This window comes from Notamacropus eugenii, chromosome 5, assembly GCF_028372415.1.
Source record: "Notamacropus eugenii isolate mMacEug1 chromosome 5, mMacEug1.pri_v2, whole genome shotgun sequence".
NCBI lineage: Eukaryota > Metazoa > Chordata > Mammalia > Diprotodontia > Macropodidae > Notamacropus > Notamacropus eugenii.
In genome coordinates this window covers 80,512,035-80,584,123 of record NC_092876.1, presented here as the reverse complement: position 1 = coordinate 80,584,123, position 72,089 = coordinate 80,512,035, and the positions used below count along the sequence as shown (strand labels likewise).

Genomic DNA, 72,089 nt, shown 5'->3' with positions numbered 1-72,089 from the left:
GAGATCATTCTCAGTTCTAGCACTATGCCCACCACATTGACTTTTTAAAAATACTTTTTCATTGATTAATTGGTTGAAATCCTCACACTACTTTCATAAAAAATGATGCTGTCTGGTGGTTAAGGCACAGAGGTCCTGAAGAACTTTTACTAAGACTTCCAACACTTGGTACCCCAAGCATCCCCATCAAGGGTCCTTCCTCCAAGGCTGGTGTAAGAAACATATCAACCTGAGGGCATTCGTTAGCCCCTGCCCTGCAGAACAGTTTGACATAAGGGCCATAAGTAACTCCTGTGTCCAGTAGCTACATGAAGAAGAGACATGAAGAAGGAAGGAAGCTGCCAAAGAATTAAGGCAGAAGAACAAATATTTCTCTTCTTACAGTGTTCCAAGTCCCTGACCAACCTAATCTTCCCATTAGTAACCATGACACAGGCTTGCAGGAAATTTCTATCAATGATAAAAATAACAAAAACAACAAATATTGATCCTTGGGCAGCTAGCTGGTGCTATGGATAAAATGCTGATCCTAGAGTCAGGAACTCATCTTCTTGAGTTCAAGTCTGGCCTCAGACACTTACTAGCTGAGTGAACCTGGGCAAGTCACTTAACCCTATTTGCCTCAGTTTTCTCATCTGTCAACTGAGCTAGAGAAGGAAATTGTGAACCACCCCAGGATTTTTGCCAAGATAACCCCAAATGGGGTCACAAAGAGTTGGGTGTGACTGAGAATGACTGAAGATCCTACCTTGCCTGCCAGTTATCAGCTTGTATCTCGACTTTCCTTTGCAGCTAAATTTGAAAACCCTCTGCAGTCTGGCTTCTGAATTCCTCATTCAACTGAAACCACTCTCTGAAAGGCTATCCAAAATTTCTTCATTGCCAAATCTAATGGTAATTCCTAGGTTCTCATGTTTCTTGACCTCCTTGAAACCACTGGCACTATTGACCACCTTTTCTTCCTGGGTGCTTGTTCCTTTCTGTTTCTTTGTGACTGCATTCCCTTGGTTCTCCCCCTACCATCTCACTGCTCCTTCTCAATCAGGGTAAGAGTTTACAGTCTAACACAGAACGTTTGAACTAAAGTGGACCTTAAAAATCAAATAACTCAGGCCTCCCAATTCACATGTTAAACAAGTAAGACCTGATTAGGGAGGATTTGATCATGCTGCTTTAGAAAGAGCCCTGGATTTGTAATCAAAGGATCTGGTTCAAATCCTGGTTCTGCCACTTTAGACCTTTGTGAATTTGGGCAGATCGACCCTCTCTGGGTCTCAGTTTCCCCATCTGAAAAAATAAGGGGGTTGGATTAAAAGCTTCCAAGATTGCTTCCAGCTCTAAATGGATGTTTCTCTGAAAGTGATTCAACCAAGGAAGGGAATTGTTTACACTCTCTCAAAAATCGGGGAGTGAAATCAAAGGTGCAAAAGTAGCGGGGACCACTCCATCTCTTATCTTCTTACCTCTGGCTTTGTTGGTTCTGGGGCTAAAGGTCTAGGCAGGCTCACTGAACTTGTAAACTGCTACCTGCTATTTGTGACTCACAGCAAGTTACTTAATCCCTCTGGATCTCATTTACCCCATCTGTAAAAAAAAAAAAAAAAAAAAAAAGGAGAGTTGGACTCTTTGACCTTAAAAATCCCTTCCATCTCTAGAACTCTGCTCCTCTGATCCTCCCAAGTCCATAAGCGGATCTTTCTATGATATGTTCTCCAATTTCTCAGCTCTCCCAATCAGTCATTTACATGTCCTAGCTTGCTGATGTGATTAGATAAAAACATGGTACCCAGATGGGGAACAACATGACATGTTCATCTCCATTGCTCTCCATGTCTCCCTCTTTTTCACTCCAGTCTCAGGGACATCTTACACTTGAGCTCCTACTGAGCCTGTGTAGCCTTCCAGGCTGGCACCCAGCCCACTCCCCTCATTCCTAACCCTGATTCTGTTTCCCTTCTTTGATATCCTACAATGACTCCTCCAGATACCAAGTGCAGCCTTGGACCTCCAGTTCCAGCAATTGACCTGCTATCATAATGGACTAATTTGAAAAAGCCTTCCTATAAATGACCCATTTTCCTTCATATCTGCCAGCCTCAGCATCTCCCTTCAATTTCCGTACATTAGACTCAGGCCCTCAGCATTAGCCTGAGAACTGTTTGTATTTTCTTTCCTTCTTGGGGAAATCCTTTCCTTTAATGAATAGAACATGAGGCCTTTCTGCTCCCAAGCAATGTTTCTAAGGAGGGTCCTCTGGGTTCATACAGGCTTCTTCCTCCAGTCAATGGATAGTAGCACCAGTTTGATGCCTGTGGATTTACACCCAGCCTGACCTCAGAGTGTCATTGTCTAATCCCAGGGACATAAGCCATTCCACTTTATGTACCTTTCACCCTCATTAAATCAAGGGCCATCACACACGGCTGCCTGACAGACTCCATAGCCCTGACTTCCCGGGAATGGGAAAAGGACCCAAGGGTTTGATTAGCATATTGTTGTAGGAGGACAAGTTCAGGATAATCTTTTTTTCCTGTTGACACTAAATAGTATTACCTTCCATTTTCCCCTCTCCCCCATGGCCCCTGCACAACCTTGAGGGCAGAAATGAAGGAATATTACTTTAAACCTCTGCTCCTGTCACTCACTCTATGCCATGGGGCAAATCTCTTCTCTTCTTCGGGTCTCAGTTTCCATAGATTACCTTGAAGGTACTTATGACATTCTGTGTTCTAAAGCCCCTCTCAACTCTGATATTCAAAACTCCAAGGTCCCTCCAAGATCTGACATTCAATGCACTAGCGTGCATCTCCAAAGGCTGACATTCTGTGTTCTAAGTCCTCTTCTCATTCTGACATTCTGTGTTTAATGGTCCTTTTTAACACTAACATTCTAAGCTACAAGGTCCCTTCCAGTCCCAACATTCTCTGCTCTCTGTCCTGTTTATTCTAATGATCTGTGCTTTATAGCTCTTTCCTAAACTGATGTTTTCTGTTCGATCTTCTAACATTCCACATTCTAAGTTCTAAGACCCCTTTCAGCTCTAACATTCTGTGTACCAAAATTCATTGTTCCCATGTCTCCTCCCATTCTACAACTCATCATATGCTCCTTCCCTCACCCACAACCATAAATAATAATAACAATAATAGTAATCCAACCTTTAAAAACAGAACATATTATACATTCTAGGTTATGTCTCATAAAAGTATCATTTGACCATCCTCTGTCAATAACTAAGCAGGTGGCTCCCAACCTTTGCTAAATTTCAAGATCTCACCAGAATGAAAAATCTTGGAACAAATTACTAATCACTCACCTAATTTACATCCAATTAGTGTGAGTGAAATGAATCATGTGGTCAGTCCCCCCTGGGAAACATTGAGATAACAAATGTTCCTCTATCCTTTCCCATGAAAATGACAGGGCCCTCAGGGAGGACCATGAATTACCCTCTGGGTCAGTGGACTCTCCACCACCGGTCACCTATAAAAGTCATTGATCAACCCCAGCTACACCTTTCACATGACAGACCTGAACCAGGATACGAGTAAGTATGCTAAGAGGTTCAAGTAGCTTACCCAGGACCAGGGAGGTCCAAATTTGAGGCCGGATGTCCAGATGGACCAATCAGGTTCACACCGCACCATCATAAAAGCTGACATTGACAGAGAACTGCAACTTTACAAAGGACTTTTCAGACATTATCTAAGGTCAATCATTACCCTGGATGGCTCTTTCCCCCATGTCTTCTTTCTGAACAGCAGCAGGGTAGAGGAGAAAGGACTTGTAGGCCATCTTTCTCTTTCCGGTAGGTGATCTATGCCCTGTCTACAACCCTTCCATTTCCCTGACAGGTAGCTCTTCCATCCTATCCCTCCTGCCTTGTCCCCTTTTTTCTAGAACTCCTCCCATATCTGAAATCATTCAAGTCTCAGCAAAAGCCCCACCTTCTACAAGAAGTTCCCCTTATTCTTAGTGCCTTCCCTTTGAGATTCTCTCTCTCTTTGTCTCTCTCTGTCTCTCTCTCTCTCCCTCTCCCTCTCTTTCTTTCCATATATACTCTACACATGCACATATGTATGTATATACACATAATACAAATGCATAGACACTAAATATATATACTTAAGATATATATTTATATATGAATATGTATTCATGTGTGTATATCTCTCTATATATAATATGTATGTGTGTGTATGTATATATATATATATATATATATATATATACATATATATATCTTCTATTTGTATGTAGCTGTTTATACATTGTCTACCACCTTAGACCGTGAGCACCTTTGAGAGCAGGGACTGTCTTTTGCCTTTCTTTGTACCCCTAGTTCTTAGCATAGTGCCTGGCATGTAGTAGATACTTGATGAATGCTAGTTGACTGACTGACTGAGGAAGAAGGGAAATAAAAATACATCCTGTCTTTTCTTTGAAGAAGTTCAGGGGCAAATATATATACTGTCAAACTTGTCTGAAATGTTGGTTAGTTCTGATGAAACCTTTTCCCCCTTTTTTCTTTCTTTTTTTAAAGTTATAACAAGAGATAGTTCTCTGCACAGTGGAAAAAGATAGGGATATGTTTGGAAATAAAGGTGATATAAAAACAAAACACAGTAATGAAAAAATAGAATTAAAAAATAAATTGGAGCTGTCCCAATTTCTGAGTTTCTCAGACTTTTGAACTTCCTTCTTGCATGGAGTGAAGATGGACCCTGGATCTTGATATTGGGATCTTAATATAAGAGTTCACCAAGACCTAGGAGCAGCCTCTTGTAAGATTATTGTGAACTTTCTACTTCTGCCATTGGTTAAAGACCATCACAGTAGATGTGACACTGTAGAAAGAGTAAGGCATCTGCATACAAGCATCTGAATTCAAATTCTGCTTTTGACAATTGTGACCATTGGCAAATTGTCGCTTTTCTGAGTCTCGTTTGTCTCAACTATAAGATGTAGAGATTGGACTAGGTGACCTCTGAGGTCCAATATGATCCTACAACTGAGAATTCCCAGTGATATCCCTGGTGATATCCAGACTCTTGCCCTTCTCAGTTCCAATTTCAAGGTTTCAGTCCCAGTCCCAGTGTAAGAGCTGCTCTTGCACCCTTTCCTTTGTGCCCTTCCCACCCCTTTCCATGATCCTGTGAATTTTGTCTCCAGTTAAGCCACATGACCTTCCCTCCAACACAAAAGAATAAAAGTCTATGGCATTCTATCTTTGCAATGTGAATAGACAGACTCAATGATGTGTTGGCAAAAATTTTAACAACCAGCTCTCCAAGGGGAAAAGGATGTACTCCCAGTATACTTTGAAGTTTGATTTGCATTATTAACATTTTCTCCATCACTTTCTCAAGGCTAGACAATCAATGAAATAATAAATCAAGCTTTGATTTGCAGAATTTTTCTTATTTCTGAAATGTACATACATTGACTATTTAACAATCAGCTCTCCTAAGCTGGTTCCAGCATATCCCTGCCTTGTGTGATTCTCTTTGGAAGTCTATTTAGTGCTAGAAATAGATGCCAATAGGCATGAGTCAAAAGACCCACATCTCATGTGACTTTGCGTAATCTAGAATACTCTCTAGACTCCATTTCCTTATAAACAAAATAGAAGCTTTGGCTACATGATTCTAAAGTCCCTACTAGGTATATGAAAGTGTCGTGGATTTGGAGTCAAGAGACTTGGGCTCAGTTCTGTTATTTATTATTATTTGTGGCCGTGGGCTTAATCTCATAACTTCTCTGAGACTTAATTTCCTCATTTGCAAAAATGAACAGATTGCACTAGATTATTTAATAACTAACATCCATATAGCACTTACTGTGTTCTAGGCACTCTGCTAAGTATTTTATAATTATTGTTTCATTTGATTCAATGCTTGAATTATCTCCAATTTCAAATGAAGAAACTGAGGCAGGAAAGTTAAGTGACTTACCCAGGGTCACACAGCTAGTGTGTCTGAGTCTGAATTTGAGCTCAGGTCTTCCTGACTCCAGGCCCATTGCTCTATCCACTGTGCTTCCTAGCTACCCAATTTCTGCCTTTTGTCTAGGGCTCCTTCCAACTCTTCAGTAACAAACGAACGAATGAGTATTTTCATGAGTAAATTAATGAATAAATGACCTAAAATAAATCAAACCAAACTACAAACTCTGTAATTTACCAAATGAGACTTGGGTAAATGATGTCGCTCTAAGTCTCAGCTTCTTTATTTATAAAATGGGAATAATCTCTAACATGAATGTCTCACGGGGTATGAGAAACAAATGAGTACAAAAAGCACTTACAAAAGTACTTTGTAAGATATTTCCTTTAGTGTTTTATGGCTCTTTATAGATTATCTTCCCTGTAGTCTATAAACCCCACGAGAACAAGGACTGGGCCATTTGTCTTTACATCCCTAACAATTAGAACAGTTTTATTGTTCAGTCTCTTTTCAGTCATACCTGAGTCTTTGTGACCCCATTTGGGATTTTCTTGGCAAAAATACTGAAGTGGTTTGCCATTTCCTTCTCCAGGTCATTTGACAGATAAGGAAACTGAGGCAAACAGGTTTAAGTGACTTGCCCGGGTTCTCCCAGCTCATAAGTGTCTGAGACCAGATTCGAATTCAGGAAGTTGAGTTTTCCTAAATGGAGACCAGGAACTCTGTGCACTGTGGCACCACCTAGCAGCTCATTAATTAAAACATAGTAGGCACTTAATAAATGCTTGCTGATTGCTTGATACATAGTAGATGCATAATAGTAATAACACTTTAAGATTTACAAGGCACTTTAAAAATATGATCTCAGTGTGTCCTCACAACAACCCTGGGAATCAGGTGTAATTACTATCCCTATTTCACAGATGAGGAAACTGAATCAGGCAGAGGTTAAGGAATGTGCTTAGGGTCATTCAGCTTAGCATCTGAGGCCAGATTAGAAGTCAGGTCTTCCCCTGTTTCCAGGTCTAGCACTTTATCTGTTGTATCGCCTAATAAATATTTGTTGATTGACTGACTGATCTGTGATCTCATCAATCTGGGTACTCTCTCCATTGATATTGATCATAACCTACATTATAGAAGAGCAAGGAGTATTATTATTATAAGGATACAGGAGCATGTGGGTCCCATCTCCATCACTTGGATAATAAATTGGTAATTCCATTAGCTGGTGTTTAGACAGTGCTTTGTAGTTGCATAGAGATCAACTCTCTTCATGAGTGATGAAATGGGGAATATCCTGGCCCTGGAATCAGAAGACTTGGGGTGAATTCTCACTTTATTACTGACTCCCTGCATAACCTTGGACAAGTCCTTTCCCCTCTCAGGGTCTCAGTTGTAGTCTTCTTCTACATAATGAAAGGGCTGCCCTCTCTCCAAAGGTGTAAAACTCAAATAGAAACACATCCCTGTGGGCCACATGTTAATTTAGGAAACCACAAATGAGCATTATCTATATTGTTTTGTGGGGAGAGTACCAGACCTAGTCAGAAAGACCTGAGTTCAGGTTTGGCCTCTGACACTTACTAGCTGTGTGACCCTGAGGCAAGTCACTTAACCCTGTTTGTCTCAGTTTTCTCATCTCTAAAATGAGCTGGAGAAAGAAATGGAAAACTCCTCCAGTATCTTTGCCAAGAAAACCTCAAATTGGATCATAAAGTGTTGGACACAATTGAAACAATTGATACAACAACAAATGTTGTACTGTGTTTTATATATTTTGTTCACCATTTCTGAATTATATTTTAATCTAGTTTGGGCAGATTTACAGAACCACATGTGGCCTAGAGGCCTTGAGTTTTCCGCCTTTGGACTGACCACTGAGGAACTAACCAAATCCTAAGATCCCTTTCTAATTTGATTGAGCCCTTAAAAGGGAAGATTTAAGAAAGTCTGGGATCCTGGGATACTGAATGTAGAGTGGAGAGGGAGGGGTATCTCAGAGGGCTTCTGGTCCAACTGTCCTCATTTTACAAATAAAGAAACTGAGGCCCAAGGAGGTAAAGGTACTTGCCCAAAGTTGCACAGTGGCAGAGCCAGAATCTGAACCCACATCTTCTGATAAGAGTCTAAGAGTTTGTCATCCCTGATGAGGAAGGATCAGTCAGTAACTGCATGACAGTGGACCTGCCTCTACCCCTCTGGGAAGGAGTTTCTTTCCCATTCACAAAGGCAGGCTGCATTATAAGTTAGAAATGGTTTTCTGAAGCAACAACTTTTTCACCAAAATTCTTTGAAGTGCATGCATATGTGTGTGCATGTGTGTGAGTGAACGTGTGTATGTGTATTTGTGTGTGTTTGCATGTGTGTGCACGTGCATATATATGTGTATGTGTATGTGTGTGTGTTCGTGTGTGTGTATGAAGGGGAGGGGCCAGCGCAGAGAAAGCCATACTTCTCATCTTAATGCTGCAGTTATTACGTGTTTGGGATGAGAAAGGCCTTCCTGTGTAAACTTGTTTCCATCCTGCTATTTAAAACCTGGCATATGGATGAGAGATCTCAGCTTCTAGTCCTGGCAGTCTTTAATGTTCACAACGCCTCAATCAAAGGGGAATTAAAAAAAAAAAACCAAACAGTTCAACCCCAACAGATCTGAGATGGTGCTTCCCTAAGCACAGAACCAAGCAGAGCCATCTGTGGACATTTCTTTGAGTCAGGGAGGGGCTTTCCAGCTGCCACATTTAGAAGGAACCCTGAAAATTCCAAGGTGATCCTTCAGGTAGTCCCAGGAGAAGCACATCCTCAACCTCTCTGCCTCATGCTCCCGACCTGTCAAATGGACAATTTAGCTCTGGAGATGTAGGAGTACTCAGCCTACATTCAAAATGGGAAGACTCATGGTAAGTTACATTTCTATGAAGCCCTATACATGGCCTTCTTTACCATACCCTTTCGCGATACATTATGTAATGATGATTGACCCTATTTCACAGATGAGAAAATTGAAGCTCAGACAAAGGAACTGACCAGCCCAAATACAGGCGGGTTATAAATAACAGAACTGGGACATCTAACTCCAAATCCAGAACTCTTTTCACTATATTCAAATGAGATAATATTTGTAAAAAGTTCTTAGCATATATGGTACCATCCATAGCAGGTACTATATAAATGCTTATTCCTATTCCCATACTGCTCCTTCTCAAAATAAAAATAATAACACCGATGATAAAATATCATCTTTCTATAGCACTTATAAGTTTACTAAGCACTTTCCCTACAGCATTGTGAGAGACAGGTTCATAGATTTAGAAGTAGAAGGACCATTAAAGGTCAACTAATTCAACCTTCTCATTTTACAGAGGAAGAAACTGAGGCAGATGTTCAGTGAATCACGCAAGGTCACACAGTTAGTAAGTGGCTGAGGCCAGATCTGAACTCAGGTCTTCCCAAGTCCAGGCCTACCACTCTATCCACTGCACCACCTAGCTGCCCATGACTCATAATAGCAGACATTAACACCACAATTTATATAAATTATATCACTTGAGTCTCACAATACAAATCCTGGTAGAAAGTCAGCACAGATTTCAGAGCTGAGGAGGCTGGGCCTCTGAGAGAAGTTATTACACAGCCCCCTCTCATCTTCTATCAAAAAGGTCCCCTCCTTTGCCAGGAAAACAACAAAGTCACATCTTGGTTTCATCATCAGCCCCTGAGTCAGCAAGAAGAAAGCAGATAACCCAGTCTGGGAAGGGGGTGGTGGTGTCTGCCTGGAAAGAACCAGGTCAGGTATCAGCCCCATGACTAACCAGGTAGACCAGAATGGGGACCAGTCCCCTGAACATAGGAGAAATCCAGGAGAAACCTGAGAGAGCAGAGCATAATGGAGAGAAAACTGAGTCTGGAGTTGGCCAACCCAAGTTCAAAGCCATGACCTAGTTATCTTAAGCTAATTATTTAACTTCTTTGTGCCTCAGTTTCCCTATCTTTAAAATGAAAGGTTGAAACTAAATTATTTCCAAGGTATTGCACTGCTCAAAATCTTATGGTTTTATAATAGTTTAAACTCACTTAAGATTCCCTCTTCTAACCCCAGGAGTTAGCTTGGTGGCCTCCGAATCAGAAAGACCTAGCTTCATATCCCACCTCAGACACTAAGTAGTTGTGTAGCCTTAGGAAATTCTCTTGACTTCTCTGTGCCTCAGTTTACTCATCTGTAAACTTGGACTTCCAACCCAAACCCTTTGAATTCAAAATCTATAAACCTGTCCTAGGATGTATGTCCAAACTCTAGGCAATTAATTAAGTACCGTCCTGTGTCCCTGTCCTGAAAGAGCTCATACTCTAGTTGGGACTGATGTGAGACTTCAAAGCTAAGCTGGATGACCATCTGCCAAGATATTGAAGAGGGGGCCTTGCTTTTGGATCTAAGTCCAACTAGATTTTTTCTGAAATACCTTACGATTTCAAAATTCTGTAACAAGAACAACTCATATTTAGGTGGTTCTTTAAGGTTTACAATGTTCTTTCTTCCTAATAACACTGTGATATAAGTAGTGGGAATATTAGTACCATAGTGCATAGAGTTCTGGGCCTGGAGTCAGGAAAACTCATCTTCCTGAATTCAACTCTGGTCTCAGACTGTATGACCCTGGGCAAGTCCCTTCACCCTGTTTGCCTCAGTTCCCTCATCTGTAAAATAAGCCAGAGAAGAAAATATCAAACCACTCCAGCGTCTTTGCCAAGAAAACCCTAAATGGGATCATGGAGAGTCAGACACAACTGAAAAATGACTGGATGATATTACAGATAAGAAACCTCAACCTCAAAGTGGCTGGGAGATTTGACCATCCAGTTAGTAAACACTGAAACCAGTTTTCTTTTTGTTGTTTTCATACTCCATAGTCAATGTTTGTTCAATTATCCTGGGCTAACTCTCTCCTACACGCAAATATCCAACCAGCTCTGAAATCCTATTATCATCCTGGGAAGAACATCACAAGGTAGGGTGTGAGTGATACAAAGTGTTCTCTCTTGAGGTTCAGTTGTGACTTGGCAGAATTAGGGAAGATTTCCTGAAGGAGGAGGCAGTAGGGCCTGGACTGTAACAGAGAGAGCTGAAGAAGGACTGTCTCAGTGGAAGATGTTTGCTGAATGAGTGAAAGAACCCAGATGAGAAAGAAGCCAGTGTGAAATCCAAGACTATGCCCAAGCTACAAGGACAAGCCAGGGACTTCTGAAGGCCCCATCTTGCTGCCACTATAAAGACTTACGGCTCCCTGTCCTCTTTCTCAGAAGAGTTACATTCCAGATCTTTGGCATGTTGACCTGCGAGAAGCTGCATCAGGAAGGATTCTTCTGAGGAAGATTTGATTAATGAAGTTCAGCAGCGACAAATCTGTTCTTGGCAACAGCTTCTCTATCGTACCTGGTCTCAAATATACCCAGAATACCAACGGCTCTCCCAGGCCCAGAGCTCACCACTGATAAATGGGCTTCCACAGACAGCCCTGTCATCAATACAGGGCTCATGTTGGCCCCCACATCAAAGGCGTGTCCTTCTGCCTGCTCCCATTCATTCCAGAAACATTTATTAAGCACCTACTATGTGCTTGGTCTGGGCTAGACTCTGGGAAACGTAGAAGAAGAAAAAAAATCAAACCATCCTTGCTCTCAAAGGAGTTTACATTTTACAAAGGGAAACAATGTGTACACAGAAAAAGAACCACAAAATATATGCAAGGTAGATGGGAGACAACATGGTGCAGAGGAAAGACAGTTGACTCTAGAATCAGAGATCTGGGTTCAAATTCAGCATCAGGTGCTTGCTTCCTATGTGACCTTGGATTACTCGTTTAACATCTGTGAACCCCAGTTTCCTCATCTGTAAAATGAGGGGATTGAACAAGAAGGTCTCTGATAATCCTCCCCACTCAAGATCTGTGAGCCAATGATTCTGTAGATCAAGAATTCTTGAGGTGGATTATGGATCTATGGACCCCCAAGATCTCCAGAGAGGTCTCAGGGAGTGTGGGAGCTTGATGGGAGAAAAAAATTACAAATTTGTTTTCACTAACTTAGTAAAAATAGGCAGCTAAATGACACAGGGAATAGAAGACTGAGTCTGGAGTCAGGAAGACCTGAGTTCAAATCCAGCCTCAGACAAGCTGGGTAACCTTGGATAATTCACTTAACATCTGTCTCCTTCAGTTTTCTTGGCTGTAAAATGGGGATAATAAAAACACCCACCTCCCAGGGTTATTGTGAGGATCAAAGGAGATGATATTTGTAAATTATTTAGCACAGGGCCTGGCTCATGGTGGACACTTAGTAAATGTCTGTTCCCCTCCCCCTAACTTCTAATTGAAATTTAGTAATTCCTTCAATTATATTTTTTAAAATAATTCTGAGAAGTACACTGGCTGCACTAGATTGCCAAATGGTTCCAGGAAACAAAAACAGTTAAAAACCCAGGTTTTAGACCCAAAGGACTTTTAACATGGAGGGCACTGGCAATTGGTGGGATCTGGGTGGGCTTCTTGTAGGAAGTGACAGTGAAACTTTGAAGAGAATTAGAGACCCTGCTCTGCCTAATCTATAGGGATAAGCCCAAGAGCAATCCAGTCCAGTGTTTGAGTCTGAACCTCAGTTTCCTCATGTACAAAATGGAGAAAATAATAGTCTTTAACTGCTTATTTCACAGTGGTGTCATGAGAAAAGCACTTTGTGAACCTCTAAACACTATAGAGATTTTGCTGATCTTAAAGTCAGGAGTTCCTGGGTTCAAATTGGGACTCAGACACTATGTCACCCTGGTCAAGTCTTTTAATGTCTCTCACCCTATTTCCTCATCTATGAAACGAAGATAATAATTGCACTCTCCACACACTTACTGTGAAGATCAAATGAGATAATATTAGTAAACTGCTTTGCACTCAATAAATGCTAGCCATTAGGTATAGCAGTAAGCACTCCAGCATGCACAGGAGGACCTGCTGCACAGGTTCTTAGATCTGCTTTTCTAAAAAGAAAGCAACTTTTGAGGGGTCAACAATCACTTTAATCAAATACACATATCATTCATTTAGTTCAGGGGCAAAAGCCAACACCCTGAACTTCAGAGAAAATACAAACAGGAAGACCAATAGACAGGGCTTCCAACTCTCTGACCATAAGCAATACTTACCTCATAAATCAACAGACAGATAACTGCCTGACCATATATACATAGTTACCAGAGAGAGAAGCACCCACATCTGAGTTTTCAAAATCAGGATCTTCTTAAAACAGCTGCCCAGAGTCTCATCTGGCACATGAAACTTCTTCCAAAAAAACCTCACCTCAGCATATATATATATATATATATACACTTTTCAGAACTGGAGGACATGACCCTCTTGACCCAGTGCCTCATTAGTAATTAACAAAAGGTATGTGAGGCCTATTAATGGGCAGGGAAAATCTTTAATTCTTCCCCCTACTGATCATTAACCTTACATTAACTTTACATTAATATAAAGTGTTTTCTTGGTTCTGCTTATTTCACTCTGTATCAGTTCATATAAATCTTCCTAGGTTTCTCTGAAACCATCCATTTCATCATTTCTTCTGGCACAATCATATTCCTCTATGTTCTTACAAATATATAACTTGGCTCAGCCATTTCCCAATAGGGTAGATAGCCCATAAGTTTCTAGTTCACGCCATCACAAAGAGAGTTGCTTGAAATATTTTTTGTCCATATAAGAGATTTTTCCTCTTTCTTTGATCTCTTTGAGATATAAGCCTAGGGGCAGAATCACTAGGTGAGTGAAATTTTGCTTGGCTGTGCATATTTGTTACAAAGGTTTGGTTTTACTTTTTTCCCCAAGGGGTGGTGGTAAAATAAGATGAGAAAGAGAGAAAATTAATACTTGGTCATTGAAAACATTAAAAGTTAATTAATTTTTTAAAAGCTACAGAAATGGGAGCTGGCATTTTGTTTGTTATTAGTCAAGAGGTAGAGCTCAGTTTATTCTGGTTCTAATTCCACTAGACAGCAGAATAAGTGATTCCCTGGAATCAGTGCCAAGAAATGAGCTCTTGACAATTCTCTCTAGGAACCCTGAAGACTCATGGATCTCAACTATCCCTGTGGCCTGTGTAATGGAGTCCCAGAAGTCCATGCAGACCAAGGGCAGATGAACAGATAATTAGAAAGTATGGACATGAAGCCCAAGCTCTGAGCTCAGGAAATGGGCTGTTTCAAACTAGGGACAGTTGGATCTGGTAAAAAAAAAAAAACTTGCTCATACTAGGAGTCAGAAGTCCTGCGCTTAAGTCCTGAGTTCACTAAGAATTAGCTTCATTATCCCCACCCACTACTATCCTGAGCTTTAATCGGTCAATAAACACTTTCTCCAGGTGTTGAACCAAGGGCCAGAGATACACTAAAAAAAAACTAATAATAATAATAAATATATTTTATTTGTTGTCCTGACTACCTCATAGGACAGTCACAAGGAAAGCACTTTGCAAGATTGTCCAAACTGTAGACATCTGAGCTGCGATCTCCTCTAGTTGAAATCATTCCCTGTGACCCAAGTTCCACACCACTCCCTTCCATGAGTAAAGACCAAAACTACTGTACTTGAAAATCACAATGTCTTAGCACACACTATTTAATTTTGAAGCTCACCTTGTTCCATGTATTCCTAAATATGAAGAAACAAAAACAATAGTCCCACATCTTCAACAAGCCCACACTCAAGGGAGAGGGTTGACATATTATATCAAGGAGCTGAGATTTCCCTGTGTGGAAACTCTAAAATCCTCCCTTCTATAGGAAGTTCTTCCCTTTCCTAGAATAGCTACAATTTAGGAAGCTAATCGCAGAGCAATAGGAAGCAGTACAGCTGAGCTCCCCCCACAAAGCTCCGAACAGATCTGGAAAATCCTAATGGGAAAATCTAGAAAAAGTCACAGTGGATTCTTTGTCCAGCCCAGTTTAGCATAGGGAGACTAACAAGGAGGTCTTCAGATACAGGAGATTGGTGGAACCAGGAGCACATCACAGCTGTGCCCAGGGAGAGGAAGTGCCTAGGGCAAGAGGAGGTACCAGACTTGACTCCCCTCAGATTTATACTGAGGCACTGAGACAAGAACAAGTACTAACCAGAAGCTTTATTATGTACAACCCTATTTCATGTCACAGATTCAGAGCCAAGAGAGAAGGGAACCTGCATCTCTGCCTGCAAGGGAATGGATTCCCCAGATAGGGAGGCCCTAGGTATGGGTAAATGAGAAAGGAGGAAGTTCAGAATTCAGAAGCAGCAATGATATGGCTTAAAGCTTGGACCCAGAGCAGGATCTCATTTCCAGCATCTAGCACAGTCTGCAAAGGAATAACTAAGGTGAGAATCCCAGATCAAAGGCGAGCCTATAATTCTGCCACTCCAAACCAACAGAACTTTCCAGTAAACAGATAAAGGATGAATCTAGCAGTAGTACTCCTCTCAAACCCAAACCCAGGTCAGAAACTTGCAGAGCACAGATCCAGATAGTCTGACAACTGCCAGTCTGGATCAAGCCACTTTGAGAGCATTAAAAGTTTGCAGATCCTTAATCGGTTTCTGAGATCCTATGATAACAGAACACTCAATACTCCCAAGAAAGTAGCAGCAAAACCAGCCTGGACCTTCCCTCCAGAAGTGCTGCAAAACTCAGCCCTAACATCGTCTGAAGTCAGGAAATAGGCTAGGAGATGAGTAAACAAAAAAAAGAAGCACTATAATGAACTAATATTGGCAAAGATGCTCAAGATATAAATGCAGGAAAGAATGATTCCAAAACAACTAGAACAAAATTCAAAAGAAAAGTATAGGTTGGCCACAAACTCAACAACTCCTAGAAGACAAAAAGCAAGAGGTATTTTTTTTGGTAAATGAAACATGAGTACTAGAGGGGAAATAGAAAGGAAATAAGACCTGGAGAAGAAAGAAATGGAAAGAGAATTGACAGTTTGGCACAAGAGGAACAAAATCTTGTTCAAGCAACAAATTTCCTAAAAAATTAGAGTAGACCAAATAGCATGACTCCATGAAGCTGTGAGCTGATCCAACCATTCTGGAGAGCGATTCAGAACTATGACCAAAGGGCTGCAGAAGTGGGCATACCCTTTCACCCAGTAATATTGCTTCTAGGACTGTATCCCCAAGAGATCATAAAAATGGGAAAGGGTCCCACATGTACAAAAATATTTATAGCAGCTCTCTTTGTAGTAGCCAAGAACTGGAAACTGAAGGGATACCCATCAATTGGGGAATGGCTGAATAAATTGTGTTATATGAATGGAATGGAATGCTATTGTGCTATAAGAAATGATGAAGAGGAAGACTCCAGAGACACCTGGAAAGACTTATATGATCTGATGCTGAGTGAAAGTACAGGAGAACTTTGTACACAGCAACAACCACAGTGTGCGAGGAATTTTTCTGGTAGACTTAGCCCTTCACAGCAATGCAAGAACATAAAAAATTCCCAATGGACTAGAGGCAAAATGGCTTCCACATCCAGAGAAAGAACTATGGAACTGGAGTGCAGAATGAAGCAAACTTTTTTCTCATATTTTGTTTTGGTTTGGTTTGGTTTTTCTCATGGTTCCTCCCATTCATTTTAATCCTTCCATGCAACATGACTAAGGTGAAAATTTATTTAGTAAGAATGTATGTGTAGAACTCATACAAGATTACATGTCATCTTGGGGAGGGAGAGAGCAGGGAGGAAGGAAAGAGAGAATAGGGAGGGGGAGAAAATCTAAGATCTGTGGAAGTGATTGTAGAAAATTGAAAACAAATGAATTAATTTAATTAATTAATTAATTAAATTTAAAAAGAAGAATTCCATGACACAACAAAGAAAATTAAAACAAAGTTGAAAGACTAAAAATATAGAAGAAAATGTAAAGTATCTCATAGCAAAAACAAGTGATCTAGAAAAGAGATGGAGAAGGAAAATGCTGAGAATCGTTGGACTATCTGAATGTCACGACCAAAAAAGAACCTAGATGTCCTATTTCAAGACATTTTTAAAGAAAACTGCCCAGATCTCATAGACCCAAAGGTGAAGGGGAAAAAGAAAGAATCCACTCCTAAAAGAAATACCAAAATGAAAACTCTTTAGAACATCATAGCCAAAACCCAGACCTTCCAGGTCAAATAAAAAATACTGCAAGCAGCCAGAAAGAAAGAATTCAAGTACTCAAGGAGTCACCATCAGGATTGATAGTAATAACTGGCATCGATATAGCACTACTATGTGTCAAGCATTGTGCTAAGTACTTTACAATTATTTTCCTACTTAGCAGCCACCACTGTAAAGGAATGGAGCTTTTGGATATAGCATTACTGCAAGGAAAGGATATTGGCTTACATCCAAGAATAACTTACTCAGCAAAACTGAGTATAACACTTTTGTTGTCATTTTATTCACTGGCTGTGTCCATCTCTTCATGACCCCATTTGGGGTTTTCTTGGCAGAGGTACTGGAGTGGTTTGCCATTTCCTTCTCTAGCTCATTTTATAGATGAAGAAACTGAGGCAAACAGGGTGAAGTTACTTGCCCAGGGTCACACAAGCAGTAAGTGTTTGAGGCCATATTTGAACTCAGGTCTTCCTGACTGTAGACTGTAACCACTGAGTCACATAGCTGCCCCAAATATAATACTATAGCGGGGAAACATGAACCTTTAATGAAATAGAGTATTTCAAGCATTCCTGATGTAAAGATTAGAGTTGGGTAGAAACATTGTACTTCAAACCCAAGAGTGAAGAGAAACCAAAAAAAAAAAGAAGAAGAAGAAGAAAAATATGAATAAACAATGACAAATCAATAAATAAGGATAATATGTTTACATTCAGCTATAGGGTGATTATATGTATCTGCTCTGAACCATATCACCCTCAGGAGTTACAGAGGGGTTCCCATTAGACAAGACCTTGAACTGGATCTGTTGTGATTTGATGATCTGAAGAAGAAAAATGGAAAGAGGGAGGAAGAGAAATCAATTAAAGGAAAAGGAGAATGGAAAGAAAATTTAAGGGAAATTATTTCCCAAAATCAGGGTGCACAAGCAGGCATTTATTCAAACAAGGAAGAGGAGGTCTGAACTGGCTAAAAGAAGGAAGAATATGCACACACAATTGGGGACAGAGATACATTTTCCTCAATAGGGAAGTAGGAAGGAAAGGGGAGAGGGGAAATTAAGAGGGTAGATTAAGGGAGAAACTAGTCCTGAGCAAAACAAACTCTAAGTATGTACAAACATATTTACGGGTGTTATTTTTTTGAAGTAACAAAGAATGAGGGAGTACTCACAAACTGGAGAATGGAATAACAAGTTAAGATATAAAACTGATGGGATACAATTATGCTGAACTCTTATCAGCATAATTATCTACTGAGAATCCAAAGACTAATGATGAAACATGTTATTCACCTCCCGATTCAGAGGTGAAGGACTCAGAATGCAGAATGAGACAGATATATCTTTTGAAGGCCAATGTGTGGGGATTTGTTTTGATTGAGTGTGTGTGCATGTGTGCTCATTTGCATGTGCACATGTGTGTGTAATATATATGACTACATACATATTTGTAATATGTTTTGTTTTTCTTGTTTTATTTTTTTAAATGGGAAGAGGGAGTTGGATGGGAAAGATGGGAAGTCAGACTAGGAATGATCAAAACAAAAAAATTTTTAATCTTAAATTTATCCTGTAAAGTGCATAGAGCACAGGAGTGCTTGTTGACTTTAATTGATTTGAGTTCTTCTCCTCCTTTTCCTCCTTTCTTCTTAGAACCTAGTCTCCTTGGAATCATGAAGACTTGGTTTCCAATCCTGCCTCAGACATTTACTAGATGTGTGACCTTTGACAAGTCATTAGTTTTTCCTCATTTATAAAACAAGGGAACTGGACTCAGTAATGAATGGCCTTCTAAGTCCTCTTCCAGACCTAAGTCATCTTTCAGAGCCTGGTCTTTTCTGTCAGGGTCCCACCCCCCACCCTTGCCCTCTTCTCTCAAGACCAGATTTCCTCCTCTCTTGGACTGGCTGTCTCTCAAGATATGGCTTTATTTCTCAGGACCTGGCTTTCTCCTCATTCAAGACCTGATCAAGATTCTTTCTGATGAGATATGGTGTGAGAAGGAAGGAAAAGGAGACTCTATGTTGTGCCTTTTCTGATCCGCTTGATCTTTATTACAATTATCTCTTCCCCATGGTGTACACTGCAACCTGCCTCACTCCTTAAGATCTCAGCACTTCAGGGATGGATATTTTCTTGCGAGTGAGTAGTGCCTCCCAGCAATGCTATTCCCCACCCCTCCATATCTCAGAAAAGCACAGAATCATATAATGTTGAAGCCAGAGAGACCTTAGAAATAAGAATGTCAGAGCTGAATGGGACCTTAAAGACCATTTCCCTTATTTTACAGACAAGAAACTGAGGCCTTTCTTGATATCACTCAGTTAGTGCCTCTCTATGCACCCTCTTATGTTGTATAATATTTTATATTCACTTGTATGTTTACTTGTTTTCCCCAATGGAATATAAGCTCCTTGAGGGCATTTCCCTTTGTATTCTTGGTGTCTGACATATGTAAGCATTTAATAATCAAGTGAAATTATATTTGTAACTTAGCACACTGCCTGCCACATTGTAGGTGTTTAATTACTGCTTGTTCCTAGCTTCTTCATAAATACTTGAAAGTCACTTAAACTCCTTGGGCCCCAATTTTCACTCCTACAAATGAAAGAGTTGGTCTAGATGACCTCAAATGTCTCTTCTAGCTTTAGACCTTGGATTGATTGAGTACTGGATTGGTAACAGGGAAGTACCTTGTTCAAGGCTGCACAATTAGGAAGTGGCCAAGTCAGGATGGTCTTAATCATGATGAGTCCAAAGAAGTATTAAAAAAAAAAAAAGATATCGAATGGTGGCCCATCTCCAAGGGAATGAGCCTCTCCATCCTTAGGTAGGGCACTTTTCAGCCATCAGATCCATAGTCCCAGGCTCTTAGCCAAAGCCTTCCTAGTTTGGTAGCTGGAGCTAGGTAGCTTCATCAGGCATAGCCTTTGAGGAAGAATCAGCTCCATGCCTCAAGGAGGCCCAGGAGGAGAAGGAATGAAAAAAGCAAAGGAATGAGATTCTCAGTTGTCAGAACCATTGTAGGTAAAGATTATAATGGAAACTTTGTGGGGTTTCATCAGGGGGATGGAATCAGAGGGCCTGGGTTCATCTAGATTCTATCACAACCTGTGTGAGCTTGGACATGTCACTTGGTCACTCAGGGCAGAGGTTCTCAACCTTATCTGCATCACGGGCCCCCTTGGTTGTCTGGTGAAGCCTGTGAATCATGTTCTCAAATGCATAAAATAAAATACATAAAAATATAAAGGCAATCAATGATCCTGAAATAGAGTTATCAACATTTATTTTTTAAAAAGAAGTTCATGACCCTCCAAGGTTAAGAAGTCTTGTCTTAGAAGCTCTATTTCTTCATCTGTGATCAATCAACATGTATCTATTAAATGTTTGTATGTGCCAGGCACTGGGTTAAGCACTAGAGACGCTAGTGTGAAGAATGAAACAATCCCTACTCACAAGGATTCTAATGGAGGGGGAAAGAAATGCGCAAAGCATACATATGAAGTTTATATACATATGTATGTATTTTTGTATGTGCACATATGTGTATGTGCACATACACATACACACATACATGAAGTCATTACATACAAAAGAGGGATTGGATTAAATGACCTTTGAGGTCCTTTCTGCCTCTGAATTGTGATTCTTAGGACTTCTGGGAAAATTACAGGAACTAGGGTTGCATATTAGCAGGCTGCCTGTCAATTCCTTCTCAACATAATCAATACATCTTTCAAACACATTTCCTTTCTGTTGCTGTTTGACGAAGCATGACCTTCCCAGGTGGCTTTCCCAGGTAAATCACTTAACTTCCCTGGAAATCCCCTGTGAAATGAGGGTGCTCGAGGAGAGTGTCTCTAAGCTCCTTCGATTTCAGAATTCTCAGATCCTAAATGCTGCCTGGCTCATGGCATCTCCGTTCACACTGCTCTAGCCTGCCATCATCTCCTTCCTCATTTACTTGGTGATGAAGCTGTATGGTCTCATGCTCCGGTTCCCCTGCCCCTGCCCTGTTACCTTCCCAAAAGCAAAGGGCCCTCACGTCCCGGAAGCATTTGTCAGGACTTTGCCAATAAGTCACTTTTTCACTGGCTGTGGTGAGATTCATCTCTGTGTGATGTTTTGTAATAGATGCAGCATTGATTATGTAAAGCTCTTTTGGGAATCACCCCAGCATGTCTGAGCCCCCACCCACTAGTCTCACCTCCAGGAGACATCTCCATCCTCATTGCTCAATGCCTGCTCATCCAGCGTTCATTGATCATACCTCTCATCTCTTCCAAATATCCTTGGGACAGACATGGCGATCAGATTTGGACCTGTGATTCCTTAGGGGCTCCCAGCCTATACAAGGTGCTTTTTCTGACATTTAAGATATTAGAGAATAACCTAGAGCCCTGACAAGTCAAGTGACTTGCCCAGGGTCACAAAGCCAATATGCGTCAGAGATAGGAATGAATTTGAATGTTTCTTTCTCTGTCTACTCTTTCTCTCCTATGAATAGCTGAAAGGGACGTCAGAGGATAATGGATCCAAATCATTTTTGAATGGAAATTACCAACCAGTGATTATCTAGCCTGGACTTGAACACTTCCAGTTTGGGGGCACTCACTACCTCTCAAGACAGTCCAAGAAATACTTCCTTATAGTGAACCCACATTTACTACAACATGATCATGTTCTCACATTGGTTCAAGTTCCCCATCACTGGAGATGTTCACAGAGATAATGACTGACTGAGCAAGCTCTTATTGGAGATGCTGAATAGGGGTTAGATAAATGATCTCCAATGATCTCCAATTTCAGAATTTTATGATTTCATAAGAAAGAACTATTTCATTTCACTCAAACCTATTAGCTTGGATAGTATTTCTTAATACCCACAGTGGGTTTATTCATATAGTCTACTACTCCTAGGTCTATCTCCTATCACTTTCAGCCTGGCTCACACAGCAATAACTACATATTTCTCTAATGCCTCCAGGATTACCCCATACTTTTCTCCCAGTGATACAGAGAACAAAGCACACTGGCTTTGGAGTCAGAAGATATACACTTAGATCCTAAAGCTGGCCTTACAGCCTGTATCACCTTAGACAAGTACCTTCCCCTCTCTGGGCCCATTTGAAAAGACTGAATTAGTAGCTAGTTTTGAGGCTCTTTACTTCAAGTTCATGAACTTTTAAAAAATATGTATTTTGATAGTTGTCTTTTAATGTAATTGGTATCTTTTGTAATCCTATGTATGTTATGCATTTTAAAACATGATTCTGAGAAGGTGCCCATAGGTTTCACCAAAAGAGCCTATGGTACAGAAAAGGTTGAAAACTCTTGCATTAGATGATCTGTTTTTTAAATACAAGAACCCTCTATCTCCCCTATTTGGGAAGGGCCTATTTGCACCCTTATCAGTGCTTGAGAGTTTTGATTTCCTCTTTGTGCAATCTGGGCCAGTTTCACCCGCCAGGAGCAGCCTAGTGACTCCCCTTTGCAGGAGACTCACTATACTGATTAAAGACTTCATGGGGTAACTCAATTGCCTTATCTCTCTGAAACTGAAAACTTCAGAGCTCAAGAGATCAAGTGGTCCCCACCTCCCTGCCATCAAGGGATTATAGGGGGAAGCCACCAAACCCAAATGGTCTACATTGCCCCTTCCTGCTCTTCATCCTAGGAGGTATACATGGTAAGCAAAGTTGTCCCCATATTATAGAGGGGGAAATTGAGGTCTGGGGAAGGTGAATGAGCTGTCCAAGGTCCCTTGTCTAGTAAGTAGTATCATAGGATTTAGAAACCTATGAGATTTTAGAAATCATTTAATTCAAAGGCTTCATTTGACAGCCTTCTCTCAAATTACTTTATCGTGATATGTTTGCTCTTGTGTCCTCCTCACCCCACCCTAGTAGAATGTAAGCCACTGAGGAATGAGTAAATGGACCTCTCTCCTTTCACTGGTGTTATGGAGGACTATGGGTATGTAACCTTGCATAGTTACCAGATGGATTGATGTGCAAATTGATTTTGCTGAATTTTTTTTAATCTTTGTTACAAGGGAAGATATGCTGGGTGGCAAGAAGGGTCAGGTTGGAAATGAATGAGATGAAAAAACCAAAAACCAATACAAATTTTTTAAAAGAGATGCTATAGACTTCTTGAGGGAAAAGAATGCTTCATTTTTGTCTGTCTCTCTATCCCCAGGTCCTGGCATATATTAGGTGTTGGATAAATGTTTATTAAATGAATGAGGAAACTGAGAAGCAGAGAGTGGAAGACACTTGCCCAAGGTCACTCAGCCAGTAAGGAACAGAAGCAGGTTTTGACTCCAAATCCAATATATTTTCAACTGTCTTATTCTGCCTGCTGGTGCCAGGATTCAGACGCAGAAATCCTGCCTGTTGGGCTAGTGTTCTTCACTCTGCATGGAGCTTTCTCCTCCCTCTCTCATTCATTCCTCTTTGATCTAGGTCACAGGACTAACATCAGCAACCCCATTCTCCCTAATGACAGTGGTTGTACAAAACCATGGCAATATCGGCATGGCGTCCAAAGGATCATTTAGAGCAAGCTGATGTTTAATTCAGCAGGAAGCTGGCAGTCAATCTTTTCTGGCTCTCACCTGAAGTGGGGCCATTTGCAAAGACAGTGGGAGCTAAAGCCTGTGGGGTAGCCTATAAGTATGTCCAATAAAAGATTCACATAAGAACAGCTGGGCTGAGGATTTTGGTGCCTTCCATATTTCCAAATGCCAGTTTCACAGAACTCATGAACAGAGTGATAGAACATGAGAACTCATGGGAAGATCTCTGAACTGGGAGTCAGGAATCCTAGATCTACCATGGGCTTGTTATATAACCTTGAGAAATTATCTTGTTTTCCTATCTGGGGTCTCAGTTTCCTTTGCTATAAGATAGGGTCACCTAGTTGGCATAGTGGATAGAGCGCTGGACCTGGAATCAGGAAGTCTCATCTTCATGAGTTCAAATCTGACCTTAGACACTTACTTAACTTACCTCACTGTTTGCCTCAGTTTCCTCATATGTAAAAATGAGCTAGAGAAAGAAATGACAAGCCACTCTGGTATCTTTGCCAAGAAAACCCCAAATGGAGTCAGGAAGAGTCAAACACATCTAAAAAACAACTGAACAAGAAGGAGTAAGAAGATTGGGTTAGATCTCCCAGTTCTGACATTCTGTTCTACATCTTCTTCTCAAGTCAGCAAACATTTAAAAAGCATTTCCTATGTGGCTGGTACTGAGCAAGAATTGTTTCTAAAGCACTATACTCAGTTTGGAGTAATGTGTAAGGTCTCTTCCAACTCTGGAATGCCATGATAATAATGTAATGATACCCATAGTAATAGTAATGGTATGTTCCCTGTAACTCCTGTGGCCCTTTCCCCTGTGCCCTGGGGTCATGTACATCAAATGTTCCTTTCCTTAAGCTTACAGAAAATCTACAAGCTACTCTACTAATCATTCATGTTGTCTATCAAATGGTATTTTATTTGAGCAGCCATATCAATGGTCTCACAAGAGTCTCTCTGACTCATGGGCAATATAGCTTTCCTTAAAAGCAGAAGTTTCTCCATTGGCCACCAGAGGGTGCTCAGCTTGAAAATGTCTAGATCTCACCCCACTCCCACCCCAAACCCCAACACCACCAAATTAGTGTCTCTAGTGGTCTTGACGGCTGGATCTGAAATTAATCTAGGACATAAAACATAATGATACTCAAAGTATTAAAGTATAAAGGCTATAATTATGGTTCTAGAGCCCCCCTTTCATGTGTAGATTTCTTCTTCACTGGTTGTGATTCACGCCCACATTTACAGGACCCAGATACCTAATGGTCCTATGGAGACATCCACCTCTGGTTACTTCCCTAAACCTTTCCTCATTTGCACTTCCAGATCTTTGAGTGTATTTGATTGGAGCCCCAAACCACAGCCATCTGCTACTTGTGAGACATGGATAAGGGAAAGAAGTGTGTCCAGGACTCAGTCTCAAGATCACGAACTATCACCTGGAAAAGTAGGGGGAAAGGAAGAGAGAGAAATCAGTCTTATCCTCCAGCTTACAGACTAACAACAGCTACACCAACAATGGTATTTATATAGCATTTTAACATTTCAAAACACTTCATATATGTTATATCATTTGATCCTCACAGTAGCTGCATGAACTAGGTACTATTATTATCTCCATTTTACAGATCAGGAAACTGAGGCACAGAAAGTTCAAGTGAATTGTCTTACATCCCATAGCCAGAAAGGATCTGAGATAGGACTCAAATTCTGATCTTCCTAACTCCAAGTCTAGTGCCTACTAGCTGCTTTATTATTATAATGGGAGTTACAGTACCTGCTAGTCTCAGGCCTCAGGACCCTCCCTCTTCATGCTAAACTTTCTCTTGCTTCTACTCTATCTAGATTTCCTCAGCAGCATTGATATCCTGTAGCCACACTCCAGGCCACTATGAACTGTATCATGGAAGCATAACAGACCCAAACTGAGTATGGTACATGCTGATGCCTCACCACCCACATGGTGAACCAGGAAGTTTTTACTTCAAGGGTAGTGAATGAAAGAAGATGCTGACTCTGGATGCCCATGTATATAGATCTTGTGTATCTCTCTCTCTCTCTCTCTCTCTCTCTCTCTCTCTCTCTCTCTCTCTCTCTCTCTCCCTCCCTCCCTCCCTCCTTCTCTCTCTCCTCCCTCTCTCTGTCTCTCTCTCTGTCTCTCCTCTCTCTCCCTCCCTCCCTCCCTCTCTCTCTGTCTCTCTCTCTCTCTCTCCTCTCTCTCCCTCTCTCTCCCTCCCTCTCTCTCTCTCTCTCTCTCTCTCTCTCTCTCTCTCTCTCTCTCTCTCTCCCTCCCTCCCTCCCTCCCTCCCTCCCTCTCTCTCCCTCCCTCCCTCTCTCCCTCCCTCCCTCCCTCCCTCTCTCTCTCTCTCTCTCCCTCCCTTCCTCTCTCCCTCCCTCCCTCTCTCTCTCTCCCTCCCTCTCTCTCTCTCCCCCAAACCATCATCACCTATGATCCAGAGGATAACAATCATTGCTATGAGGGCCAAAGTGTGGCCACAGGTTTCAGGAGGAAGAGGAGGAATAATGACATTTATACAGTGCTTTAAAGTGCACCCAGTGTCCTTCAAGAATTATCTCACTTTAAATACAGGACCAAGGATTTCATCAGGGTAAGGGAGCTCCCATTGAGCAACTTTTTTTTAACTACAGCAAATTAGCAACTTTCTTGCAACTGATTCTCTTAGAGAGGTGCCTAGAGCATTGGGAGCTTAGGTGACTTGCCCGGGGACAAGTAGAGTCAACAAGCGTTTAATTAGATGGCACCTAACTGCACAAAGTGCCAGGCCCGGACATAGGAAGACTCATCTTCATAAGTCCAAATCCAGCTTCAGATACTTCCTAGCTCTGTGACCCTGGGCAAGTCACTTCACCCTGTTTGCTCATTTTCCTCATCTATAAAATGAGGTGAAGGAAATGGCAAACCACTCCAGCATCTTTGCTAAGAAAACTCCAAATGGGGTCACAAAGAGTTGGACACACCTGAAATCACCAGACAACAACAAATGTCTCAGGCACTGTGCTAAGTGTTAGAAATACAAAAAAAATACAGAAAAAAAGAAAAGAAATGCTAGCCCTTGTTTTCAAAGAGCACATAGTCTCATGGGAGAAATGACATGCAGATGTCTGTGCACAAACAAAATAAAGACAGGGGGGACGGGGGAGCCTCAGAGGGTCACAGAGCCAGCATATATGTCAAAAGCAGGTCTTGAAAACAGGTCTTGTGATTCCGAGGCCAATTGTCTATCCACTGCACCATAATGTATCTCATACACTGTCTCATGTAATTCTGTAATGAATCAAAAGCCAATGAAAAAGAAATCCAAGAAGTTGACATGAGACTAGGAGAAAAGGCGATTCTTTTCTGTGGTCCAGCTAAGACCTCGTCTGGGTCAGGGAGAGGAAAACCATACTTGAGTTCTGACTGGAGTACAGCAAGATGGGGTGAGAAGACAGTGGAGGAGACAAGAGTCTGTGTGCCTGTAAGAAAGGGATCAGGGAGGGCCTCCATGTCTCTGACTGCCTTGGCCAACATCCAAGGTTTCCTGCTAGGCCTGTCCTCATCACTGCCAAGTGATTCAGCTTCCAGAGTCCTAGTGCTTGGGGACCATGGCCTCCTCTATCTCCCAGGAGAAAAGAGGCTGGCTCCGGGACCTCAGGAGCACAATGTCAGCAGCCTCGTCATTAGCCAACAACAATATCATCAGAGGCAACGGGAGTAGGCAGAGGGTGAGTACCAAAGCTTGGCAAAGCTGGTAAGAAGAGCAGCATTAAAGCTCCAGATGAACTAAAAGCTAAGAAAAACAGAAGGAGGAAGAGCCTTTAAGATTCCCTGGGAAAAGAGGGATGATCAAAAGAGGGTTCCGACAGCTGTGCAGAATGCTTAAGTCGACAGTAACGCTTCTGGAGAGAAGACAAAACTACTCAACTCATTTTACTTCTATCATCTCCGCCAAGGAGAATGATCTTGGACCTGGAAACAAAACAGAATTAAAACAACTAACATAGAGGTGAAATCCAAGAAGGTATGGAGAGAGTAAGAGACTACCTCACTGCCCTGGGGTATAAATGGCTAAGGTCAGATGAGAGACGTCCCATACCACTGAGACAATCAGTAGATGAACTTATGATAGTAATCAGTGAAAGATCAGAGAGAACTAGAAAAGTTCCAGGCCTGGAGAAGGAAAAATATCCCAGTTTTCTAAAAAGAGAAGATGGTAGAACGTGCAAACACTGCAAGCAGTGAGCTTGACTTTGATTCCTGGAAAAAGTTCAGGTGTATTATTAAAGGAAAGGTCAGAGAACATTAGAAAGAGAAGCAGTGATTACAAGAAATGAACATGACTTCATCAAGAACAGATGATGCTGGACTAACCTCATTTTGTCAGTATTAATGAGAATGGTAGGTGTGTGAGTGTTCATCTTCGTTGCCAAAGAAGACCATGCCATCAAAGAAATGATGACATGACTGGCACTTGACTTTGTTTTGAGTGAGGGAGGGCTGTGCAGGTTACCAACCTCATTTCTCCTCCAGTCATCTGAATTCAGCGACCAGATATTTACCAGGATGACTGGAGATGACCCAGGATGAGGCAATTGGGGTTGTGACTTGCCCAAGGTCATACAGCTAGTGAGCGTCAAGTGTCTGAGGTGAGATTTGAACTCAGGTCCTCCTGACTCTTGCACTGGTGCTCTCTCCACTGCACCACCTAGCAAAAGTAATTTGAGGACAGAGGGAATGAGAATAACCAGAAGGATAAAGCCTTCACTAGTGTTTTATTTTTTCCCAATTACACGTAAAAACAATTTTTAACTGGTAGGTGGACAGAGTGGGGGTATAAGTAGAATTTACCCAGATTTTAGCAAAGCAGTTGACAAAGTCTCTCATAGGAATTGTTTCATTCTCTATGCCTAGTAGTGTACCTGTGGATGCTTATGTATTTGTTGATTGCCTGATTGATTGATTGATTGATTGATTGCCTGAACTATTCCTGTGAATGAAATGGGAATCTAGAGACTAAAAGATCTAAGACTAGAAGTATTCTCTGCCTGGCCAGGCCACATCCTGACCATTGTCTGCAGTTCTGGGTGCCATATTTTAGAATGGGCCTCGATAAGCTGAAGAATGTACATGGGAGAGCAGAATAGATTATGAAGGGCTTCATGGGGTAGGAACTTCAGCCCAGAGAAGAGGTGAAGGAAGAGAGTTTGGGAATGAAGGGGGAGGGGATGAGCCTTTACATACTTGAAGGGTTTAGGGATTAGACTTGCTGTGCTTAGCCCCCAGGGCAGAATTAGGAGCAAAATTTGGAAGCTGCAAAGAAGCACGTCTGGGATTGAGGAAGGGAACGCCTCATTAACCAGGAGAGCTATCCCAAATGAGAATGGGCTGCCTTGCTTTCCTCCTCACTGGAGAGTCTTTCAATGTGTGTGTTCATCCTTCATTGCCGAAGAAGACCATGCCAGCAGAGAAATGATGCCATGACTTGCACTTGACTTTGTTTTGAGTGAGGGAGGGCTGGCTTGGGTGGGAAGTCTTGAGGGTTAGGTCCTTTCTACTCCCTGCGATTCTGAGATTCTCTAGGTCTATTCACACCATTGCTATACGGTCCTCCACACCATGGCCTGCCAACTCCCTGGCCCAAGCAGAGCTGGGCAGACCTGAACCCACTCCCTTTCATTCTTGATGGTTCCCCATAAGAAAACAGAAGCCTGACAACCATACAGGCCAATCCAACACAGGGGGAGAGGCCAAGAGGAAAACAGTACCAGCATGGGGGCTGGAAGCAAGGGAGTGGTATCTAAATTTAAGCTTAAGGAGACTCAAAGAGGATCTACAGGAATAAAGAGAAGGGACCTGACCCCATCTTAAATGACTGCTGGGGACCAGTTCAGAGGGAGGGTGAAGGACTGGTCCTCCTGGGTACAGCCAGCTGGGACAGTGAACAATGTGACTGCTCTGGACATCGCCATCACCAACCTTCCATCCAACGCATGCATACACACCAGCATACGCTATTCAGCAGGAGGCTTAAACCATCTTTGTATTGTGCATAGTAACTGGCAAGCCATGAGGCCTTGTGAAGCCTTTTCACAATGATTTTTTGGATGCATTTAAAAATACATAAGATTACAAATATTGAAATAAAGACAAAATTTTGACTTCGAGATTCAAAGATCACCCGCCTAAAATCCATATACAGACCCACTGGGATTATGTGGACCTCAAGTTGAGAACCTCTGACCTAAACATATACAATTACTCCACAAGCCCTGATTCTGTGCCAGCTATTGTGCCAAATGCTAGAGATACAAAGAAAAACAAAAACAACTCGCAGTTTAACAGACAAAACATGAAATCAGCTATGTACATGCCAGACATAGAGACACACTTCTGTGTGTATATGTGTGCATGTGCATGTCTGTAGTTTGTGTATGCATGGATATGTACATAGCTGTTTGCAAAGAGGTACATAAATATATAGCTAGTTTATAAACACATGTAATTTTTTTCATGTATGCATGTATATTTCATAGGGAAGGCAGTACCAATGAGGTAGATGAGGAGGAAAGATTTCCTGCAGAAGGTGGATTTGGGTACTCCATGTACACCACACACACACCCACACACACACACACACACCTCATAAATGCACACATTTACCCCTGCAGTCTCCTCCCCTTGCCAGGGACACCACCACATAGAGAAGACCCATCTCTATGCTTGGGATTGGGACATTCTCTTCATTCAGGGTGGTCTCCTCCTCTCCCTCAGGCCCAATGCCTCAGCTTCCCACCCAGAAGAACCAGCAGAGCCTAGGTGTCTGACTCTCAGTGGAGGTCCTCTGAGAAAAACTTATGGAGTCACATGTGACCTTTGACCATTATTTGTGCTGGATCTCTCCCTCAGACCAGGAAAAGCAGTTTGGAGAGACTGATTCTTCTCAATAGAGTTATGAGATACACTACCCAGCTATGTGACCTTAGACAAGTCTCTAGTCCTCTCAACCCCAGTATCCTATCCTGAACAAAAAAAAAAGGTCAGACTCGGTGATTATAAGGATCCCTTCCTACTCTAAGATTTATGATTTGGTCAAGCCAATCCACCCAACCTTGCAATGGCTGCTGTGTCTCGGGGCTAGAGCCCTGAGCACCTTTGACATGAAGATTACTGGGGAAATCTCATTGTCATGCATGTTAGTTGGCCCTGTGGTCCATTTCATGGCTGAGATTTAAACCCCATCAATCTCCCTTTGCTCCCTCTTTCTCCTCGCTGCTTCCCCCTCTCTTCCTTCTCTTCTCTCTTCTCTCTTTCTGTTATCTCAACCACTTTTAGAGAGCTATTATAGCTTCCCCCTTGACTTCTCTGATGCTAATCTCTCTCCATAAATCATACCCTCTAATCTTTTCATCACCTTCCTCTGATTCAAACAGCCTCTCAGGAGTGCGCAGACTGCAATCTACCATGGCCGCAAGGCTTGAAGGTCCAGATTCTGTCCTGCTGGGAGCGGAGCTGTCCATGAAATCAGGCTTCATTCCCTTGTTTCACAGCTGTGCACACACACAGTGTGTGAATACACACATAGAGATGGCAACATGCATGCATGCAACCATCTACATATGCATACAGGCATGTAGGAACACAGAAGCCCATGGTGACATGCACACACGTATAAACATGGCACATTTATATTTGTATACGGAAACATAGAAACATATGCATCCCCTTGGAAAATGTAAAAATAATAACTGGGATTAATCCAAAGATGTTATAGAAGATAAGCTTCCATCCAAATGTTTTTATTCAATTACAAATAACAATAATTTTATCTACTAGTCAATGGGTCATAGAGGCCAGTGGCTTGTTCTGGGATCATTTCTATCTGAACATCATTGAATAATACAAGAAGACTGAGGACAATAATAATCAATTATAATTAACCAACAATTAATAATAATATTAATAAATAATATTAAATTATTATAATATATAATTATAAAATATTAAAATAATAAATTAATAATTTACAAAATGCTTTGCTTTCACCCACAATAACCTAGTGAACAAATAGACACACAAACAGCATGGTATGATGGAAGGAAAACTAAACTTGGAGTCAAAGGTCCTGAGTTCAAATCCTGATTCTGCCATTTTACTCCTTTGGACAAATCACTTCCTTCTCTAGGGCTCTGTTCCCTCATTGGTCAAATGAGGATGGACTAGTTGACCTCTGGGTTCCTTTCCAACTCTAGACCTAAGATCTGTTGATACAGACATAAGGAACTGTACACACACACACACACACACACACATACATATGCACACACAGCATAGAAATGCAGACACGTGGGCATACGCGCCCACCCACCTCACCCTCATGCACACGTGGGCTGCAATGAATTTCCTGTTTTGCTAATGCTATAAGGCACCTCTAGGTTTTCACAGATCCCTTCATGAATATTTCTCACTACATACTGGATGTCATTATTCTATTGAGAATCAATTAGCCCAAATGTTGTTATGACAGCTATGGAAAAATGATATTTTTGGATGTGCTCTATCCCATGTCTCTTCACAGAATTATTGAAAACCATACATGGGGATCCGGTGGTGAGGGGAGTGGGCAGGGAAGGGAAGGATGAGTCTCCAGGGAGAGGGGTAGCAGGGAAGGAGGGGGAGATTTGTGAATGAGGTTGACCCAGGATTGCTTTTCTTCCAAGCGTGTGACCAGAGCTTATGGGACAGAGGTCTCTGTCCCTTTTCCAGGGAGGAGTAGAATATGAGAGGGGAGTCCCTCTAGAAGCCAAGCATGGGCTGATGGAAGCTGTAGACATGCAGGCCACTCCAGGTCCCCAGCAAATCAAGGCAGCAGGCCTGCTAGAAAAAGAGAGAAGACAAACCCCTGGACCTCCTTCCACCTTCATTTCACATATGAGACCCAAAGCAGTAAAGCAAATGACCCAAAGTCACACAGTTACTAAATGATAAAGCTTAGAGTAGAACCCAGGCCATCTGCTTCTGAGTATAGTGTTCTTTACCAAAGAAGGGGCCCCATCTGGAGGTAGAAACTACTAAGGTCTTGTCAGCTTGGTCCCTTCCCAGTTACCCTTCCATTTGACCTCCTTAACATCCCCCACACACACCCTGCTCCAAATAAATGATCCATCCAGAGGCAGAAACTGCAGAAATAGGAAATATTGAGGCCTTCACCATGGTACTCTCCTAGCTGCCTTTATCATCAACCCTTACTACAGCCTACTGAGGGGAACCCACCTGGCAGGCCCTGTCTGCTGGCAGAAATCTCCTTAAAAATGTCCTCCCATAAATTTCACTCTGAATTCATTTCTATCCATCACAGTCTCCATATCCTAGCTGCTACCTTTTTCATAAACTTCAAGGTTTCTTCTCCTTAGTTTTTCTTTCCAACCCTACCCATTCCGTAATACCTAGTGCATGGTATGCATTTTAATACATGCTTGCTGATTTGAGCGGGGAAAGAGAAAGGAAAAGAAAGCCAGAGGGGCTAGGGTATGGCCTTAAGAGAGTCACAAAATCATGGAACATCAGAGATGAAAGAGATCTCAGAAGACAGAACATGGAATGTTGAAGTGAGGAGGAAAGTTGGACCACAGAATAATGGAGCTGGGAGAAACCTTAGAACACTGAATGTTAGAGCCTGGAACAGCAGTGGGCTGGAAGGAGCACTATCTAACATGTACCCTGGACCCACTGTCAAACTTTCAGCGTGACCATTTACATCTTCGAAATTAACAAATACTGCAGATCAAGGTTTGATTTATTCTTTTGCATTCTCTAGACTTAAGAAAGTGTTGGAGAAAATGTTAACAATAAAATTAAACTTTAAAGTATTCCATGCATGCTTTGGGAATTTTGGGGGGAACTGGTTGCTAATGAGGGACCTTAGAACACTGAATGTCAGAGCTGGACAGAAAACAAAATATCAGAGCTGAAAGAGGACAGGATCATCGTTATTAAAGCAAGAAGGGAACTCAGAGGCCATATGGTTCAACCTCCTCATTTTACAGAGAAGGAAAGTGAGAATATGAAAAGATACAGGTCAGACTGAAAGGAGCCTTGGAACATAGTATCCCAGAAGTTAGAGGATTCTTAAAGTAGAGAAGAACTAGGAGGGGTCTTAGAATATACAACATACAAGGTCAAAATTAGACAATATCTTCAAGACCATCTAGATCTATTCTTACATTGTAAAAATAAGTAAACTGAGGCCCAGATAGAGAAATTGACTTGCCCAAGGTCATACAGATAAGTTTATGATTTGTGTCATTAATACAAAGACAAAAATAAAGAAGACAGTCAGCAGTCCCTCACAGCTTTATCTCTGAATTACATCCTTGGGCTTAGAAAAGCAGATTCATAGATGAATCACCAGAATAGCCTTCCTCTCTGGCTATTTTTCTGAAAAGATACATGCGCGAACACACACACTCACACACACACACATATTCAGATGCTCTTTCTCATCTTCCTCCAGGAGCTGTTTTACAAATTTACATTAAACACTGAAGCTGTTTTATGGCAAAAAGAAAAGAAAAGTCTGTTTGCTGGGAGGTCCTGGAGGGAAGGCCCCCATGGAGGGATGGCTGTGGCTTCTGAAGCTTCCTGGAGATTCCCCTTCCAGCCACACATGTTCTGCACTGTCTGTGTCAAGCCTAAGGCATGGACTGTCAGAAGAAAGGTTTAAACTCTGGGGAAGGCTTTATTGCTAAGAGAACACTGCCCTAGATGCAAACACAAACACACACACACACACACACACACACACACACACACACACACACACACACACATACACGTTCTAGCAGACTGGAAGAGACAGGGTAGTATCTTATCTCTGTATGATACAACTGGCCAGGCTCTCTCCATTCCAGAGAAATGGAACTATTTATCTTGCATTCCGTCTTTCCCCACCTCTGCCTCATTCAGTCCCTTATGCCTAGCATGCCCACCATCATCACCACCACCTTCTGTCTACTTGTTGAGATCTCTTCCCCCTTTTTCTTGCTTAAAAAAAAATTTCTTTTTCATTATGAGTTTCACAATCATGAACAAGCATCAGCATCTCACTGCACAAAGGAAAATAAAACAATTCAAAAAGAAAATAAAACAATGTGATCTTGTTGCGATCTTTCCCTTCCTTTGAGCACCCACTTCCAGGGTGCTTCCACCTGCTTCCAGGAGCCCTAGACTCTCAGTTCCTGAAGCTGGAATTGATTTCCTGGACTGTCCCATCTCTAAATTCTCGTACCACTTTCTTAGTACGTCTCATATACATCTTCAACACTCCAATATCCATGATCTCATCAGTAGACCTCTTCCCAGAAGAAAGCAGATTCTTACTCCTCCAGACCTGAGTAAACCATCTTCATGAATTGTTATAAGCTAACAATAATAATACTCCAATCTTTAATGGCCAGCCCCTGATAATGAGCTTTTCCCACACTTAGTGGGGCTCGTCTTGAGAAGATAGATTAAGTCCATCACTTGGTCAGTTCTCAAACAAGTGTCATAGTATAGTGGCAAGAGTTCTCTGACTTGGAACCAAAAAACTAGGGTTTCAATATGCCACTTACTACCTGGAACCTTGAGAAAATCACTTCCTTCCTTTGGAGAATGATGACAATTGATAAGGTGAGTTATCCTCTTTTAGACTTCTTTGACCAATAATATACAGTTAGCACAACCTTGAGCTTTCTTAAGAATGACAAAAGCTTCTAGGGATAAGGTGAGAGTCCCTCTAGTCTCTGACCTTTGTCAGAAGGATGATAAAGGGCTTTGAGATTTAATTATATAAGGATTGTTTAAAGAATTGTTTACGGATATGTAATATGGAGGAGACTTGGGGCATATGATGGCGGTTTTCAAATATGCAAAAGTTTGTCATACGAAAGAGATTAGATTTTTTTTCTATTTGGCCCCAGAGAGTAGCAAAGGGTGGAAGTTCTCATAAGGTAAATTTAAGTTTGGTATCTGAAAAATACTTCTTACCAATTATAGTTGCCCCAAAGTGGGACAGGATGCCTTAGACATCTTCATACAAATGGGACTATTATGTGTTAGGAGTGTGATAGCTGAGATCCCTTTCAGACACAGATTGGACTAGATGGTCACTCGGGTCCCTTTCAGTTCTAAAGTTCTGTAATTCTGTGGTTCACATTTTTCCTTTCTTCAGAGAAGTATTGGGTCCCAGCTGGAAGGTGGGATGAGAAGGAAAGTATTTCACACAAAGGTGGGAAAATCAGTAAAGGCAGGTAGTACCATGGGCACTAGTAGATAGATAACAACTGTATACATCTTCCAGATGAAGCAAACAGAAGGTAAATGACTTGCCCACAGTCATGTAGCTAAGACTAGGGTCTGGTGATTTTTGAGTCTTAGGCCCTCTACATAGAATCATAGTCACTAACTGTTCCACTTTTGTGCATATATCTTCAACAACTGGTACAGTGTCTGGCACATAGTAGGTGTTTAATAAATGCTGATTAACTGATTAACAGAGTTATTTCTTTAAAGTGTTTTGCAAACTTTAAAGTGGTATAGACATGTGAGCCATTATTATTTTTTTGTGCCCAGAGCCTCATTGGTACAGAGATCTTCTGAATGGTAATGGCCCCCTCTCATGAGTGATCATTAAATTTTATGTAGCCTTTTCAGGTTCCAAAAAATGCTGCACATACATTAGCCTTCTTGTACAATGACCCTCATGAGATAGGTCCTATAGGTACTGATATCCCCATTTTACAGATGTAGAAGTTGAGATTTGCAGTTCAATGAATTTGCCCAGGGTCTCAAGGCTAGTTAAGTGTCAGAAGTGGGAGCTGAACCCAGGTTTTCCTGATTCCAAGCCCAGCCCTTTTCTCACCATGCCATAGTTACCTCTCATCCAAATCTGATCCTTTGTTCCTGTCAGAGCCTGCCTAGAGTTGGGGAGGAGAAGGGGGTACCCCCATTGGCCTGGGGGTGGAAGAGGGCTTCAACCTATCTCAGCATTCAGAAGGTAGTGAGTGTTCTTTCCCAGCCTCATCTGTCAGTGACAGATCCCTGGAGAAATGGGAGGATTGAAAGGAAAAAAAAATTATGAAACCACTTGGTGCCTGAGGCAGGTTTCCGTTTCTACAGCTTGACTCAGGTCCTTGAAGACAATTGTATTTAATTGTAAACCTTGGTTGAGGTCACAAAATGTTCTCATGTGAGAAACAAACAGGATCATGAGGGAATGACTGAGGAAAGACCCCAAACTAGAGTCTTCTAATAGGTTCCTCAATTGGAACCATGTTCAACTCAAGGTCCAACTTACTGGCCAAGAGGAAGGGAGCAGGAAGATTATCACCCAGAGAAAACATTTTGTGCTCAAATGAGTAGAAAAACAGATCTTGATTTCTTTGGAGGCAAGGCCAAGTGACTTGCCCAAAGTCGCACAGCTATTAAGTGTCAAAGGCGAGATTTGAACTCAAGTCCTCCTGAGCTCAGGGCCAGTGCTCTATTTACCGAACCATCTAGCTGCCCCTTCTTTTTCTTTTAAATGAGATTTCTTGTTGCTTTGGGTTTTGACATAACAGCAATGTGTGAGTTATGGTTCATGTGGTCTGCCTCTACCTCTAGTCCTTTTAACAAAGAAAAGCATCTAAGCAGGAAAAAAACCACCTTTATCAATGATGTGATAATATATCCCTGTAGCCACCTTTTGGCCAAAAGAAGGGAAGTCTGTTTCATTATTTGTCTTCAGGGACCAATATTGATTGCTTATGATTAGTTATCACATTTGCCCAGAAAATGGCTTCCATTTGATGTTTTCATTTGTGTTGTGTATGTTTTTCTTCCGTATCTGTATACTCTTCATTCTGCATCAATTCATAGTCTTTCCATGAATTCTTCATATTTGTTTGATAATAATAGACAATAAATTAATATGCTACATGTGGCTCAGCAGTTCCCTGATCAATGAGCCACCATTTTGTTTCTACTGCCCCCAAAAGAACATCCATGATTATTTTGGTATATATCAGACCTTTCTGACTTTAACCTCCTTGGAGTTATATAGGACCCAAGGTTTACAAAGCTTAGATTTGTCTAGAATAATTCCAAGTTGCTATCCAGAATTACTGGATCAATTCACAACTCTACCAGATGTGAATCAGAATATGAGTACTCCTGTCTTTCCTCAGCTCCCCCAGCTTTGACTGATTCAAGTTTTTCTATCATCTTTGTCAATTTTCTGGGTGTGGAGTAAAACCTTAGGAGTTTCTTTAACTTGCCTCTATTTTATTATTAGTGGTCATTGGGCAGTCACATGCCATTCTCCATTTGAAAACTATGCATTCTCCTTTGATCACTTATCTATTACACAATGGTTCTTGAATTTACATATTTGTATTAATTCCCTATTCAGACCTGCAACAATGATATTTGAAGCAAAGGTTTTTCCCTCCAGTGGATAGTTTCTCTTCTTATTCTATTTGCTTTGATTTTGATCATAAAAAAGTTTTTTAATTTGGTATAATCAAAATGGTCTATTTTGCCTTTGTGATCATCTGTCTAAGAATTTTACTCCTAGCCATAGTCTGAGACCCACTTCTTCCTACTCTTCTCTAATTTTCTCATGGGATTATTGTAGTATGTAGTGGTGCATGCTGGTCCAAACCTGATTTCTGCCAAATTGATTTTCAGTTTTTCCAAAAGTTCTTGTCAAATTTATCTCTGCTCTCTCTACACTCTAGCCAGACCAGACAACTAGCCATTCCCTGCTCATCCCAACCTTTTCCTGAGGTTTTCATTTGCATAATTGTAGTCATTGTATATATTTTTCTTCTACATCTATATATTCTCCGTTCTCAATTAGTTCATTATCTTGCTTTGTTTCTCTGAATTCTCCATATTTGTCATTTCTTCCTATATAGTAACAATGGATGCTAAATTCATAAGCTACAGGTAGCTCAGTCATTCGTTAATCAACAAGCCACCACCTTGTTGGTACCTTTGCTCCCTCTATCTCCACTCTCCTCAAGGCTGATTCCTTAACTAATCTCTGCCTATTGAAAATTCCAACCACCTTTCATGTCATTTTCCTCCATGAATCTTATCTTTATTTCCACAGATAGGGGCAATTTTTCCCTGTGGAGAACCCTCACTTGCTCTCCATTTGTCATCCTTCTAGAAATACACACTACTGATTATTTGTTTAATTCACCTACCTTATTGCTAAGGAGAGAGAAAAAGTCTTATTTATCTTCATAGCTTCCTCCTCCCCACCAAAAGATATTCGACTTTGTACATAATAGTACTTAAAAGGCAAAAAGAAGGAAATATACTGGAGTCAGTAGAAATATGTGTTCAGATCGTACCTCTGACATTTACTTGTCATGTGACAGGTGAAGCTGACGTTGGGCTCATCGCTTTACCTACATGAGTCTCAGGTTCCTCATCTGTACAATGAGGGAACTGGACTAAATGATCACTGATTGCCTTCTAGCTCTATATCCATGATCCCATAAAAATTACTTGACCTTTCAAACCTCAGCTTTCCCATCTGTAAAATGGGGATAATGATACCCTGTAGCACTTGGTTCACAGGGGCATTGGGAAGATCAAAGGAGATCACATACGTAAAGTACTTGGTAAAATAAGGCAGTGTATAAATATCTATTGCTAATTAATATATGGTTTCCCTCTCAGGTGACCTCCCATTTACACAGTATATATTGTGAATGTACAGACTTGTTTGCATGTTGTCTCCCCCACTAGACTGAGCTTCTTGAGGGCAGGGACTGTCTTTTGCCTTTCTTTACATCTGCAAAGGGCAGGTGGATGGCATAGCACACAGAGTGCCAGGTCTAGAGTCAGGAAGACTCATGTCCTTGAGTTCAAAACTAGTCTCAGACACTCACTGAGTTACCCAGGGCCAGGCACTTAATCCTCTTTGCCTCAGTTTCTTCATCTATAAAATGAGTTGGAGAAGGAAATGGCAAATCACTCCGGTATCTTTGCCAAGAAAACTCTAAATGGAGTTCCAAAGACACCACTGAAATGACTGAACATCAGCAACAAATCTCCAGCACTTTGTGAAGTGCCTAGCACACAGTAGGTTCTTAATCAATGCTTATTGATGATAATGATGAATATTTGTTCAACTAAATTCACTTAATCAGAGCTTAAGCTCAACAGAGATGGATGTGATTAATACATGACAATAGTGCATATGGGGCTTTTTGAACATATGATTTTACTGCATAGGGAACTCCTAGTGAGAAATCTCCCTCCACCAATTCAGACAGGCACTTACTTGTACTGCAGTTTATGGTCTTGGAGTTGTTTGGGGCCCTGAGAAATTAAGTGACTTCCTGGGTGTTACAAGGTCAGCATATGTCAGAGGTAGGCTTCAAACCCAGTACTCTCTTACTCCTGTTTCACAGCAACTGATAATAGATACATCATAATAACTCAGAGAGAAAACATCATATAGCATAACTGAGAATGCTGGATTTATCATCAGGATGACCTGGGTTCAAATCCCGCTTCTGACACTAGGTTTATGAAAACTGGAAAGATCAATTAACCTCACTGAGCCTCAGGAAATTTTCTAACACTGTAAATTACAGACAGGTTGATACCTGCTTAAGCCATTAAAGTGTTGGTATGATAATAGCTCATGTTTGCTTAAAGTATGCAGTTACAAAGCACTTTCCCATCCTTGATCTCATGTGAGTCTCTACCATAGGGGCAGCTGGGCAGGACAGTTTATTCCCATTGTACAGATGAGGAACCCAAGACTGAAGAGGATCCCACTCTAAGAACATGCATAGGCAGAGCTGGGGCTAGGGTCCTTTCTAGGTTGTAGCACTGTCTGCATCCCAGAATTCTAACTCTGACTGGAGACTGGCCCTAGGGAGCTTGCCCTAAAGAACCCCAGCCCCTGAATAACTCATCAGGCCTTTGTTCTGGTGTTCTTGTCCAGCTGAATGCTTCCCCAGGTTTTCTCCTGAATGCACTCAGTCACTCATGAACATCGTCCACCATGACAGGGATGCACTACTCCAGTCTCATCACCTCTCTTCCTGTAGACATTCTTGCCTTCCTTTAGGCCTCAACTTGGGCTCTACTTCTTTCAAGGACCACTACACAAGGCTCCTGCTATAAGTGATCTTTCCATCCTTATATTAACAATATAGCTCTATATATGTCTCAGTAGACTCTAAGTAACATGAGGGTAGGACCTGCCATCTTTGTATCCCCTGTGCCTATGGAGGAGAGGAAGCATGGTATAATGGTTAGAGAATGGTCCTCAAAGCCAGGAATACCTGGACCTAAGACCCACATTGACCCATTGGGCTGTGTTGACCCTGAGCAGGGCAGGAAACCTCCTAGCGCTCCAAATACTTCTCTAAGACTATTAATTGTAGAGAAAATGCAGACACCTCTATTGTTGTGGGTAGTTTCCTCAACTAAGAGAGTTCCTTAGGGACATCTAGCTGAGCCTGCAGTCAGGAAGACCTGAATTCAAATCTGACCTCAGACACTAGCTGTATAACCCTGGATAAGTCACTTAACCTCTGTTTGTCTCAGTTTCCTCATATGTAAAAGGGGGATAATAATAGTACCGATCTCCCATTTGTGAGGATCAAATGAGTTCATCGTAATTGCAAGGCATGTATGTACAGCACAGTGCCCGGCATATAGCAAGCACTGTATAAATGTTAGCTATTATTGGTATTATTATGAAATTCCAGGTCCAGTTCCTGTTTTCAGTGTTTTGATCATAGTGAGCACTCAACAAACGTCCATTGAAATGAATTGGGCTCTGGACCTCATCTCCCCACTTATCAGAATGTAACTTTTATCATACAGGCTGTCCTAAGAGTCTTAGTGCAGTGTTGAGTTTTATCTCAATATAAATTGAGATATATATATATATAATATAAATTATATAAATATATATTTATATTATAAATACATTTATATAAATATAAACTCTCAATATAAATTGAGAATCTGACCCTGTGAGATCAGAAGGGCAAGCATTCTTATATACCCATTTTGCAGATAACACTGAGTGTCAATGAGATTAGCTTATGTTATCAGTAGGCAACACAGCTCGGGAGTTTCAGAGCCAGAATTCAAATCTAGGTCTCCAATAAAATTTAAGCTCTTTCAAAGAAAAGATTGTTTGTCCCCACCACAACCAGCACAAGAGTTTCTAACCTAGGATCCAGGGATAGATTTCCAGGGGTCTATGAACTTGAATGGGAAAAAGTTATATCTTTATTCCTGTGTAATTGATTTTCTTGTAATCCTATGTATTTCAGTTTATGTATCTAAGGACATCATTCTAATGAGGTGTCTAGGGGCTTCACCAACCTACCAAAGGGAGGCCCATGGCCCGCAAAAGAAGAATCAGCAGCCCTACTCTGATGCCTGGTGCAGTTCCTTGCACATGGGAAGCATTTCAAAAATGCTCTTGCGTTAAATCAGATCATTGACTCCCAGTCGAAGGTCCTTTCTATTACATAATAATATACAATAAGCAGGTTAAAAAGGCATTTGAAAAATGTTTGTTAAACTAAATTGAATGGCAAATATCTGTAGGATATACTGGAGGCACAGAGGGCATTGAGTGGGCTTCCACCATTGTCCAGGGAAACGTTACTTTTCCCTTCATGGGCTTCGGAATAACACTTGGTTGGCACCTGTCTGTTGGTTGAATTCGCTATTATTACTTCTCATATAGACAGTGAGGGGGTACTATGGATAGAATTCTGGACTTGGAGTCAAGAGGACCCAAGTTAAAATCCAGCCTTAGATACTGAATAGCTGGGTGACCCTGGGCAAGTCACTGAATCTCTGTCTGCCTCAGTTTCCTCAACTATAAAATGGGGATAACAATTACACCTAACTCACAGGGCTGTTGTGAGAATATACTGAAAGAACATTAGTAAGCACAGTGCCTTTCACATGGTTGGCACTTAATAAATATTCATTTGTCTTCTTTCCTCAGTTTTCACATCTGCAAAATGGGGATAATAACAGCACCTTCCTCACAGAATTGTTGCTAGGATTGGATAAGTTAACAAATGGAAAGCATTTTGCAAAGCTTAAAGGGCTATATAAATACTAGATAGTATTACTATTTTTATTATTGTTATTAGACAGTGAGCTCCCTAAAGGTAGAGCCCAAGCCCTATGCATCTCTACATAGCAAGGCTCCCTCCTTGATAATCACTTCTCTCAGCTATACCTACATTAAAGAGTTAAATATTCTCAGTCACCATTCCCCCCAATAATTGCCACACCCTTAAAGGTCATCTCCATGAATAAAGGATGTCTCCCTGGAGGATTAGTCAGCTACTGCAGAAAGTCAGCTACCGCACTGATGGCAAATTCTTCAACTCTCAATTAACTTCTCTGCCTAGTCAACACCACCAGAGGTGCACATTAGTTCACTCACAGAAAGGTGGTAGAAACTAGTGTTCAAAGAGTATACTGGGCAACATAGGAATATCAGCCTGACAACTAAATGAACATGAAATCCCCAGCTGCCTTGAAAATACCAATTGCCTCACTTCTCCTCATTCTCCCTTTCCCCCTTCTACTGACTCTGAGTCAATAATCACATACTACCATACTTCCATTGTACTTGGATAGGGTATGTTAACTGACTACTCCATTGAGTACTCAATCAGTCCACCAACCCTATGACTCCCCAGAAGCTCTTTTCCTTAGCCACCTACTTCCATATTTTTGTGGTCTCTTCCATTAGAAGGTAAGCTCCTTGAGGGAAGGATTTCTCTTGCTTTTGTATGTGCATGTATCCACAGCTAGACTAGAGTAACCACTTAGGAAATGCTTTTTTATTCATTGTCTCATTTATCTGAGATGGAAATTGAACCCAGCTTTTTTTGACTCCAAGTTCAGCACTTAAAGGAAACAAACTAGTGTCCCATTTCTACCTTTCCCTCTACCTCCCTCTGTCCCCCAAAGACTCCCAGACCAGAAACAAGTCTCTCTCTCTTTAGTCTTTATTATGGTCTCTTTTTTCTTACTATTGGTTTTGAGGCGCTTGTTCAAGTGGTTTCTTTCAAGTATAAGGGATGAGTACTGCCCCCTCCAGGTTGACAGCTTTTTCACCTGAGCAGCCAAAGGACAGGGTCCTGGGGTCTCCAGTTGGCTGATTGAATGGGAAAGGTCTCTATATTCTTCCCTCATTTGCCTCAAGGTGCCTCATAGGATATAGATGAAGAGCTTCTCCATGGTTCATGTTGTCCTGGCCTCTGCAAAAAGAATTGTGGAATTGAGGGTAGACATGTAGATTGTGGCACAGGATCTCATCCACTTCTCACCTGGATTATTGCAAGAGGCCTCTGGTTGCTCTCCCTGTTTTCAATTTCCTCCCATTCCTCTGAGTTCTCCACTCAGCTGCCGAAGTCCCATTTTCTTAAAGCACAGATCTATGTTCCACATCCCACTCAATAAACTCTAGTGGCTCCCTATTACTTTCAGGATCAAATAGAAAAGCCTTTGTTTGTCTTTTAAAGACCTTGATACCCTTTCCCCTTCCTGCCTCTCCAGTCTTCCTACATCTCACCCCCCCTCTATGTTCTGATAATATACCGACTTGCTCACTATTTCTCACACTTGATGTTTACCTCCCAACTCTCTGCCTTTTCATTGGCTATCCCTCATGCCCAAAGCACTCTCCCCTCCTCACTTCTGACTCCTGACTTTCTTAAGCTTGCTCCATGACTTAGCTCAAGTTCTGCCTTTTTAAGGAGGCATTCTAACCCTTTCTGTGTCTTTCCTCTCTCCCTTCAACCCCCTACACACTTCCCTCTGAAATTATCTTTCATATATAGTCTGGTATAGAGATAGAGGTGTCAACCACTCATTTCTGGGCATCCCAAATGAACCCAAACCAGAAAAAAATTTAATTGGGAAATATTTAATGAAATAAAAATATAATAAAACATAGATAATGGTAATATGAGGTTTTCTAAATCAATATGTAGTCTAGAGAGATCCTTATTTAGTGCTTAGGCTCCCATTTCTATTTGAATTTGACACCACTAGTCTGATGTATTATTTCCCTCTGAAGGTACCTCTCACTTACACTATCTCCATCTTGTTGGTACATGATTGGATGTTTTCTCCCCCAGTCAAATGTAAGTTCATAGAAGGCAAGAACCATGTTGTGGACTTTCTTTTTATACCCAGGTTTAGCACAGTACCTGGCGCGTAGAAAGAGCTTAATAAATGCTCCTGACTGGAAGGAACCTCAGAGTTCCTCTTGCTCAGGGGTCCTTAACCCTTTTTGTGCCATGAGCCCCTTTGGCAGTCTGGTAAAGCCTACGGATGCCTTATCAGAATCATGTTTTTAAATATATAAAACAGAATACATATGATCAAGAACGGAACCAATTATGCTAAAATATGGTTGCCAAAATATTTTTTAAAACAGGTTAAGAATTCCTACTCCAATCTAGCCTCATCATTTTGTAGATAAGGAAAAGGAGGTCGAGAGAATTGGTGAAGGGCAGTGCTAAGGTTGGGCTGCCAGGTGGCACAGTGGATAGAGCCTTAGGCTTAGAGTCAGGAAGATTCATTTTCATGAGTTCAGATCTGGGTGCAGACATTTTCTAGCTGTGTGACCCTGGACAAGTCACTTCACCCTGTCTGCCTCAGTTTCCTCCTCTGTAAAATGAGCTGGAGAAGGAAGTGGCAAACCACTCCAGTATCTCAGCCAAGAAAACTCCAAATAGGGTCAAGGACCAAGTCACAGAACAAATGTAAGCACAGTCAAGGCCTAAAACCAGGTTTCCTAACTCTAAGTTCAGTGCTCTTTCCATTAGTCCATACTGCCTCAAAAACTGATGTCTTGCTTTCATGGGCACTGGGCATCCTCACATCTCCTCTGCTAAGAGCTGGGAAAAGGACACAGCTGAGACAGGACTCTAGAACATGGAACATGGAATGTCTGAACTGGAAAGAAATTTAGATTGCTAAATGTCAAAGCTGGGAGAGGGCCTCAGTGAATATCTGTCTTAGCCCTTCAATTTTAGAGATTAAGAAACTGAGATTTAGAAGGGAATGTGACTTATCCAAGGTCTCTCAGAGCAGAGTCTAGGTTTTAGACTCTAGGATCAACATTTCCCAGCTTCCAGTTTTCTCTTTTCATTGTGCCCCATGAGGTTTCTGATTCTGTTGGGACATGGTCACTTATTCACAAAAGCCCTAGTTGGGGCTGTCCTAGTGAAAGCAAGATGACTGGAGCAAGTGGTTACCCCATGTAGGATGAGAAGGGGAAAACTGACTGTAAGGGACAAAGAAAGATTTGGTAGGAAAGGGGGGACTCTAAGGTAGGTGGCAGGAAAATCTTGGTGGAATACAGTTTTCTTCTTGGCTCCAGTGTCCACTAGTGATTTTTTTAAGATTTTTCATGTGCTGCTTTCATGGAGCCTTCCAACATTCCTTCTTCTAGATTTGAGGATCTCCCCCTCTTGAAATCTCTCTTGCCTCTCTTTTGGTTCTCTCCTAGGCAGCTATCTCATTCTCAACTCATACTAGGGCTCATTCTGTGCACATACTATGCTCCAATTATACTGAAATCTCCATGAAGGGAGGGAATATTCAGGGTTTGGTATTAGGCTAAGGTTTTTTCCATTGCTTCTGTCATCACTGGGCTGAAGCAAAGGGTCCGATACATATGCAAGTTCTGGCAGTATTGTCTTTTGTTTTACCAGATCTGTGATTAAAGAACTACCAAGGAGAAACTCCTGGTACTAATATGGATACAGGATACCTTCTCTACAACTGATAGTCTCAGAGTTGAGTGGGGACACCAAGAAATTAAGTGACTTGCTTAGGGTCACAAGGACAGTTCATATCACAAGTAGGACTTGAAACCAGGTCTCCCTGGATCCAAGACCCACTCTGTATCAGCTAGGTAAGTAGGCAGGTAGGTACTAGACTTGGAATCAAGAAAAACCTAAGTTCAAATCCTGCTCCAGAGACATACTTGTAATTTGTACCTGAGCAAGGCATTCAACCTCTTTGAATTCCAGAAGTCTGTTTCCTTATCTGTAAAATGGGGATAATAATGCCACCTACCTTACAGGGTTGTTGTGAGTATCAAATGAGCTTTATAGAATATGTAGAATACTTTGCAAACCTGAAAGCATTATCTGAATGCTGCTTGCTGCTGCTACTACTACTATTACTACTTTTACTAACTACTACTACCCTTATTACTGCTACTAACTACTACCACTACTACCTACCACTACTACCACTACTGCTATTACCTTCTGCTACTACTACTGCTACTACTATACTACTGGTTCTCATAGAGGAAATAATAAGAACAAAAGTAAGTGACATCTCCATAGAACTTTAAGGGTCACTCAAGAAGGAAAATCCTTCAGTTCTTAGCTCCCATGATACACACTTAAGAGCCCTGAGTAGGGCATTGTTGGCATGGGGGTAGGGTTAAGAGATCATCCAGGACTAGAGAATCCTATGAAGTCCCTGAGTAGCATGGATGTATTTATTTAGTTAATTAGTTATTCATTTACTCACAGATTTATTTATTTATTTATTCATTTCCCAAAGTCAGCTGACATCAGAATCTCATTTAGAATCAAGATCTAGGACCGGGTGATGTTCATTTAGTCAGGCTATATCCCAGGCAACGGTAGGATCCTGGTGCCAAAGTCCCTCCATCCCTCCTGTAGCACTGTTCTTTTATCAGCTAAGTTAGTCAGTCAATAAATTTTTCTAAGCTCCTACTACGTGCCAAGTAAAAGAAAGATAGTCTCAAGGAGCTTACAATGTAGTGGAGGAAGACACCTCTGTGACTTTGCTTAGGCTATCTGCCATAGATGGAATGTTCTCTTCTCCTCGGCTCTGCTTCTGGGAATTCCTAGTTTCCTTCAGAGTTCAGTTCAAATGCCACCTCCTACATGAGGACTTTCCTGATCCCCCAAGTTGCTACTGCCTCTGTCTCCAAAAACTACCTTTTATAGCCTGGTCACATGACCCTGGGTGCCCTCTCAAAACTTTGAGCAACTCTTAAGACTAAATTTCAGAGAAGGTATCAACCTGCATTGATAGAGTGAGTTTCCTCATTGGGAACTCCCAGAACTCATCAATACCGATATACTAACCCTATAAGAATGATATCACTATCCACACATGTTGCCTCCTCCTCCCACAGGATGTAAGCTACTCAAGGAGAAAAGACTGACAAAGTTTTTGCCCTTATGTCCCCAGAACAGTGTCTGGCATGTAGTTGGAACATTATAAATACTTACTGACATATAGATAGCCCAAGATTTCATAGGTAGTAAGTGGCCAAGTCAGGGATTAGAATCGAGGTGCTTTAATTCAAAATCTAGATTGGAAATCCAACTCTTACCATGACCTGCCACAGGGAACACAGTTGCTCCAGCCCAAGACTTACTATCAGTGTCACTTTGGGCAAAATCTTATGGTCAAATATGCAGATGTGGTCAAGTGTTGCTGGGGAACAAGACACTATTACTGAGACAGGATTGTCCAAGGTTGATAAGACAAAAGAAGCCAAGATGGAAGACCATGTTAACAATGGTAGAAGGACTAAAATCCAAGATTTACAGCTAGGTCTAAGAGAGGGGCTAGAAAGAAACAGAGTCCTGGTTTCAGGCTAAAGGTACTGAGGAGTGGGTAAGAGAGGAAAAATGGGAAGAGTCAATATGACTACGGTAGGGTAGGAGACTAAAACCCAACATGGGGCCAACTGGCCCCACTCTCCAGATTTCCTAAAACTCATCCCAGGTAAAGAAGTATCCAGCCCCAAATGGTCCTTGCCTCCACTAGCCTCTATAGAATCTCTGGGGCACAGATACTCCAACCCTTGGCAGAGAGAATGCTCCAAGATCTCTACCTCCATTAGTCTCCATGGAATTTGTGGGGTTGAAGAAAAGACCTCCTTCGTGTGGAAATGAACTCAAAGCATTTCTGAACCCAAATGAAAAAAATCCTTCTATTGGCAGGAATTGGCCCCTAAGAGAATCCTTACGCAGTGATAAGGACACCCCTACTCCCCCACCCCCTACCCCAACCAGCCTCTGGCACCAGAGGACCTGAGTTTGAATCTTGGTTTTTCCACTTGCTAACTGTGTGAGCTTGGGCAAATCACTTCACCTCTGAAACATGAGGCATTTATAAAATGAAGGCACTGGGGAAAGTGAGCATTACTCTAATTATAAAGTTCAAGTTTGTCCTTGAAGGAAGAAGAGGTGAAAAAATGTGCCTCCTTTCCCCTTCTTTGTAGAAGCGAGCAATCATGGGGGTGGCGTGTCACATATCAGACCTTCAGTAGATGCTTTGGTTAGTTTCCTGCATTGTTTGGTTATCCCTCCCTTTTTTGATTCTTTGTTACAAGGGATGACCAGAATGGGGCAGGGGAGGCTTATGTCAGGATGATACAAAAATTACAGATGTCAATAGCAATTTTTTAATTTAAAAAGAAAATGCAATATTCAAAAAATGAAAGGGATTGACTGTATGATCTCTAAAGTCCCATTGAGTTTTATATCTTTGATCCTGGTCAGGTTTTTCTTTCAGATGGGAAGGTACAGAGAAAATCTCTGGACTGTGACACACTTCTCTCCATCAATAAGCACTTATTAAACAAACAATAATAATAATACCTTGCATCTGTGTAGAACTTTAAGGCTTGTAAAGCAATTTACTTTATCTCATTTGATCCTGATAACAACCCCCGGGAGGCAGGCACTGTTATTAACTCCATTTTACAGATGAGAAAACTGAGGCAGTCAGGGTTAAATGACTTGCTCAGGGTCACGCAGCTAGTAAGTGTGTAAGGGCTAGATCTGAACTCAGATCTCCTTGAGTCCAGGTCCAAAGCTATGCCACTTTGTTTCATGTAGTTCTGCCTACTATGTGTTGGGCATTATCTTAGGTATGACAAGAGCACATCCCTCTTCCACAAAGAATTAGAAAGAACTACTGTGTGACATATCCTCTCTGGGGACTTCTGATGCCTAAGCCCTGTTTCCTTCCTAGGATGGGGCAGCTCCCCAATATAAACCCTGCTCTGAGAAGCATGTCCAAGGCTTTCATAAATCCATTGCCATGACACCCGGTTGCACCGAGACAAGCTGAGCCCTGCCCTGCTTCCCTTCCTGCTGTCTCACGCTGCCTGAAGCAAAGCAAGCAGGGGGAGGGAACACAAGGCAAGATTTATGTCTACAGACACAAGCAGCCTCTGGAATTGAGGGAGTCATCCATCTCACCATGGACAGGAGGAAAGGAATTGGGCAGGGGAGGCAGCTTAGCTGGAAGTAGAGGCCAGGCCAGCAGTGGGGAAGGGAGCTGCCATGGATGTCACCAAGTGCCAGGCCTAGGGCTCCAGAACAGGAAGGGACCTCTGGAAGCACCATATCCAGTCCACTCCCCTACACAGCATCCCTGAGGAGGGATCAACCAGCCTCCACATGGACCATTTGAGGGAGTCCCTATTGTCAAGATGTTCTGTCTTAGAGAAAACCTAAATCTACACCCCTGAAATTCCAGCCCTTACATCCAGTTCTGCCTTCTAGGGCCAAGCAAAACACAGCTGATTCCCCTTCCACAGGATGATCCTTCAGATATGCACACACACACACACACACACACACACACACACACACATATCCCCATCATATACAAACAGTATGACTGCAGCAAAACCTTGGAATCATTTTAGCTCTCTCCTCCTGGAACTGCTCTGTATTTACTTATCTGTATATGTGTTGTTTTCCCATAACAGAATGAGGAAATAGACAAACAAATTGTGGTATATGAATGGAATGGGACAGTAATGAGCTGTAAGAAATGATGAGCAGGACAAAGGTGGAGAAGTCTGGGAAGATGGATATGAACTGATGAAGAAGTGAAGACAGGAAAATAACATGCACGATGACTACAGTGTCAATGGGAAAGGGTAATGCAGTGTAGCTATAATGACCGAACTTGGCCTGTGAAGAGTTCAGAAAATCTACCTCTTCTCTCTGTCTGTCTGTCTGTCTTTCTGTCTCTTGCTATCTCTCTGTCTGTCTCTCTCTGTCCTTCTGCCTCTCTCTATGTCTTTCTGTTTCTGTCTCTGTCTCTGCCTTTGTCCATTTCTCTGTCTCTGTGTCTCTGGTGTCTCAATGTGCCTCTGTCTCTCCATTTCTCTGTCTCTCTGTCTCTGTCTCTCTCTATCTCTATCTCTCTTGTCTTTCACTCTGTCTCTCTCTGCTTCTCTGTTTCTATGTCTGTCTGTGGATCTTTCTCTGTTCTTTCTGTTTCTCTGTCTCTGCCTGTGTTCTGTCTCTCTCTCTCTCTCTCTTCTCTCTTTTCTCTCTCTCTCTCTTTCTTTCTCACCTTAAGATAAGAGACTTTGAGTACGGAATGTTGCACATAGTCAGCCAGGATAGTCGACTTTGATGAACTGCCTTTTCCCCCTATTATTCTTCCTTAACAAGCAGGACACACACACTGTCTGGGGAGGTGAGTTGGAGGAATATAGCAAAAAAATGATATAGAAACCAAACAAACATTAATGATAATTTTAAATGACCATTAGACCCATTTCCCCTGATTTTAGTCTGGGTGGAGAACAACCAGTTGGCCACTTCTCAAAGCCCTTTTGTATGGCTGAAGATAGTAATTAGATGACCTCTTCACCTTCTCTAAGGCAAATGGTTCTGAACCCTCTGCTACCACTACTAGGTGTGTGACCTTGTAGAAGTCACTTCTCTTCTATGAGTCTAACTTTCTACAGTTGTTTAAAAAATGGGGTCACTAATCCCTTTACAACCTAATTTCAGAGGTTACTGTGAAGGTAGAAGGTGGAAGTGTTTTATAACTATAAATTTCTGCTGAAATATCAGTGGGTTTCTTATCCACACCAAAGGAAGGTATGGTAACCCATGCTCTGGATTCTGTTCCCTCAGCCAGGATGGAATAGTCCTTAAACAAGCTTTGTCTTAGGTGCCAGTTGTGCCCCAACTATTGTATTGGGCACTAAGGATTTTGTTGCTCTAGTTAGATCATTCAGTTACGTTCAATTCTCTTCATAATTGTCCTTAGAATTTTCTTGGCAAAGATATTGAACTGGCTTGTCATTTCTTTCTCCAATGTGTCCCCATTTTACAGATGAGATGGGTTAAGTGACTTGTCCAGGGTCACACAACTAGTAAGTGTCTGAGGTAAAATTTGAACTTAAATCTTGCTGACATCAGGCCCAGTGCTCTATTCAGTGTGGCAGCCCCTAGTTACAGCTGGCACTAAGGATATAAAGATAAAAAAGAAAGTCATTGCCCTCAAGAAACTTACGTTCCATTAGAGGAAACAACATAGACAGATAATCAATACAAATAATGGTGGGGAATGGGTAGACAAGGAAGAAAGTAATGTTTGAGCTGAGCTTTAAAGAAAACTAAGAATTCTATGTGGCGCAGTGGATATAGAGCTGGGTCTGGAGTCAGAAACATTCATCTTCCTAAGTTTAAATATGGCTTCTGACACTTACTAGCTGTGTGATCCTGGACAAGTCACTTAATCCTGTCTCTGTTTCCTCTCTGTAAAATGAACTGGAGAAGGAAATGGCAATTAACTCTAGTATCTTTGCCAAGAAAACTCCACATGGGGTCACAAAGAGTTGGACACAAATGAAAAGTGACTAAGCTGTAACAAGGATGCTATGGGGCCAAGGACGTGAGGAATGTGTGCATTCCAGGCATGGGTGATAGCCAATGTAAAGGGATTAAGACAGAAAATGTAATATTATATGTAAGGAAGAGCCAAAAGATCAGCTTAGCTGTGCTGGAGTACGTGCAGTTTTTAAAGTTTCAGCACTTTCACCAAGGGCAATGTCAATGGCCAAGTTCAGCATGAGACGCCATGCTGCAATGACTAAAACACTGGACCTGGAGAGTGAGGAGACCTAAGGTCACTTCCTCTCACTGAAACTTACTGACCATATGATCTTTGGTAAGTCATTTCCCTTCTCTGTGCTTCAGTTTTCTGATCTATAAATATAGATGATAATACATATAAAAAACCTTTGTAAAAATGCCTTATAGCCCTTAAAATATTATAGAAATGTGGAGAAAGTCACATAACTTTCTTAAACCTTAGCTTTCTCATCAGTAAAATGAGATGAGTTACACTAAATGACCCTTCAAGTCCCTTCCAGCTATAGAACCATGATCATATGAAATTGTGACAGTGAGAAAGACATAGAAAGTTATTTTGGGGCACAAGAAATTCAGCCCCAAACTCAGATTATTTTGTAAATGCTCAGATGATGGAGAAGATGATGAAGGAACAAGCAATTGATGAGCACTTTTAAGTGTGTGCATTATGCACCAGGCATTGTACAAGGTGCTAGATATAGAAGCACACAACTGAGACTATCTCTGGTCTCAAGAATCTAGCTTACATTCCACCAGGGGATAGAGGGCAGAGTGGGGTGATCAACAACACATTCATAGGTCACAAATAGAAAAGACCAATTTTCTATAAGAGAAGCATTATGTCCAGAGCACAAAAGCCTAGGATGAGCTGACATCAGTGAGATGCTAAGGATAACAAAATGGATGGGAATCATTTTTAGATATGTTAGAACAAGAGAGAAGATCAGAGAAGGAAAAGAACCATAAACAGAATCTGCTTGGGGCCGATGGAATGATGCCAATGAACAGTAGTGTGAAGGCTGAACTACTCAACTCCTATGGATTTTATTTCTTTTTTTTCCACTCCAAAGAATTATCATTGGATTGGGAAAGATAAAACAAAAATGTGGAGCAGGGAATAGAGATGCAAGATAAATGAAAGCGCAGTCAACATCTTGCTACCCTCCAACATGTTCACTTAAGCCACTGTCATGATCTTTGGAAAACTGTAGGGAATAACAAAGGACCTTCAGAAATGAAGGGCAAATATTGTACCAATTCCCCCCAAAAAATGGTGGGGAGTAAAAGATGGTGAAACCTACAAACTATAAAACAATAAGATTGATTTTAATTGCTGATAAGATTATAAAATAAGTCATTATCACAAAGAACCAGCAATACTTCATCAAGAACATGTTATTTCACTTTTTTGGACATTGACAAGAAGGAGATGGGGGGAAGAAAAAATTAACTTTTATTAATTTTTTTAAAACATTAAACATTTTAAAATATAGGTCATGATGGTTCTAATTTCATTACTTTCTTCTTTCCTTTTCTTCTTTTTTCTTTCTCTTTCTTTCTTGGGGGGAGATAAGTAAATAGCCTGATATTTCAGAAGAATGCTATAGATAGCTAGCATTTACTAAAGATATAGTAATTAGACATAAATGTAGTATTCTTAGATTTCATCAGGAAAGCATTTGACAGAGTTTCTCATACTTTGCTTATAGTTAAAATGGAGAGAGATGAGCTACATGAGAGCATGTCTGATAAGTCTGAAACTGGTCCAGTGACTAGACCCAAGAAGCAGTCACTAAAGAATGAGTCAACATTGACTTGGAGGGAAGTCTCTAGTAGAATGGCCCGGATATCTATCTTTGTACCCGAGCTGTTCCACGTGTTTATCAGTGATTTGAATGCAGGTGGTTACGGCATACTCATCAAAGTTTACAATGATGTGAAGCCTGGAGTGGTAGCTAACATGTAGGATCACAGAATTCAGATCTCAAAGGACTTCAAACAAGCTAAAAAGCTCAGTCAAGTCAGAAGAAACTCACCAGGGTTAAAATTAAAGTTCTACATAGTTCAAAAAGCTCACAAAAGTTCAGTTCACAAAGACTGGATGGGGCATGACTGGACAACAATTTGAAAAAGAACTGGGGGTATTAGTGGACCCTAAGCTCAATATGATTCAACAGCACATCATAGCAGCCAAAAACAAAACAAAACCTATTTCTCAGTTCCATTAAGAGAAATATACAATCCTAAAAAAGAAGAAATAGTATTACCACCTTATTCTGCTCTAGTCCAGCTACATAAAAAATACCACAATCAGAAATGGGTACAATATTTTAGGAAAACTGGAGAGTATCTAAAAAGGGGTAGTCAGAATGGTGAGAAGACTGGACAACACACTCCACAAGGAACAATTGGAGATGCTTAGTCTGGAGAATGGAACATGAGTGGGGAGGAAGGGTAGAAGGAGGACTTGGGAGGTGGAGGCAGGCAAGAGGAAGAGGGTTTGGGGTTCTTCTGCTTAGTCTCCGAGCTTAGAACTAGGAGCAATAACTAGACACAGTAGAGACAGATTTGGGCTTGATGTCTAGAAAAACTTGTGATCAGAGTTATAAGAAAGGGAAGAAGAGCTGCAAAAGGAATCATACAATAACTAAGATTTATATAGTGCCTACTATGTGCCAGGCACTGTGCTATGTACTTTATAATTATTATCTCATTTGATCCTCACAATACCTACGAGGTAGATACTATTATTATCTCATTTTTCTGATTGAGAAACTGAGACAATTAGAGGTTGAAGGACTTGCCCAGAATCAAATTATGTAAGCATCTGCAGCTGGATTTGAATTTGTGTCTTCTAGACTCCAGGTCCAGTGTTCTAACCCACTACACCACCAACTTGCATTCAGCTCTCATTAGAGGCCTAGGAGCAGAGACTGGATGATGACTTATTAAGGATATTATAAAAGATTCTTACTCAAGCACTGTTTGGACCAACTAGATGGTCTCAAAGGTCCCTTCCGCATGGAAATGCTATGTGTTATCTAAGTCTTCAAATATCTTGGGCAGAAGGAGCTGGCTACTTTCCTTGCCTAACATGCTGAGATATCGTCCCATGTACCAGCCATTTTGGGGGATATGGCTGCTCAGGGGATTTAAGAGGAGAACTGGAGGTATAATGACGGACTTGAAATCAGGAATTCTGCCTTAGACGCTTCCTTAGTTCATGATCCTGGGCAAGTCACTTAATCAGACTCAGACTCAATTTCCTCAACAGTAAAATTGGGATGATAATAATAGCACCTATATCCCAGGGTTGTTGTGAGGATTAAACAAGAGAACGTATATTAAATGCTTTGCAAACCTTGAAGTATAATGTAAACGCAAGTTGTTATTATTATTAGGAACACAATGAACTCAGAGTATCATGGGAAGCTTTATATGAACAGATGCAAAGTGAAATAAGTGGAACTAGGAAAACGGTAGAAATATATACAATGATTACAATGATGTAAATGAAAAGAATTACAACAAAACAAAAATGTCTTGGAATTATAATGACCAAGTTTGGCTCCAAAGAAAGAGAGAACAAAGGGTGCTTCCCCTACTTCTATTCACAGGTGGACTATGGGTGTAAACCATTACATTTAGGGCAGATTTTTTCAATTTGTTGCTTAGCTTTAAGGAACTGTTTCCATTGATTTGTTCTTTATTACAAAGGATGGCTCTCTGGGATGGGGAGGGAGGACACGCTGAGAAATGTAAAGTGATACAAAAACAAACTGTATCAATCAAAACTTTTTTGAAAAGGAAAGGAAAGAATACTAGATTTGGAAAACCTGGGTTCAGATCCCAGCTCTGCCTCTTACCCCCTGTGTGACCTTGGGTAAGTCAGTCACTTAACCTCTCTGGGCATCAAGCCTGTCCTCCTGACTCTCCTTGTCTAAAGGGGGTAAGGTAGAAGCAGTAGGGTGCCCCACCAAGTACCAAGGGGCAGGAAAGTACAAAATTACAATATGGAGAACAAAACTAAATCTTGTCTTTCCCTGGAATTGTGAGTTATACCAACAGTGCAGGTCCCAGTGAAGAGGGAATTAACTTCCCAGTGACCCCCAATTCTTTCTCTGCAAGGAGTTGTGACCAGCCTCAACCCCAAGATGCTGCTATAAACTTCAAGCAACTGTTGAATTCCCTGAGGAAGGTCAGGCTTTCCATAGCACCGGGTTGGTTGACTACTTAGCAAGCCCAAGTTCTTTTCCTCTTAGTTGGAAAGGGAGGATTGATATTTCACAGTGGCACTGTCAGTCATGCTGACTCCTAAACATGGCTCCTCCTACTTACCAGAGGGATGGGTTGCTTGACTCCTTAGTAACAACAGTTTTTCCCCAATTTGAGAAGCCTCAACCCAAAGGTGGAACTTAAACAACTCTAAAGGTTCCTGTTCAAAGTTGGGGGACAAGGAGGTGGGAGAACATAGTGAGGACAGATATACTGGAGGAAAAATGGAGTTTTTTAACATATCTTTGGTCTCAGATACACTAGTTTCTTCTTTATTTTGCTGTTTTTCAGTCATTTCAGCTGTGTCCAACTCTTCATGACCTCATTTGGGGGTTTCCTTGGCAAAGATACTAGAGCAGCTTGCCATTTCCATCTCCATCTCATTTTATGGATGAGGAACTGAGGCAAACAGTTAAATGACTTGCCCAGGGTCATAAAGCTAGTAAGTGTCTGAGGCCAGGTTTGAACTCAAGAAAATGAGTCTTCCTGACTTCAAGTCTGGCACATTATTCATTGTACCATCCTTCTTTATTTATCATATATAAAAAGCTTGTTCTGTGTTTCATGCTTTGTTAGCTTTGCGCTTGCAAGGGAACTAAGTATTCACAGGTGAAGGCAAAAGTAAGTCAAATTCAGATGTTTCCAATGGAACTCTTAGATGGGGAATTGAGACATAGGGATTGTGATGACTATTACTTATTGAAAAGTCTCCCAAATTGAACTTAGACTCATGTAAAATCTAGAGAAAATAGTTCTCCTCCAGTTTTGAGCCATGATTAAGCACATGGAAATGTTTGGTCTGGAAGAGAGATTATCTTCCTCCAATGACCTGTAAACTCCTTGAGGGCAGGGACTTGCTTTATTTGTTGTGTCCCAGCACTAAGCATAGGGCCTAGCATGGAAGCACTTAATTAATGTTTATTGACACTTGATTTGGGGACAACACAAAGATGCCTGCAAAGGAGTGAAGGCATAGTTTGAATGAACAAGAGATGGGACTCTGTCTGCTCTGTTCCAGAGGACAGGATTAAGACGGATAGGAAAAGCTGCTGAAGGGCAGATTACCCTAGATATAAAAAGCACCTTCACAAGAAATGAGAATTCCACAAGTGGAACATATTGATAATTCACGAGGTAGTAAATTCCTCATCACTAGGAGATGATCAGAAAGGGGACTATTTTTGGGGGACACCAGAGAGAGAATTCCTGTCCCTTTGGAGGGAAACTAGATGATCTGTCCCTTGACCATAGGTTCCTATGATTAAAATGGTGATTTTGAATGAGAATAACCCTCTGTGGTTGAAAGTATGGGAAGGGGAAATGGGAGAAAAAAATGAAGCAGAGAACATTACTCAGAGAAAGAACCAAGAAGTCAAACCCCATACAAGTCTTAAAGTACACAGTCTTTTTAGTCACAGAATGTTAGATCCAGGGAGATTACAAAGAAAATAGACTGCCAGAGCAAGACGGATCCTGAAAGACAAAGCAAGTATTTCATCTTTCCCCCTCATTTTACAAAAGAGGAAACTGAGACTCTGATAAGAAAGTGACTTGGCCAAGGTCACAAGAGTCAAGGCTAGAATTCAGGTCTCCCAGCTCCTAATTCATGGCTCATGTTTCTTTTCCCCATTGAGCTAAGTCACTTGCAGTCTGATCCAAGTGATGTCATGATGCCTGTACATAGGAGAGGGGAACACAGAATTGTTTCATTCCTGTTTAGGAAAGAATAGAAAAGGAAGAGAAGACAGAGACATTTTTTCTTCACTGAAATCCATGGCAAGAGCTCTTTGGGAAAGAGCTTTCTGTTGGGAACAGTTTTTACAGAAATGCTGATCTTCAAAGTCAAGAACAAATGCAAAGACGCTCTGGGAGTGAGTGATCTGTGCAAATCCAAGAGCCTTTACACAGGCTACACCCAGGCTGGAGGAGTCAGGGCAGGGCACCTTGGAGCCCCTGCCTGACTCACAGTTCCCCACACAGCCTGCCTCTAATTCACTTTGCCAGACACCTTTCCCACCAGGAGCAGGCTGACAAGACAAAATAGACGGCTGCCCGTGCCCCTTGGCCTTGACCTTCCCTGATGGATCAAATGACAGATCAGCACAAAAGGGAGGCTGGGGAGGAGAGGGCATATGGAGGGGAGACAGGCACCCACACAAAGGAATAGATACAGGGGCAGACACAGGCAGACTGACAGAGACACAGGCACAGACCAAAGAAAAACAGAAACAGTCTGATGGGAAGAGTGAACATAAAAACACACACACAAAGACAAACACCAGGATACAGACTGACACAGAGGGACAGAAAGGTAGAGAGAGAAAGAGAAATGGAGATACAGAGAAAAGAGACAATGAGGAGTAAAAACGGGACAAGAATAAGCTTAACCTTCGGGAAAGAGGAATTATTTTAAATAGGGTGTCCCAAAAGTCTTAGTGCAGTTTTAAGCTTGCTGAAAGCTTTGATAGCTTAAAGCTGCACTAGGACTTTTGGGACACCCTGTATTGTGCATTAATGTATCTTCATGTGTATTATAATCTTCCCAGTAAAATGTGAGCTCCTTGAGGACTTGTTTTCATCTCTGTATCCCCAGCACCCAGAGCACAGACCATGGCACAGAGTAGTTTAATAATTGCCTATTGAAATGAATTAAATGAACCCTGGAGTCCTTGGGAGCACCAGCAGCCAGCTTCCTATGCATCCTAGGAGAGCTAGTCCCAGAACTTGGGCTATGGCAAGCAAAAAAAGGAGATTCCAGGCTGCAGTTGGCACCCAGATAGCAAATGCCTGAGACCCATTTTTAAAGGGATTGAATGGGGAACTAACCAGTAGAAACAAAAGCATCCATGAGCAACAGCCCAATAAAATACTAGGAACAGTTCTGGACTAAGAGCCTGGAAGTCTGTGTCTTCAAATCTCAGCTCTGACTATGATCCTAGGCACTTGAACATCACTGAGTATCAAGTTCCTAATCTTTCAAGTGGGAATTATAGCACTTGTATTATTTACTCCTCACAGGGTCATTATGAAGAAAGTGATTTGTAGTGTTCTTAACCAAACAAGAGACAGAAGGGGTCAAGCATAAAAAAGAGATTAATTTTACTTAGATTAAATACAAGTTTTGTGCAAACAAAATCAATGCAAGCAAGACAAGAAAGGAAGCTCTTAATTGGGGAAAATCTTTACAGCAAATATGCTGACAAGGGTCTGATAGCCAAGATATATAGGGAGTTAACACAAATATATAAAACCAAGGACCATTTTCCAGTACATGAACAATCAAAGGATGTGAACGAACAGTTCTCAAAAGAATTATAAAATACTATAACCACTTGAAATAATTGTTTCAAGTTACTAATAATGAGAGATGAAAAATCAAAACAGCTCTAAAGTTTTACCTCATATCCAACAAACAGACAAAGATAATAAAAGATGGAAATAGTCAAAGTTGGAAGGACAATGGAAGTGCAGGCATATCAATATGCAGTTGTGGGAGCTGTAAATGGATCTAACCATTAAGGAAAGCAATTTAGAATTATGCTTTAAAAGTGACTAAAATTTGATTTGCTTTGATTCAGAGATTCTACTGGGCTTATCTACCAAAGGGGTCAAAGATAGAAATAAATGTTCAAAATGCTAGAAATGTTTATAGCACCACCTTTTTTTTAAGTAGCAGAGAACTTAGGAACAAAGTGGGTGCCCTTCAGCTGGGGAGTGGCTACGCTAATTTTGTGGTAATATTAATGGAATATAATTGTGCAAAAAGAAATGACAAATACCAAGAATACATAGAATCATGAGAAGATTTACCTGCTCTGATGCAAAGTAAAGCAAGTAGACCCAGGGAAATAACATTTTAAAATGACTACATTTTAAATGGAAACAATCATAACATATAAATACTGCCTGAGAATGAAAAAGTGAAAACTGCAACTAAGTTTCAGAGCTAAGATTTGAAGACTAAAGCCTCCAGATGCAGATCTCCCTTATAGGAATGGGAGTTGTTATCATACTACTTCAGGCTCTCTGCTTGGGACAGCTAGGTGATACAATAGAAAGATCACCAGCCCTGGAGTCAGGAGGACTTGGGTTCAAACGTTATCAGATACTTAGTAGCTGTGTGATCTGCCACTCACCTAACTCCAATGATCTAATAAAAAATAAAATAAAAAAGGAGGTAAGATTCATGGTTAGAATTGAAAAGAATTTAGAATTATAGTGCCTGGGTTTGAAATCATGATCTCCTACTTCTTACAACAGCAATGTGATCTGAGGTGATTGCTTCCCTGTTCTGAATCCCAATTTTCCCCATTGATAAAAGGAAGAAATTAAATGAGAAGATCCCAAAGGCCCCTATTCCAATTCCCTGTATCAGATCCACTTTAAATAAATGCTACATTAAAATAAGGTCAGTCCAGAAGGAAGTCTATGTATCTTTGCTGCTATGCCCAACACTGTTATAGTTCTCATGGGCAACAGCTTTGGTCAGTTTCAACTGGTCATCACCACATATTGAAATGGGGAGGTCAGTGACATACCACCACCCCCAAGCAAAACAGGCAGGATCCAAATAGCTATGTGACTTTAGCAAATCTGTTCAGTTTGCTGAGCCCCCACTTTCCCCTAGGTGAAATATAAACACATCACAGAATTTGGACCTAGAAAAGACCTTATAAAACAAAATATGAGAGCAGGAAATGACTTCAAAACAGAGGACCGTGGGTTTTGAGCTGGAAAGGACCTTGGAGGCCATCTAGCTAATCATTCAGCAAGTATTTATGAAACACCTCTGTGCTAGGCCTAATGCTAGGCAATGGGATGGCAAAAATGAAGGTAACATAATCTTTACCCCAAAGGTGTTTATATTCCATCAGGGAATCAGATCCAACTTCTTCATTTTCAGATGAGAAAGTTGTTGTCCAAATAAGCAACACAGATAACAGATGAAAGAGCTGGCCATCTAACTGGATTCCCTGGACTTTTTCTTTCCAGTCTTATTCCTGACTTTTTGAACCTCCTCCCCCAAACCATGGTTCTTCTCCTCCTAGGCTCAGCCTAAAATTTTCCAGTGCCCAGGGCCTCCTCAACCACTGTCCTGCAGCCTGCTCACCCTGGAATATCCCTGTGCAAGGCTCACTCATCTTCTCCCATTAGTGACCTCTTCCTGTAACTTCCATTTTGTGGAGGGGCCTGGATCAGCCCACCTTCATTGTCTTTCCTCGCCCTGTGCCTGATTTTCTAGATTTGAAAACTGTACCATCCTCTCCCTTTTTAGCTCCCTTTTGTATATTATCTTCCCCTATTCAGCATGTAAGCTCCTGTAAGTGAGGGACTGTCTTTCTTTTTGTTCATATTTGCATTCATAGCACTTAGCACAGTGCTTGTCACATGGTAAGTGTTTAATAAATGCTTATTTCTTTCCTTATTTCCCTGACTCCATATCCACCAATAAGTCAGGTAATTGTAAAGCTGGGGAGTATTTTAGATCCTATTTAGATTTTAGACCTCTTCCCTTCTTTTACAAGTGAGGAAGCTGAAGCTGGGCGGAAGGAGATTTATTTGATGCAATTTATTGTTGTTTGTCTGTCATTCTTGAAGAGAACCAGTACATCAGGGAGCTGAAGCCATGACATGCAAATGAACTGGATTACAGTGAAGCAGGGAGGTGCAAAGTCACCAACCTCACTTTCTCCTCCAGAGTCATCTGGGTCCAGTGATCAGACATAGATCAGAACGATTGGAGATGGCCCAAGTGTGCAATAGGGGACCTTGGCCTTTTCAAGCTAAGGTCTTTAACAGGTCTCAGTTTGACTGAGGCAACACCCATTCAGTGATTAAGGTTAAATACGAATCGAGGGAGAGAATAGTCTCTTTGCCTAGTACACAGCTAGTGACTTCATAGAATTCTAAATTTAGAGCCAGAAGTATCCTTGAAGGTCCTTTAGTTTAACCCTGACCCCCCCCCACCTCCCACCCCTCAACACACACACTCCCCAAGTTGCCAGATGCAGGATATTGAAAGCCCCACCTCCTGACTCTGGATTCAGTTATCTTTTCCATGACATTACTGTGGGAGGTTTGAGGTTTGAGATGTGGTTTTCAGACTCTGCTTCCTGGGGAGCCCATTGCATGCCTGGAGACCTCATGAAGGCTGGTACTTGCCTGTTAATTTCTCTTTAAGCTTTTGTTGGCAAAGTGGAAGTTAAAAATCCCAAGCTCATTTGAATAACAGAACCCTGGGAAAAACACCCTCTAACCATGGAAAATGAATATTCAACATTCCCACCTTAGCTTCGTCTTGGTAGCCTGTTTCTCCACTGCATATTAAATGGTGCCATCACATGAAACGGGTGAGTGGTAGTTCTGCAAAAGAGAACGCTGCCATTAGTAAGCTGCCAAGGCTCTAAATAGAGAAGAGAAATCAGGCCCAAATCGATGATCCCAATGAGGCAGAGATTCCAGCCAGAGAGGAGAGAAGGGACAGGAGAGCTGTGAGAGTTCAGACAACAGTGTCACATTTTTCCCAGAGTAGGCCCCAAAGACCCTGGTGCCACACAAGCATCCATGGTTCTCCTCCCAGGACTCAGCAGCCTAAAGCTGAGCCAACAGCATATCCTGGTGGCCAGCTATAGAAAGCCCAGGACTTGAGACCCAGGACACCTGCATTGAGTGCCATGATGGTGGAGGGGGAAGAGTCAATGACTTCTAATTGTAGCTCTGTCTCTACTACTGTTCAATTTGGGGGAAATCACCTCTCTGGGCCTCAGTTCCATCAAGGGATCTTAATTTTTTATGTCACAGATCCCTTGGGCAATCTGGTGAAACCTGTGCATCCCTTCTCGGGATATTTTCAAATGCATAAAACACCTAAGGTTACAAAGGAAACCAATTACACTGAAATATAGTACACAGACCCCAAATTAAGAAGCTTGGATAAATGATCTCTAAGACACCTTCCAGATCTAAATCTGTGAAGTCTTGGGATGTATGACCTTGGATAAGTCACTTAACCTTCTCTGAGAGTCAGTTGCCTCTTCTGTATTAGGGAGGTGATTTAATGAATATTTGCATAGCACTTTAAGGTTTTCAAAGGGCTTTTTTAAACATCACATTTGCTCCTTACAACAACCCTGTGAGGAAGGGATTATTATCCCCATTTTATTGATAAGAAAACTGAGATGGAAAGAATTCAAATGACTTGCTTAGGTTATACAGCTTGTAAGTATCTGAGGCAGGACTGGAACTCTGAACTTCCTAACCCCAGCTCCAGCACTGTCTTCACTAATCATTCCACCCATCTTTCTCTGCCACAGCTGTGGAGATCACATGAGCAAATGAACAATATTTATAAGGCGCAGTATAAGTTAGCACAGTACAGAGCATTCTGGAACTGGAATCAAGAAGATATAAGTTGAAATCTGGTCTCAGATGGTTCCTAGTTACATTGATCCTGTGTAAGTCTTTAACTTCTGTCTGCCTCAGTTTATCTATAAAATGGGGAGATTAATAGAGCCTCTCCCCACCCCTACCCCCATGATTGTTGTGAGGATAAAAGGAGATAAAATTTCTAAAGCCCATTGCAAATCTCCAACTTTATTATTAGGGCACCAGAGGGCGCCATGGAGCCTGAAGTCAGCAAGACCTGAGTTCAAATGTGACCTCAGACACATACTAGCTGTGTGACCCTGGGCAAGTCGCTTAAGCCTGCTTGCCTCTATTTCTCCTCATCTGTGAAGTGACCTGAGGAAGAAAGTGGCAAACCACTCCAGTATCTCCAAGAAAACCCCAAAAGGCATCACAAAGAGTTAGAGATGACTGAAGCTACTGAAAAATATAACATATAACAAAGTCGATGTTATTAACATCAAAGAGACTACTAGGTAAAGTGCTGCAGGAACTCAAGCAACTTATTAATAACTGTTTCACAGTTTACAAAGTAGCTCTTTTAGGTAGAGAGTACAGGTCTGAGAGTTCAGGAAACTGAGGGTCAGAAAGGGAAATGACTTGCCTAAGGTCAAGCAGCTATTTGGTTCCAGAGCTGGGATCAGAACACAGAGGCTGCTGGAGACAAGTTGTTGTCACTGTCATGTCATTATCAACATCTTCATCACCATCATCATCATCACCATCTTCATCATCGTCATCGCCATTATTTCTGGCACAGGATCTCTCCTGTGACAGGCCTGCAATGAACATGTCAAATTCAGAAGGAACCTTAGAGAGTCATTGAATTCAACCCCTATATTTTACATTTGAGGAAACTGAGGTTCAGAAAAGGAAAGTAATTTAATGAATGAATTAATGGCACAACTGAGAACCACAACTGGGAGCCACAACCTGGGTTTCTTCCTAACTCTCAACTCAGTGCTCTTTCTCCCTCGTGATACTATCTCTTCATTTGTCAAATAAGCAAAGGAACGAGGAAATTTCCAAGAAATGTTGATCCAACCCCCTCATTTCACAGATGGGGAAACTGAAGCACAGAGAGGATTTGCCTAGAAGGAGTATGGGCTAAGTTTCCAGCTCTGTCTCTGATTCTGAGAGATTCCCTCCCCATTTCTTCAACATTTTTTTGTTGTTTATTCATTTATTTGTTTGGGGAGTTGGCTCCGGAGTTGCCTTATTGACCATATTGGGTCTGCAGTCCAGAAAAGCCTCCCAGATCATTTTCAGAGAACTGTTACCTTGCCCTCAATGCTTCCCCTACCTTGTACCTGTGAAGTTCACTTGTTTGAATCCAAAGCTTTGCATTTATCCCTATTAATTTCGTGCTCTTGGATTCCACCCAATGATCTTTTAGGATTTGGGGTCTGTCATTCAATGCATTAGTTACTTTTTTCCCAGCTTCATGTCATCATCCCATTTCACACAGGTATGCCATCTACAGTAGTCTATGTTTTGATCCAAGTGCCTGACAAGAAGGTGAAGTGACAGAGTGGCAGCTGAGCTCAGCCCACTGGGATATTCCCCCTGGAAATCTCATTCCAAGATGACATTGAACCACTAATGAGTGTTTTTTTGTACCTGGACATTCAAAGAGTTCTAATTCTGCCCAATTTTATAGTCATCTAGTCCATGGCACTTTACCTTGTCCACAAGAACAGCAAATGAAACTATCAAATTCATTGCTTTAAAAATGTTATCAGAGATGTACCATCCATACTGAATGTTTGTCATGTGACAGTATATTCTTGAACTTACATGAACAAATTTATCAGGGCCTCTCAGAGGAGAGTCCCTCCACAGACAGATAGTCTTCGGAGCTCTCCTATTTCTTCTGCCCATTTTGGTGAAGCAAGCAAAGTCATCATGGTACAGCCAAAAAAAAAAACAACACTGTGGTTGGATCCAAGAGATTTCAGTTCATTTCTCACTTCTCACATGCACTATGTAGCCACAGGCAAGTTACTTTACTGCTCTGTGCCTCAGTTTCCTGACCTGTAAGAATAAAGATAACAACCTTTGTACCACCCTCCCTCACAAGGTTGTGGGATTTAGAGTTGGAAGGGAAGCCATCTCATCCCACTCCCTTATAGATGAGGAAACTGAAGTCCATAGATCTACTCAAGATCTCACAGTTCCCAAGTGTCAGAATATGGATTAGAACTCAGTCTCCCAGTTCCAAATCTAGTACTTTTTCTACCACAGCATGTTTTCCTCTCTTTTGAAGGAAGTACTTGGTTGATGCTAAAGTATAATCAAAATCAGAGCTAGCTGTTATTATTGGTAACAAGCCTCCAGCTCATCAGCCCCCTTTGCATGTGTTTCTGCCACCCAAGCCTGACCCTTCCACAAGGTCTCTTTCTGCTGCTCCGATGGCCACAAGATCCCAAATGTGAGCCTGTCTGGCAGACTTTCAGAAGTATATGTCAGGAATCATTTATTTTGAAGTCTATCCCACAGCCCTCCTGAGGTCACATCACCCACAGATGCAAGACAGCTTTGCCCACACTAGGCAACTTTTAAAAAATGAAATTAGACAAGTTTTGGAGGCCAAACCTTCTGCTGTTAACTCCTTTGATCAGCAGTGAGTCCTTTAGAATTCTAACCAAAGGAACTGCCCTCCAAACCACACACACACACACACACACACACACACACACACACACACACACACACACCAGCCCATCTCCTCTAAACTGTCAACCCCAATTATGTCTCTCTTGGGACCTGATCTGGGCCTTTGCTGGAGGAATAAAAAGTGCTCCCTTCTCTTGTTTTGTGGAAGAAACCATGAGACTCTTGGCTTTCTGCTTTTAACACAACTTTTGGAGTCAAGAGATGGAGGAAGGAAAGAACATGAGTGAAAAAGCAAATCGATTGCCAATGTTGGGTTCAAACTAATGCAATCCTGCCACAAGCTACTCAACATCCCCAAAGCAGATAGGCACTCCAGAGATTAGGGAACAGGGATAGCAGGAGCTGAAACTGGAGACTTTGTTCATGTATGTGGGGCAGAGGGGTGAGATGGGGAGGGAGTTAGTTAAAACAGGTACTATGAAAAAAGTATTGGATTTGGAATTTAAAAACCTTAATTCAAACTCTAGCTCTGCCACTAACTCCTTGCCTCTCCTTTCTCCCTAAACATGCACTGGGTAAGTCTCTTCCCCACTCTGGGTCTCAGTTATTTCATCTATAACATGGGAGGGGTAGACTAAAAGATCTCTTTAAGGTCCCAAAGAGCCCTCCTCCTCCCCCAATGTGTGCCCTACTTTCCAGGTTACAGAACCATTTTCAAGTGCTTTTCACGATCATTATCTTTTTGGAGTCCCACACCATCCCCCTCTTCCTCTTCCAGGAAGCAGGTCAACTACCATCATCCATTCTCATTTAAATTATAGGAAACTGAAGCCCAGAGAGATGAGGAATATTGTAATAGCATTATGATGAAGGTGGTTGTGATGGCGATGATAGCAAAAAACTATTTCTCATCTAAAAAGATGGGGCAGCTAGTTGTCACAGTGGATAGAGCACTGAGCCCCTGGAGTCAGGAAGATTCATTGTCCTGAGTTCAAATCTGACCTCAAACACTTATTAGCTGTGTGACCCTGGGCAAGTCACATAACCCTGTTTGCCTCAGTTTCCTCATCTGTAAAAGGAGTTGGAGAAGTAAATGGCAAACCACTCCGGTATCTTTGCCAAGAAAACCCCAAGTGGGGTGATGAAGAATTGGACTGACTGAAATGACTGAACAACAGCACCTAAAAAGATGGGGATGATGACATTAGCAACTTATATTTCTAAAGCACCAAGTCTTCTGACTCCACAAACAGCATTGCCTCTATCATCATTATTACTATTATCCACATCATTCGACAGATGAAGCTACTAGGGCTCAAAGAGCTTAAAGGATTTGAACCCAGAATCTCTGAAGTCCTTTTGGACCTTGAACTTTTGTGATTCTCTGTGCAAGAATTCTGTATCTTTCCTAGTTTCTCCCTCTACTTCTATACATGGGGCAGAAAGCTTCTAAGAGAGGGGTTTAAGAACTCATTGGTTTGGCCTAGGGTCAGCTGAGTTCCCCAGATCATGTGACTAGTGAGGCTCTCTGCCTCTGAACCCCTCCGGCCCCTAACCAAGATCCCCTCAGAAATGCAGACTCCCTCCCATAACAAACCTCCACTATCCTGTCAACAGCAACTCAGAACTATGCTCATCTCTCTCCACTGGTTGGTGGGGTTGGTGTGAGGTTGGGAAGGTAGGGTTCCTCAACAGAACAGATCCCACATGAGCTCACTGGTGATATATCAAAGTATTCAGGGGACAGTGTAGCTCTTCAAATAACCCTCTAATACAGCAAGGGGGCAGGGAGAGTGGGAGAGAGGATCAGAGTCAACTTCAAAAGCCAGCCTCGTTTTCCCATGCTGAGCCTTTAAGCCACTTTATCACTATTTCTTCTAGAGGGTCAAGTAAAGCTACTTGTCTGCAGTGTGTACAGACACAGCCAAGGCCACAGTTGGGTGTGGGTGTGGGTATACCATTCCTAATCGCCCCAGAATGCCCCCCAGGTATTTTAATCTCTTCTGTGGCTGTATAGGTGTAAGAGGGCTTCGAATCACAGTCATTGTCCTGTGATCTCTGACACAGAGGTGCCCAGAACATTCCAAGGATATGGAAAAAGCGGCTGTCATTGACACTGACCCATCCATGACAGCCAAGTCCCTCCCCTTCTGGGTTTCTCTATGCCCAAACCTTGGGCAGGTCAACAGTGCCACCCAGCCCACAAGAACCCTGGGGAATACTTGTAACAGGCAAAACATGCTCACAGACACAAAGAGAAAGATACCCAGGGATGTTAGACCCCAATGACAGTGCTAGCCAACTGTGACAAAGTACTACTTATCTCCTTCCTATCTTCTTTCTCTAAGCACTACAAGGCAGCAATTTTCATCTGTGATGTGATGAGGGCAAAACATCATCCACAAAACCCTTGCTTCTTTTGGCTTTATATGTACTGGATGCAGGCAGCCCTGGGCTGGGAAAGATACCTGCCTCAAGGCCGTTGCTACAACCTGTTGCCTTTCCACACCAGTCTCAGGTGTCCCACTTCCACAAGTTGTGCTAACACTTGTTTGTCTCTAGATTATCTTTAGGGTCACTTTCAAACTCCTATAATCCTGTGATGTTATAAACTTATACACAAATCAACAACTTACAATGGACTGAACCAACAGGTTTCAGCATGCTGAAAGATTCACTCACAAGATCTTTCATCAGCTCCTGGAAATTGGGAGGAATTGCCATATTGCTGGGCATAGTGATGTTTGCCCAGTAGACCGGCAATGTGACGTCTGCTGTGTGGATGGGCACTGTAACATCTTCCAAGACAACAGGGGCTGTCACATCCGCCATGTGGACAGGCACTGTGAGGTTTGCAGTGTGGACAGGGCCTATGAAGCTGGAGTGGACAGGCATTCTAGGGTCTGTCATTTGGACAGGCACTGTGAAGTCTGCTGTGTGGACAGGGTCTGAGAAACTGGATGTATAGACAGGCACTGGGGGATTTGGCATTTGTATGGACTTTGTGATATCTGCAAAGTGCACTGAGTCCACACAATTGGCTGTGTGGAAGGGCACAGTGATGTCTGCTGTGTGGACAGGCACTGTGATATCTGCCGTGTGGATGGGCACAGTGACATCAGCCCCAAGAATGGGCTCCGTGATGTCAGCAATGTGGATAGGAACTCTGAGAAGTGTTGTGTGGATAGGGCCTGCATGCTGCTCTGTGTGAATAGGCATTGTAAAGTCTGCAGAGCGGAGAGTCATTGGGTTCTGGGCTGCTATGTAGGTAGAGCCCCTGAGACTGGCTACAGTGTGAATAGGTCCTGTGTTTGCCTTGTCTCTGGATGCTGTGGGGTTGGCCACAATGCTACTTGCCACAGGGGTAGATACTATGACATCTGCCTTATGATTGGACACTTTGGAGTCTGCCTTGGGAGCAATATTTATGAGCTGCTCTGTCATGTGAGTAGATACTATGAGTGCTTTCATTTGGATGGTCGTTGTAACATCAGCCAGAGAGACAGGCACTGTGACGTCAGCCAGGTGGACAGGCACTGTGACGTCAGCCAGGGGGACAGGCAGTGTGATGTCAGTCATGTGGACAGACACTGTGACTTTCTGATGAACAGGCACAACACGTGGTGTGGGGACAGGCTTTAGGACAGCTGACTGTAGATGGGCATGGACAGTGTTTCCTTTCCTAGATAGGGGTTCCATGGGTAGTGAGAGAGAAAAACCCTTGTCATATACCTCAGGCATTACTCAGTCAATAGAGCCCAAGGCTAGATCCCATCAAGGATAGATTGCTGTCGTGAGTAGATCAGAGAGGGCTCAGTCCTGACACGGTCAAAACAAATGTGGCCCCAACCAAAGAATCTCTGCTGTCCTGGATGACATATAGACAACATTAATTCTATGGTGTTCAAGGGCCAGAGAATGAAATCACTGGAGTAACATCCTGCACATAGTAGAATGGCAGCTTACATCCACTGTGAGGGTGAAGGAACTCGGCTAGGTTCTGTGACCACATCTGCTGCATATCTGATCTAGCTCAGGACTGCTGTAAGCTCACTGCAGATGAGTTCACTGAGGATGGGGTCACAGCACTCATCCACACCACAAATTCCACAGTGCCTGTCCCCATAAAACAGCGAATCATCAAAATCACCAGTGTCAGTTTCTAACACTGCCTTCTACGTTGGTTTGCCATCCCTCCCACTGGGAAAAGATTGGAAGCAGCAAGGTCTGAGCAGCTGGTTGCATTACTACCATACCTGTGCCCTGGTTTCATGTTTCCACAATTCCTTGAACTTTGTTGCATTTTCAGAGAGGTGTGACCATCCCTTTCTCCAGTAGCGTTGTCTGTGTAGTACTTTCTGCTGGAGCATCGAACCTGGGAGCTTTGAAACTCTAATTGAACAGTTGAAGGTAATTTATCCTTATCATGCTGTTTCCAAGTTGAGACCTGAGAGCTATCCCTGATAATGTGTAGTTTTTATGATGTCTCCCTGTGGATGGTCACTGTGATGTTTGAGGTGTGGATGGGGTTGGCATCATCTGCTTTTGTGGGCAGGAGGCTTGATATCTGCTGTGTGGACAGGCACGGTGACATCCATGGTGTGGATGAGAGTGACGATGTCTATCTGTGGATGGGTCTTGAGACGACTGCACTCGGGTGGTGCCTTCCAGGCAGGGATGGACAATAATCTTTTGAAAGGCACCGTGACATCAGTTGTACGAAGGGGCACAGTGAAATCTTTCTCTCGCTGGGTTTTCTGAAGTGAGAGGCATGTCTGTCTTCCACAAAGCTGACTGGACTTCTGAGATTTGTTTATGACTAGGCCCTGCCTCACCAGGCGCTGTGAGACCCGCTGTGCTGTCGACACCGGGGGTGTCTGTCGTGTGTACAGTGTAAGTGTGGTCTTCCTGTGGATGGGTACCATGAGATTTACTGTGCTGATGGGTACTGTGACATCTGTCTTAAGAAAGGGCGTTGTGATGTCTGCAGTATGGACAGGCACTCTGATTTTGGTTGTGTGAAGAGGCATTCTGAGAGTTGGTGTGTGGATAGGCTCTGTGTCAGGAACATATACAGGCCCTGTGACTTCTGCCTATGGAATTCCACTGGGAGAGCTAGAGAATGGATGGGCAGTGTGGTATCTGCCGTGCGGATGGGCATTACAGCATCTGCACCATGAATGGGCACTGTAGTGTCTGCCATGTGGATGGGCACTAAGCTGTCTGCCTGGGGTTGGCACTACTAGACTTGCCCAGGGACAGGCACTCACTGTGATGTCTGTCAGGTGAATGGGGGCACTATGACATCTATCTACAGGTGGGTGCT

The 72,089-nt window shown here is 41.9% G+C and overlaps 1 protein-coding gene and 1 long non-coding RNA gene across 3 annotated transcripts; both read right to left on the bottom strand.

Moving 5' to 3' along the window:
• Nucleotides 1-24,896: 24,896 nt before the first annotated feature.
• Nucleotides 24,897-39,033, bottom strand: LOC140508619 (uncharacterized). Its single transcript, XR_011968484.1, has 3 exons — nt 38,951-39,033; nt 36,636-36,800; nt 24,897-25,161 (listed from the first exon to the last, which is right to left on the bottom strand). It is a non-coding gene; the product is annotated as an uncharacterized lncRNA (long non-coding RNA).
• A 4,717-nt stretch (nt 39,034-43,750) lies between these two features.
• Nucleotides 43,751-71,010, bottom strand: LOC140504692 (uncharacterized). Of its 2 annotated transcripts, XM_072609984.1 has the most exons (4): nt 69,400-71,007; nt 64,752-64,926; nt 63,030-63,106; nt 43,751-44,020 (listed from the first exon to the last, which is right to left on the bottom strand). In XM_072609984.1, exons 1-2 carry the CDS (start codon nt 70,502-70,504, stop codon nt 64,766-64,768), a joined length of 1,266 nt encoding a protein of 421 aa, XP_072466085.1. In that variant the 5' UTR covers nt 70,505-71,007; the 3' UTR covers nt 43,751-44,020; nt 63,030-63,106; nt 64,752-64,765. The 2 variants fall into 2 exon arrangements, with proteins under 2 accessions (XP_072466085.1, XP_072466086.1); XM_072609985.1 differs by lacking the exons at nt 43,751-44,020; nt 63,030-63,106; nt 64,752-64,926 and adding an exon at nt 66,027-66,181 and having other exon boundaries at nt 69,400-71,010.
• Between the last annotated feature and the right edge of the window lie 1,079 nt (nt 71,011-72,089).

Excerpts from the sequence above, each read along its gene's own strand:
- LOC140504692 (XM_072609984.1), bottom strand. The coding sequence starts at position 70,504 with ATGCCTGAGGTATATGACAAGGGTTTTTCTCTCTCACTACCCATGGAA. Across the intron at positions 64,927-69,399 it reads ACCTGTTGGTTCAGTCCATT|GCCTGTCACAGGAGAGATCC; the intron begins GTAAGTTGTTGA and ends TGTTCATTGCAG.